Source organism: Pseudorca crassidens, chromosome 9 (genome assembly GCF_039906515.1).
Source record: "Pseudorca crassidens isolate mPseCra1 chromosome 9, mPseCra1.hap1, whole genome shotgun sequence".
Classification (NCBI taxonomy): Eukaryota; Metazoa; Chordata; class Mammalia; order Artiodactyla; family Delphinidae; genus Pseudorca; species Pseudorca crassidens.
This window is the reverse complement of record NC_090304.1, coordinates 1,828,400-1,895,584: the sequence shown is the minus strand read 5'-3', so window position 1 is coordinate 1,895,584 and position 67,185 is coordinate 1,828,400. Positions and strand designations below refer to the sequence as shown.

At 62.4% G+C, this 67,185-nt stretch overlaps 3 protein-coding genes and 1 long non-coding RNA gene across 4 annotated transcripts in view; 3 read left to right on the top strand and 1 right to left on the bottom strand.

Moving 5' to 3' along the window:
* LOC137231194 (uncharacterized) overlaps positions 1-2,009 on the top strand; it is a 9,624-nt gene extending 7,615 nt beyond the window's left edge. Inside the window, exons 2-3 of the long non-coding RNA XR_010946402.1 lie at positions 502-724; positions 1,935-2,009. This is a non-coding gene — a long non-coding RNA (uncharacterized lncRNA). The remainder of the gene's footprint in view (positions 1-501; positions 725-1,934) is intronic.
* Positions 2,010-9,726: 7,717 nt separating this feature from the next.
* Positions 9,727-19,446, top strand: IGF2 (insulin like growth factor 2). Its single transcript, XM_067747912.1, has 4 exons — positions 9,727-9,888; positions 14,606-14,768; positions 16,776-16,924; positions 17,389-19,446. Exons 1-4 carry the CDS (start codon positions 9,727-9,729, stop codon positions 17,626-17,628), a joined length of 714 nt encoding a protein of 237 aa, XP_067604013.1. The 3' UTR covers positions 17,629-19,446.
* Positions 19,447-22,682: 3,236 nt separating this feature from the next.
* Positions 22,683-24,876, top strand: LOC137230728 (collagen alpha-1(X) chain-like). Its single transcript, XM_067750677.1, has 3 exons — positions 22,683-22,703; positions 23,877-23,997; positions 24,443-24,876. The coding sequence occupies exons 1-3, from the start codon at positions 22,683-22,685 to the stop codon at positions 24,874-24,876; spliced, it is 576 nt and encodes a 191-aa protein (XP_067606778.1).
* Positions 24,877-45,359: 20,483 nt separating this feature from the next.
* Positions 45,360-65,476, bottom strand: LOC137230727 (uncharacterized). Its single transcript, XM_067750676.1, has 10 exons — positions 65,288-65,476; positions 63,787-63,891; positions 60,656-60,698; positions 56,213-56,441; positions 55,781-55,943; positions 53,604-53,886; positions 49,690-49,887; positions 48,194-48,326; positions 45,826-47,828; positions 45,360-45,476 (listed from the first exon to the last, which is right to left on the bottom strand). The coding sequence occupies exons 1-9, from the start codon at positions 65,474-65,476 to the stop codon at positions 47,669-47,671; spliced, it is 1,503 nt and encodes a 500-aa protein (XP_067606777.1). The 3' UTR covers positions 45,360-45,476; positions 45,826-47,668.
* Between the last annotated feature and the right edge of the window lie 1,709 nt (positions 65,477-67,185).

Here is a 67,185-nt window from a genome sequence, read left to right as displayed (position 1 = left end):
AAGAAAGATTTTTCTGACCATTCTCGAACCCTGGCTTTTTCCCCATTATGCCCCGCCCCCATTTTACCCGTGCCACGCCCACTGGCATGCCAGGGTGTCGAGTGACTGCCAAGTGTCAATCTATTGAGGCCCTACCTACTCTCCACCCCCTCTGAAGAGTCCCACCTTCCAGCAGGCAGGGAGTGCTTCCGGCTAACGCCCACGCCCACAAACGCCTTTCTGCCAGGCTAGGGGTGGGCCTGATCTCCACCCCCTAATGCGCTGTGCCCTCACGTGGGAAGGTGCCAGAGCCAGCTGCCCCGGCACCACCAAGTTGGCGCAAAGCTACCCAAATTTGGAGGGGCTTGAGGAAAGGCGTGGGGGGGACGAGGAGGTGAGGGGCGAAAGTATAGTTTCAGCTGGGATTCGAGCAGGTGCCGTGCTCAGTGGCGGCGAGGCTCCCCTGCTTCCAGGGGCCTGTTATGATGCACACTTTGAAAGTGCCCTTCGTCGTCTCTCCAGCCTCAGCCTCGTCCCCCTCCTCCGCCTCTGCGGCGAGCCGGCTGGAGGGTCCGGGCAGCACAGCCAGAGCCCCCCCTGCTTTGGTGGCGACTGCTAATATTGGCCCGGCCGGCGGACCATCACCCGGGCAGTTTCGGCAGAGAGCCTGGGGCACCAGAGACTCCCCAGTCCTTTTTATCCACCGCCCGGGAGCTTCGGGGACTACGCAGCGGCTAGAGTACAGGTGACTGGGCTTCCCTCCCTCCCCCTTGAGTGTGTGAGAAAAGCTGCATTCTGATCTTTCAGGCGTGGGTGGGCCGGGGGCTTGGGGCTGGGGCAGTTAACAGGAGCAGAGAGACCTCTGCGCCAGAGGACGCAGGCGAGCTTCGACTTCGGAGGGGACGGGAAGGACAGGTGGACAGGGACTCTTCTGTAGGGCTGCCCAGAGCCCTCGAGTCTTTTGCGAGGAAAGTAAGTTTTCCTTCGCGCTTCTGCAAAATGGGAGGGGCAGAGGCGGAGGGTAGGGCTGCTCTTTTCAGCAGCAAGGCACAGCTGTTTTTGCAAATGTAAAAGGCAGGGTTTTTCGGCGTGAGAAACTCCCTCTTGCTGCGCCCCAGCCTCCCCGACGGCGACCAAAGACAAACACGACGCTGCAGAGGGGCGGGGCCCTGAGATTGGAGCTGTTTTTTGATGCCACTTAGAAAGTAAAGCTTCCCTCCTCTCCCCCCACTCCCTACCCCCCCCCAAAGAATCCCACCGTGTCACTGGAGAGTGAGAAGGACAATGAAGGGGCAATGCCCCTTGGGGCCCCACAGCAGGATTTAGAAAGTAAAGCTTCCCTCCTCTCCCCCCACTCCCTACCCCCCCCCAAAGAATCCCACCGTGTCACTGGAGAGTGAGAAGGACAATGAAGGGGCAATGCCCCTTGGGGCCCCACAGCAGGATTTAGAAAGTAAAGCTTCTCTCCTCCAGACAGTGTTCTCCCGGGCCCCTCCCAGCTCCCCCTGCCCTGGGTAGTTTCGCCAGGAGTCCATTACTTTGTGCGTGACGTGTTTCTTCCCACCACCCAGGGTCCCAGACGCCTCCGTCCGGCCAGGGTGGTGTTTGTGGGGAAGAGGTTCATTTCCCCAGAGAAGCCCAGCTTCCCCCCACTCTCAGCTGCCTTCCCAAGGCAGAGCTGCGTCCTTTGGTGTGTGCCAGCTCCCCCTCCTTGCTTCCATTCCAGGTGGGAATGCTGGGGAGTACAGGGGAGAATTTTGATAGCGTGTGCTGTGATCCCCCAAGGCAGGCTGTTGGTGTGCAGCCCCCAGCCCCCATGCCCAGGCAGAAGTCCACAGCAGGAAGGCGCAGCCTGTCCAACAAGGGGGTGTCCTGCCGTTCCGTGGGCACCTCTTCAGGCTTGGCTGTGGAAGCCCAGCTCCGGGTGAACTGTGGACACTTTCCTCCTTCCCTAGTGCTTTAAGAAAGGGAGAGCTGGGCAGCCAGAGGGACCGGAAGGGGAGCCGCCGCCCAAACCCTGACAAGGTGACCTGCAGCCTCTCCACCCAACAGCCAGGGGAGGGGCAGGGGACCAGGGCCCGGGCTTGGGGGGTGGGTTTGTTTTAAAAGCAGTCATCTTAGGGACACCCTTTCGCTTCTCCCCAGGGGACGAAGAGTCACCACTGAGCTTGAGGAAGAGGAGGTGGATTCTAGCTGCCAGCCCCAAGGCCCCACATCTGCGGGTCAGCTCCCTGCCCAGGCTGCCCCCCAGCCTGAGCCGCAGCCCGAGCGCAAGCCGGAGCTGCAGCAGGCCAGAGCCACCCGAGACCCCAGCCCGGAGGTCAGCTGCTGCGGCCTGTGGCCCAGGCGATCCCCACCCGCTCAGAACTGAAGCCGGCAGTCAGCTCCAGCCCCGCAGAGGTGAGTGATTCCAGACTCCCAGGACAGGACCCAGTGTCCCCTGGTACAGATCTCTGCGTAGCAGCCTCCGTACAGGGGCCTGATTTCCTTTGGTGCTCAGAGCCCCCCGGGCAGTTTTAGTTCCCATCCCCGTTTTGACAAGGAGTGGAGGCTCAGAGGGGCTGCGGGTGTGTTCAGAGTCACACAGCTGGAATCTGGGGTTCGGGTGGTCGGCTCCAGGTGCCTCTCTCCCTGAGGGGCTCCCTGCGGTCTGGGCAGCAGCATGGTCCTCAGAGGGGAGCTCCTGGTAGAAGAAGGACAGAGGAAGGGGGAGGGGAGCAGCGTAGAGGAGAAGCCAGGGAGGGGGTCAAGGTGAGGACAGAATTGGAGGAGGAAGGAAGAAGGAGGGCACACCGGGGAAAAACTCATACGCTGGGGAGGAATAGGGGACCCCGGGAAAGCTGGGCTCAGCTGGGGCATGTGAGACCCATCCTCCCTGTCCTGGGCTGCTGGCTGTGGGTCCTCACACCAGTGGTTTGACCTCTCTGTGTCCCCATTTGTCAAAGTGGGCGACAGTCGCAGCCCTCCTGGCTGTTGAGAATTGAGAGGCGCGAGTGAGGTATGACCAGAGGCCGGAGAGGCATTCTCAGTGCTGCTGTCATGATTCCATTGTGTTCAGGCCGGCGGGGCTTCCTGTGTGTGCGTGGGGGCCGCGGGGGGGTGACTAGAAAGGCCCAGGGGCCAGAGCCTCCTTGGACACTTCTGGAGCCAGCTCCGTGGTGGTGGCCGCAGGGTTCACGCATCAGGTACCGGGGTGGGGGCCCAGGCTAAGCTGCCCTAGAGGGACGCTCGCTCCAGGCTCGCCGAGAGCTTTGGAGGTGGAGGTGGGTGGGTCTGTGTTCTTGCTGCTGACCCCAAAGCGACAGAGGCCACTCTTCAGGGCCTGCAGTGGGGGACCCAGCAGGTGCCCCCTTGCAGGCTGGTCTGCGCATCCGAGAGAGAAACCAAGAACGTTTTTTAAAGGTGTCTTTAGTTCAGACACTACATAAAATAGTACAATAGTGGCGACGCCTCGGTCCTTCCCGAGGGCGCCTGCTCGGCCCCCTCCCCTGCTGCCCACACACCGACCCATACGTACTTCTGACTTTTGGTTTATTGATCAGTGGCTTGTGGTGCCTTGTGCCTGGGGTGGCTCGCGCCGTCGGGTCCTGGCGTTCCAGCTGGGGCCTGGGTCCCCTGCCTCTAGCTGGGCTGACCGGAGCGGGTGTCCCTCCTAGATTGGAGGGCAGGGTCCTTGCCCCCAGCGGCGGGTGCCCTGCGGGGTGGGGGGTGAAGGAGGGGCGCTCAGGGGACTCTCGGAGAACGAGCCGGGTTTGTAAAATGCTGGGCTTAGTCCCAGGGAGGGGGGGGCGGCCAGCTCGGAGCCAGAGCGGGGGGAGGAAACCGGGGAGTGGGAAAGGCCGGCTGCAGGGCGGGCGGGAGCGAGGGAACCGGCAAGGCAGGAGCACTGGAGCCGCGGGCCTGGGTGCAGGGCCGGGCTTGCTGGGGTGAGTCCGAATCTTTGGGGGGATGGTTATTCTCTTTGAAATGTGGTTTGCAGGTCTAGAGGGGCGGCCAGGGCTGCTGCAGGGTGGGGGGGGAGGTCGTTAGGGGTGGGGGGGAATGGCGCTTGGGGCTGAATTCCTGCCAGCCAAGCCCTGTGCTGGGGGAGACCCCAGCCCCACGACATGCCCCGCTTGCTGGCAGGTCCCTTCCTACCGTGGGGGGCCGGAAGTCGGGGCGACCTGGGCGGCTGGTCCTGGCTGGGGGCGGCCAGTGCCCTTTTTGAGCCCCGCAGCGACCCGGATCTGCCCCCCGACAACCCTGCCCCTTTAGCCGAACTCGTGACTAAATAAGGCGAGGGTTCAGCAGGCAGCCCCTCACGGGGAGGAAGTGCATCTCTGCCCCCCTCCCCTCGCCCTGATGGCCCAGCCTGGCACCCCAAGGTGGCCTCAGCCGTCTTACCTCCAAGGTCCAGGTCTGCAGGCACCGGCGGCAGCTTCTCCAGGGCTGGCGCCTGCTCAGGGCACAAAGCAGGGGAGTGGCTCACCAGAGGGCCGCTGGCATGGGTGCGCCCAGGCAGCCCCACTGACACACGTCTCACCCCAGCCTTCCGCCACCCCCAGCCTGGGAAGTAGGACTGGAGGAGAGGTGGGGAAACCAGAGCAGGGCCGAGGGCAGCAGAGGCCCTCATCCAGGACTTGAAATCTGCTCTGGGATCCCAGGGAGCCGGGTCCGCAGACAGGCACTTAAAAATACTCCTCGCCCCCAATTTACAAGTCGCCACAGAATAGGGAGCTAGCAGCCACAGAATAGGGAGCTAGCAGCCAGGCTTCCCTTCCGGAGGCTCCCGCCTCGCCTTCCCTCCTATAGGCATAGGCCTGAAAGCCAGGGACGCGGGGGACTGCAGAAGGCTGGTGGAGGGGGAAAGGGGGGCAGTGATGGGCGGGAGGGGGGGCGAGACAGGCCAGATGTTCTTGGAATGGACACGGGGGTGATTGATACGGACTGGAATTTGAAGGGGGAACATTCCCCACGTGCCTTGGGCTCTGGGTGGAAAATGGGCTGTTTTTTTTCATAGGTGGGGGGGTGTCCTCCCTGTCCTGCCAAGCTCCTGTGAAAGGGCTGCCTCAGCCCTGCCCAGTCCCCACACCTGTCCAATGGCCTTAACCCCTGCCTTCCCAGAGTGTCAGGCTTTGAGGTGTCCCCCTTCTAGCTGGGGTCCCTCTGTGGGGTGACAGCGGGGACAAGCGACGGCCGGCATACCGGTCGGAGGCCCCGCCATTCTGCTGCCCCCAGCAGCAGCCCCTCTCTGTCAGCGCCCCAACCCACAGATGCCCCTGAGGTGGCTGTCCCCCACCTCCCACATTGCCCAGTTCCGAAGGGGTGATCCAGTTCCCGCCAGTGCCTTGGGGCTGGGTAGGGTTCAGTGTTTGTCTTCAAGGAACTAGGCTTTCACAGCTCGGAGAGGGAGGCTTTTCGTGAAAATTCTCTTCGAGAAAAACGAAAGGAGACCCCTGACCCCCAGCCACCGTGCAGGCCTCCCCCCATCTCTTCCCCCGACTTTCTTCTCCTCTTTCCCAGGCCTTCTGCTCTCCCGCATCACCAGAACAAAACTGGGTTCGCTCTCGTTTGGGGGCTGGGGAAGGCCCGGACGGCGCTCTTCGGAGCGCCGGGGCGAGCAGGGGGTGGCCGCCGGGGGTGCTCCCGGGCACCCAAACCGAGCCGGGGACGAGCCTGCCCGCGGCGGCGGCGCGGCCGCGGCTTCGCCTAGGCTCGCAGCGCGGGAGCGCGTGGGGCGCGGCGGCGGCGGGGAGCCCGCGGGCCTCCTCGCAGGCGGCCGAGCAGGGAGCCCGGAGCCCCGGGAGCGTCGGGGGAGCAGCGCCCCATCGCTCCCCCGCGGCTCTCGGGTTTCTCCCTTCCACCCCGACGCCCGCCCGGCCGGGCTTCTGCACGGAAGCGCTCTCATGGCCCAGGAGGCAAAAGCGGGAGAAGCCATGTGCCAGCCGGGGTGGAGGGCGCCCCTGGGAGTCCCGCGCACCAGCCCCGGAGCTGCTGCTACTGCCGCCGCCGCCGCCGCCGCCGCCGCCGCCGCCGCCGCGCAACCCGCGCTCGCGTCCCCCGGGGAGGGCGCCACTGCTCCGCGCGAGTCCCGGGGGCGGCGGATCCCCAGCGGCGGGTGCTTCCCCGGGCACCGGAGCTCAACCTCTCAAACGCAGCCCTCCATTCCCAGGGTCCCAACCCACCCAGCACCTTCCCCGCTCCTCCGGATCGCAGACATTATATTTTCTGGTCTCTTCCAAATTTAAACCTTGCTCAGGTCCCCCCAGTACATTCAACATTTCTCCAGGTCACAAGGGTTTTTTTTTTTTTTTTTTTTTTTGGTTTGGTTTGGGTTTTTTTTGCACATTAATTTCTGGGGATCTGAAAACGCATAACCCCCACTGGCTTTCCCACGTTTACACTAGTGGCCTGGGTCCCCAAACTCATTGGGTGTTTTCTCCCAGGCTCTTCACAATTTTATATACCCCCCAGCCCCACCCCCAGGTTCTGCAGAGTTACACAGTGGCAAACCCTATTCGGGAAGATTTAAACATTAACCCTGGGTCCTGTGGTCAGGCTGACCAATTCGCCTGGCTCCCCAGAATGTGCACAGTGTTCTTCTGGCATTTAGGCATCATTCCCAAACAAGTGGAGCTCTCTTCCTGTGTCCCCGTAATTTTGGACGACAGTGGCTCCCAAGCTTACCACCCCTGTTCTGGGCCCCCCACACTGAAGCCCTGTTCCCCTGGTTCACCAGAGTTCGGGGCATTATCTGCTGGGTTCCACAACTGTATTGGCCTCACCCTGGGTTCCCTAAATTTTCCACAAAGAATCCTAGGCACCCCCACCTCCGCAACACACTAAGCCATTTCCCCGGGACCCTCAGGGTCTGAACGTTGCTTCCCATACCTCCACCAAAATTTAGGCGTTACACCCAAAGCACGCCGATCCCCCTTCTGAATCATAAACAGTCTGCGCTCTGATCTCCTGAGTTCCACAAAATTGAGAGGATGATTTCTGGTCCCCAAAACGCATTGATTTCTGGTCCCCCCCTTTTTTTTTTTGGTGGGCCATGAAGATATGGGGCGTTCATTCCCGGGGATCTCCAAGCTTCCTTGCCACTTATCAGGTTCATTAAAATTTAGACACTTACCCAGGCCCCGAAAGCACGCGGAGCAATTATCCAAGGTGCGCTCAATTGTGATCGTGGACAGGCAGGTTCCCCCAAATCGCAAACCTCCCAGGTCCCCCTGGGTCAAACCACGCACAAAACAAACTCTCTCACAGAGCCTATATCTTGTTATACCCAGCTCGTTTGAGTGTCCCAGTAACCAAATATTCTGAATATTTTCTCCGCCTCATAACATTCTGAATATTAAAAAATTCCCTGGGCCCCACGAGCTTACTGACAAGAATCCAGGTTTTCTAAAAGTCAGAACGGATCCCATATCCCGGGCCGACCAACGCTGGACCCTTTCCTCTATTTGGGCACGCTGGGCTCTCAACATGAGGCATTGCCCTCCAGGCCCCCCAGACACATTCAGTGTTACACTTCTGTCACAGAAAGGCACCGATTTCTTGGGCTCCAAGGCATCTCAGGCACCCACTGAGTCACCCCAAATTTAGTCGACATTTTCTGAGTCTCCCAGACACTGCAAACCCCCTGTAGATACCCAGCTGCAGGCACTGATTCTTCAGGCCCCACCACTTAGGAACTCTGAATCCTTTCCCCATAAAACGTAGATACTGACCCTCATTTCTCCTGAGGACTTCGAAGAGCTTCTTTGGATCCCCAGATTCAGAAATGATTTTTCTGGGGCCTCCAGATTGAGACACTGCCTGCCAGCCCTCCAAAATAAACTGAGATTATTTTCCCCCCTCCACAAAAGAATTGATCTTTTTTTGAACGTTGATTTATGGGTCCCCTGACTTGATGATCCTTGCCCCGAGTCCCCCTAAATTTAGGCAATTTTCCACAGGCCTCCCAAAGTGAAATTGCCCAGATACCGAAAAAAATCCCCGGGTCCTGGAAATCCCAGGTATTATAGGCCGCGTCCTACAAGCTTCCTTGCTACTAACCAGGTTCCCTGGAATTTAGGTACCAATCTCTACTGGACAATTTTCATGGATTCCCCCAAACTTGGGCCACGTCTTCCTAGGGTTCCCCAAATGCAGACAGTGCCCAGGAAAATATATTTTTTTCCTGTTCACCAAAAATAAACTAATTGAAACCAACGTAAAAATTAAGATATAAAAGGACATTGATTTTCTGCATTCTCCAAATGTCCTGATCACACCCCAGGTTGCCCCGAATTTAGATCGTGTTTCTTGACTCTCTAAAGGACATTGAGGATTTTCTCAAAAGCCACAGCAATTATGGAAGTTACTTTCCCTGGGTGATGCAAGCGTCCAGGCCACTAACTTGAATTTCTAAGTTGTGGAAATTAATCTCCACTCTTCTCCACCGCATGGACGATTTGCCTAGATCCCCAAAATGTGTCCATTGTTTTTCTTCCCCCGGTTTTAGACAGTACGCCTCTGGGGTTCTCCCAAGTTTCACGCTGAGCATTTTCCTCGGGTCATCCCCAAACCTACTTCGCCACAAAGTGGGACCCCCCACAAACTTGCTGACCCAGATGCTGGGGTCCCCACATTTTAGACGCGGCTCCCTTGTCCCCCAGTTGCAGGGAGAAATCCCCCCGGTCCTCAGACTCGGACTCTCTTTCTGGAGTCTCGAATTTAGTCGTGAATCGCAGTTCCCCACACCGACGCAACCTCCCTTGGGTCCCCACTTCGGGACACTCGTTCTCTCGCCCGCAAATCAGGCGGCTCTGACTTGCGTTCCCGGCCTTTGGGCATTGTTCCCGGCCCCGCCGCGGTCTCTGCAGCTTCCCCAATCCCGCGTACCACGGGCACTGGTTCTGGGCCTCTCTGCGTCTCCTACGAAGTCCCCGGAGCTCCTCGGAGTTGGAAAATTTCTCTTGTGTTCCCCAAACACACTTGGCCCAGCAGCGTGTCCTCCAGGACGCAGGCAGTGCTTCTCCCGCGTCCAGGAAAACGACTGGGCATTGCCCCCAGTTTCCCCCAAATTTGGGCATTGTCCCCGGGTCTTCCAACGGACTGGGCGTTGCCCCCGGACACTGGGGACTGCCCCCGGGGTCTCGCTCACCTTCAGCGCGTCCGCCGCCCGTTGCAGAGCGCTCGCTCTCTGCCTCGGCTCCTAGCGCGCCCGCGGACGCAGCCTCCGGCCTCCAGCCTCGCGGTGAGCTCCCCGCCGCCTCGCGTCCCGGCCCGGCTCCCAAACCCACCCGCCGCCGTCCCGAGCGGCTGCCGGGGACACCGGCGCGGGGCGCGGGAGCCTGCGGCGGGCTAGCCCCTCGGCGGCCGCGCTCGCTAGGCCGGGCGCCCTGAAACCCGCGCCGCTTTCGTTTGCTCTCTGCAAAGATCACGGTCGTGGGGAAAGCGCCTCGGCGGCCCCCCAGCGGGGCAGGCAGGGCGCAGGGTAGGAGGGACGCGGAGGACAGGCGCACCCGGCTCGGGCGGCGCGGCGCCGCCAGCCGCCGGGCGGAGGACTCCGGGAGGCGCGCGCCGAGCGCGGGCGACGTGATTGATGGCGGAGCGAGGGGGCGAGCCGGGCGCGGGCTTCCGCCGCCGGCGGCCCCTTCCCCTCGGAGGGGCGCTGGCTGCCGGGGCTCCTGGGGGCGGGCGGGGCGCGGGGGCTCGTGCGTGGTTTTTGACTTGGTAAAAATCACAACGACTTCTTACATCGTCCAAACTCTCCAGGAGATGGTTTCCCCAGACCCCCAAATTATCCTGGTGGCCCCTGGGGCTGAACCCGAGTCTGCGCAAGTCCAACGCACTGAGGACGGGGGAACTATTATCCGGGTATTTTGGGTGGGCCCCAAAGGCGAGCTGCTTAGATGCACCCCGGTGAGCCCGGTCATGCAGGTAGGATTTGAGCGATGTTTCCCGCCCTGCTCGTATCTCTCCCGGCAGGCGCAGCCCGGGCCGGCCCCATGCCTGGCCCAGATTCGGTCCTGGCCCGGCCGGCCCTCCCCACGTACCGCACCTGGCGGCCGCCGAGGCTACTCCCCGGTTCCCGCGCGGCACCGGGGGGCGCTCGGGCTCCGGCTGCGGCTCGAGGGGCTGCGCCTGCTCGGGCAGGTGGCGGCTGCGCGCCCCGCCCGCGCCCAGGGACTCCCCACTTCCCTTGTACATCCCAGCGGCACTCGGGGACCCCCGACCCAGTGTCGAGCCACCTGCGCCCGCATTCCGACAGGGCACCCTCGCCGCGTAGCCCCCTGGCCGGGCGCGGGGACCTGGCCGTCGCTAGGGCGTGTGACGCCGCCCACCCTGGTCGCCCCGCGTCCCCCGTGCACTAATGCGGGGACCTTGGCACCCCGGAACCTAAGACGGGGCCCCCAAACACTTTAGAATAGCGATTCGGGATTTCTTTCGAACTCTGCCGATCCCTGCCCCCAATCCAATCTCGCCCCCGCGCACCCCACAGCCCCCCCCCAACCGCCGCCCCCCGGGACCCCAAGCCCGCCCCCCGCCCTTGGCTCGAGTTGCGAGGGCGGTCCGGGGGCGGGGCGAGGGCCCCGCGGGCGCCCATTGGCGCGGGCGCACGGCCAGCGGGGCCCGAGCGGGCGCCGAGCCGCGGGGTGGCGCGGCTATAAGAGCCGGGCGTTGGCGCCCGGAGTTCGCCTGCTCTCCGGCGGAGCTGCGTGAGGCCAGGCCGGCCCCCGGCCCCCCCCTTCCGGCCGCCCCCGCCTCCTGGCCCACGCCCGCCCGCGCTCGGCCCGCCAGCGCCTCCACCCGGCTGGCGGCCCCGCGTCGACGCCGTCCGCCGCCACGCTGCTGACTCCCATCTCGGGCGCCGTCGGCGGGGTCGCGCTCCGCCGGCCTGCGGATCCCCCGCCGCCTCCTCCTCATCTACCTCAACGCCCGTCCCGCTTCGCCCGAGGAGGCGGTCCCCCCCGCAGGCAGTCCGGCTCGCAGGCCGCCGGCGTTGTCATCCCCCGCGCTCCCTCCCGGCCCTCCCCGGCGCGCAGCCCGGCCGCTCCCCCTCCTCGCTGCGTCCCGAGCGGCCCCGGCGCCGCCACCGCCGCCCCCCCCCGAGGCCCGGGCTCGCGACGGCCGAGGGCTCCGTCGGCCCAAACCGAGCTGGGCGCCCGCGGCCCGGGTGACGCCTCCGCTCCGCCCCCCTCAGCACCTTCCCCGGCCCCCGACGTTGCGCCCTTTCCTCGCTTCTCTGCGCTCCCCGTCCCCTCTCCGGCCTCTGGTCCCGGCCCCCTCTCTTCTTCCGCAGCCTTCCCTTTGCTCCCTCCCGCCCCCCCCAGCTCCTTGCCTCCAACTCCCTCCCCTTCCACGCCCGCCCTCTCGCCTTCGCCGTCCCAAAGTGGATTAATTATACGCTTTCTGTTTCTCTCCTCGCTGTTCTCTCCCGCTGTGCGCCTGCCCGTCTCTCACTGTCCTCTCTCTCTCTCTCTCTCTCTCTCGCCCTCTCTTCGGCCCCCCCCTTTTCACGTTCACTCTGTCTCTCTCACTATCTCTGCCCCTCTCTATCCTTGATACAACAGCTGACCTCATTTCCCGATACCCTTTCCCCCCCTAAAAGTACAACATCTGGCCCGCCCCAGCCCGCAGACAGCCCGTCCTCCCCAAACAATCAGACGAGTTTCCCACCCCCCCAAAAAAGCCATCCCCCCGTTCTGCCCCGTCGCACATTCGGCCCCCGCGACTCGGCCAGAGCGGCGCTGGCAGAGGAGTGCCCGGCAGGAGGGCCAACGCCCGCTGTTCGGTTTGCAATACGCAGCAGGGAGGTGGGCGGCCCCTGCGCCGGCTTCCAGGTAAGCTGCGTGCGGGCCGGGCCGGGCCGGGGCGGCTGGGCCCGGGGCAGACAGGGTGGGGGGCTGTCGGTCACGTTACGCGTCTCGAACCCCGCGCTCTGCCCTGTGCCGCGGAGGAGGGGGCGAGGGGTGGGGGGGGCGGGGTGGGGACTTGGGAAGTGCCCGGGGAGGTGTGAGCTGTCTGCAAGGCGACTTCCTGGTCGCTTTGCGGGTGCAGGGGGTGTTGCTGAAAGTTTGTGATTTGTGCCGCGGGGGCGGGGGCGGGGGGCAGTGCAACGAGGACGGGCGCAAGTCTCAGAAACCCACCCTGGTATGTTGACTCGGTGCCAGCAAGACCGAGAGAGGAAAACTGGGTGGGCGGGGCCAGGATGGAGCGAGGGGGGCCGAGTTGGCAAAGGAGTCCTGCCAGACACCGCATTCGCAGCGCACTCCCTACAGCCTCCCTCTCCCTGTCCCCGACATTGCCCACCAGTAATCTGGAGAGAGGGCCTGGTCCAGGGCTCGAAAGGGCAGCAGTGGACAACCCAGAGAGGGTAACTGCCCCTGCCCCAGTGGGCAGATGGAAGTTTCCAGACAAGGAGGTGGAAAGCAGCCCCCCTCCCTGCACCCCCGCCCCCATTTCCCGGTGCCAGGATGGGCTGGGGGTGCAGGATGAGCCCCCCCGCCCCCCGTTCTTTGCTAAGAGATGGTGGGGAAGGCGGTTGGGGGTGCCGCAGAGAAGGGAACGGCTGGAAGGAGGGAGGGGGCGGGAGCAAAGGGGGCGGGGGGAGTGGTCAGCAGGGAGAGGGGTGGGGGTAGGGTGGAGCCGCGGCTGGGAGGAGCCGGCTCAGACATAAAAGCTGAGGCACTGACCAGCCTGCAAACTGGACATTGGCTTCTCCTCTGAGGCAGCCTTCCAGCCTCCTCCTCCCGCATCCTCTTCCTCCAGCCCCAGCGAGCCTCCTGTCCAGCTGCAGGTAACCGGGGCTGTTGAGCGAGGACCCGGCTGCCCTCCCGCTCCGGCCTCAGCCCCTTGGCCCCTGCCCGCGGCCTCCCACCCAGCCCCTTCATCCCTCCCCTCTGCCTCTGCCCTGTCGCCCCTGCCCTCCCTCCTCTGCCCGCTTGGTCACCTGGCCCGCACAGCTGCATGCCCCTCGTCTAGTCTTCTGCTCTTTGCTGGTGCCCTGGACTGGACCCCGCACCGAGTGGCTGGGCTTGCAGAAGGATGGGGCTGCCGCTCGGACGGCACCGAGTCCCTAGCTGGACAAATTTGTTCCTAGAATTTGGAGGGGGGGGCGGCACCGGGCTGTCGGGAGACAGGCTGGGGTCTGGTGCAGGGAGGAGGTGAGCTGAGCCAGGCGGCAGTTTCCATCTTCCACGGAGCTGGCCCTGCTCGTCAGGAGCTTAAGCGAGACTGTGCTTCCTTCGCAGCCCCTCATTTCCTACACGATTTATTGCATCAAAATTCCCCTGGGCCCAGCATGTAGCAGCCTTGCTCCAGGCTGGCAAGGGGCGTGCTGCTCGGTGCCTCTGTGCTCACTGGGTGCACAGCCTAAGAGGGACACACGTGGGCAGCTCCACCCAGGCCCTTACTAGGGTAGCCTGCGGGTGCCACGGGGCTCAGGGGCACCCGGCCGAGACTGTCCCCCCAGAAGGGGCTCGTACCTGGGCCCGCAGAGGGCAGGCTGGGGCTGCCTGCCTGGGGGGCTTCCACCTTTTGGAGGGCTAGGGGTGGCTCGCTGCGTCCCAAGAGGAGTCAAGGTCCCTTTCAAGCCCCCCGACTCCTTCGGGGACCTGGTTAACCCTTGCCCCAGGTCTGCAGCCACAAAACCTTGCGAGGGGGTGTGTCTTGAGATGTGCCTCTCCTTCTAGGCGGTGCCCTGAGGGACCGGGGGTCTGGCCTCTAGGTGGCCTGAGCTGTTCTCTCCAGCTCCTGGGGTGGGGTTGGGTACCCCAAATGGGGAGAGGGCCTGGTGGTCCTGGAGGGACTTTGAGGTCCCTGGCCCTGGGTAGTGTGATGCGAGGCCTGGAAAGGAGGCTTTCGGCTTTTATGTGTGTTTGGGGTGCCCAGGGCAGGCTGGAGTCGAGGGACTGAGTGATGTAGGAGAAGGTGGCTCCTGGGAGCGTGGCTGGCACCGCCGTGCTGACCGTCGGACCCTTGACCCAGGCTTTGCTGAGCCGCAGACTGAGAGGGTGGGAGAGGCAGTGCGGGAGGGAGGAGGGTGGTGCTGGCCCAGCAGAACCCCCCTGTTGCTTTGGGAGGGAGGCTGGTCCTCCTGGCACCCTTGCTCAGCCGGTCCTCTGAGATGCACATGTTCTGTGCTGGGGTGGGGCCGTCTGCCATCTTGGCTGGCGCTGGGAGGCCCGAGGAGTGGCCGCTGCCCTGTGCCGGCCCCGCCCCCATGACATCATAGGATGGAGGCCAGGTCCAGTGTCCAGCACTGGCCCCTGCAGCTCTGGGTGTGGCTGAGCCCCTGCAGTAATAACGATGGGGATCCCCACGTGAAATTACTGACTAGCACTCGGTGCCCCTCAGAGGTGTGCCCCGCACACGGCCCTTCACGCGGGGCAGCTCTGCATCCTGCCTGCGTCAGCAGTGGAAGCTCCAGCTCTTCTGTAATTAAAACAATTAAGATTAAGGAGAAAGGCGTGCTTTAAAGCTGTAACTGGACTTTAAATTAGGAGATGGCTGGGCTGAGTGTCCCCGAAGGGAGCAGGCCCGCATCCCCTTGCTGGGCCAGCATTTCGGGACGCCCTGGCTGGTGGGCAGTGGGAGGGGCCCGGGCCTGGACGTGGCGGGGCGGTGGGCTCACGCCTCTTGTCTCCGCCCGCAGACACCGATGGGGATCCGAGTGGGAAAGTCGATGCTGGGGCTGCTCGCCTTCTTGGCCTTCGCCTCGTGCTGCTATGCTGCTTACCGCCCCAGTGAGACTCTGTGCGGCGGGGAGCTGGTGGACACCCTCCAGTTTGTCTGCGGGGACCGCGGCTTCTACTTCAGTAAGTAGCTCAGCGGGGCGAGGGCGGAGGGGTGTGCGCAGCGGGTGCTCGATAGGTGCTGGAGTCCTCCTTACCGCATGTCAGACACCTCTGCAGGTCTTCAGCGCACCTGGCCTGGGGGTCGGGCCCAGGGAGGCCCCTCGGAGGTGAATGAGCCCGGGGCCCTTGCTGTGAGACTTGGAGAGCGCAGTCACGCCCTCGCAGTCCACATTTATTAGGCACTTACGGTGTGCTTGGGCGGTGCCCGCACTCCCTGATTTCTTGCAGGTGGGAGGGAGAGTGGACGGTGGTATCTACAGGGGGACCAGACCTTAAGTGGCAGGTGCGGGTGGGGTGCAGAGTGGGCTGGAGGCCGGGCTTCCGGGCGGGGTGACCCAGGCCCCCACAGGGAGGCAGCCCTTCCCCTCCTGCTTCTCCCTGACCTGCCCATGGGCAGGGCTGCGGGCACTGGTTTCCCCGCACGTTTTGCCCACATCTTGGCAACGGGCAGATACCCGTGGATGGTGAGATTTTAAATGGAATCAAATGGGTTGAAAACCAGTCAGAATAAAAGCACACGTTGCTGGCGGCGTGAGTGTGCCTGGCCCACGCTCGGCTGCATCCGCAGGAGGGGACCGCCGGGGCCCCCAGGCCTGGGTGGGACCCGCACCCGAGGGGCAGGGCACAGTGCAGGGCGCCCGCCTGCTGGCCCGAGGGCTCTGTTCTTCGCCCTCCTCTCTGATTCCCAACCTGCAGGAGCCGGCTGGGCATGTGGAGACCTCTGCTCTCCCTTGCCCCTGTGCCCTGTGTGGCAGGGCGGGTCCCCCGTTGGAGGTGAGCTCTCCTTCGGGGTGTGGGCTCTTGCCCTCGTTTCCCAGCAGTCTGGGCCTCAGTTTCTTTAACTGCAGGACGGGTCAGGGGAGTTCCGGAGAGTGTCCATCCGGATAACGGGAGAAACTGGGGAGCAGTTTCTTGACCCTCGAGGGGGGAGGGAGTGTGTGCTCCCCCTGGGCTCAGCCGGACACTGCTCAGGGCTGGGTGTGGGTGGGGACATGGCTGGGGCAAGCAGGCAGTGGCCGTAAGGCTCATCGTAACCATCACCCACCACAAGGCACCTTCTTCTGCAGCCTTTACTTACCCACCCTCTGAAATGGGCCGAAAATGCCCGTCTTGCATGTCAGAGCTTCTCTTTAAAAAACATTCCTGCTTCTTGACGCTTCTGAGGCCCCTGCCTGCCCTGGCTTCTCCTGTGGCCTCTGTCTCCTGCCACATTTGGGGGCAGGAGATAGCACCGTACGGTCTGGTGCTGGCTGGCCCTCGCCCGGGGAGTGGCCCCCTGGCACCAGGTTTCCCTGAAAGGAGGGCCGGGCTGAGCCCCCAACCCTTTCGACCCTGCACCTGGACCCCTTACTAGGGGCTCCTCTCCCTCCCCCCACCGATGGCGGAAGGCAGGCCGGGGGCTTTTCCTTGCAGCTGAGTCTGGAGCCTGTGCGTGGAGGAGAGGGGGAGGACGGGAAGAAAGGAGGGCGTGGTTTTTGCAGGTCCTCACTCCTCTCCTCCCGTCTTCTCCTTCTTCCTCCCATTCCTACCTGTCTCGGCGGCGGCTCTAGGGCCGCAGGCACCCAGGCTCCTGGTTGGTTCAGGGATGGCACCTGGGTCCCAGCCGGCCTTTGGGTCAGGACCCTGGGATCCCAGGATGTGGGGCCGGGCCCCGTGCATTTTCCAAACAGCCCCTGGTGGTGGACCAGGAGGCCGTGCCCACTTTACACACGACGAGGGAGGCACCGAGAGGCCAGGGGGCTGGTCCTGGAGCGCACTCACCCCGCTGTCCATTCTCTCCTTTCTGGGGCCCCTGCGCGCCCCCCTCTCGCTTTCTTCCTTCCCTCCAGTCCAAGGCCGGCTGTCCCTGCAAGGTGACCGGCATCCTGTCCCAAGGGCAGGGGCGGCGGGCTGGCTGGAGGAACCCTGGGGAGCCCCCTGGGGCGCTGGTGCTGACGTGCCCTTTCCTTCCTCCTGTGGGACTTCCAGGCAGGCCGGCAAGCCGCGTGAACCGCCGCAGCCGTGGCATCGTGGAAGAGTGCTGCTTCCGCAGCTGCGACCTGGCCCTGCTGGAGACCTACTGCGCCACCCCCGCCAAGTCCGAGAGGGACGTGTCGACCCCTCCGACCGTGCTTCCGGTAAGGCGGCCCCCCCAGCTTGGGTCCGTGGACGGCCCCCCAGCTCTGGGCCCGTGGACAGCCCCCCAGCTCAGGCCTGTGGACGCTCTGGGCCCGTGGGCAGCCCCCCAGCTCTGGGCCTGTGGGCGGCCCGGCCCCTGTGAGGGGAGCCGGCGTCTCCGGGACCCTCCCCCTCTCTGGAGCCCCTCGGGGCTGTGACCTCTAAGCCAGGGGACCAGGGCGCAGCAGCTCCTCAGCTGGAAGCGCGGCTAGGGAGTCCTTTACATGTTTGCCACGTGCCCCCCCCGCAACCGTGGTGGTGTTGACCAGAAGCCGGGGGAGTTACTGACCTGTCACACGTCGGGCACGCTGCAAGGTTTAGGGACAGCCCCCAGCAGGTTGCCCAGATGTCCCCCCGGGGCCTGGGTGGCTGGGGAGCAGGGGCTGGGGGCCAGGCACCCCTTGACCGGCCCTTCCCCTCTCAGGACAACTTCCCCAGATACCCCGTGGGCAAATTCTTCCAATATGACACCTGGAAGCAGTCCGCCCAACGCCTGCGCAGGGGCCTGCCCGCCCTCCTGCGAGCCCGCCGGGGTCGCACGCTCGCCAAGGAGCTGGAGGTGTTCAGAGAGGCCAAGCGTCACCGCCCCCTGATCGCCCTGCCCACCCAGGACCCCGCCGCCCACGGGGGCGCCTCTCTTGAGGCGTCCGGCCATCGCAAGTGAGCCAAATTGTCGTAATTCTGCAAAGCGGCACCACCCACTCGTGACCTCCTCTTGACCGGACCTTTCCATCAGGTCCCACCGCTGAAACCTCTGTACCGTCCTGTCTGCGGGCTCCCCTGACCTGGCCCCCGTGCCCCAACCTCCCCACGTCAGGCTGCTCTCTCCTCGGCCCCCTCCATCGGGCTAAGGGAATCACAACAAAATCTTTAAAAATGTACAAAATCAATTGGCTTTCGCCCTCTCTCCCAAATTATCACCCCCAAATTACCCCCAAATTACACAACCAAAATTGCAATCACAAACGTGTCGGCCCCCTTGAAACGAATTGGCTTCTTAGCAACACCGGAAAAGCTAACTAGCTTTCCAGAAAACCCTAAAAAAAAAAAAAAATCAATTAGCTGAAAAAAAAAAATACTAAAAATAAATTGGCTTCAAAACAATTGGCAAAATAAAAGAATTCGGCCCCCACCCTTCCTTCTCGTTCCTCTCGGACCTGGACTTCAATTGGCTGTGACTGACCATCCAAGAGAAAGGAAGGCGCCAAATTTGCAGGTAGGCTTGTCACTGCTCGCCAGCCATCTCCCTCCTCCACCAACCCTCGCCGGGCTCTGGCCGTGTGACACCGAAGACCCAAACCTGTTCCTCCCCGTAGTTTCCATCACTGAGACCGCTGTGGAGCCGTGGGGGGGCCCAGCAACACCCGGGGAGCGGTGCACGGGACAGAAAACCCGAATTCGCGCAGATAAAACTTAATTGGCATAAACGCCCACACGCTCCAAAATTTTACGTCTGAATTCTCACCTTTGAAAGCACACGCACCCACACGCAACCCTGCACGCGCACGCGCGCGCGCACACACACACACACACACACACACACACCCTCACACACACCCTCACACATATCCACAACCCTCACACACATCCACACACGCGCACACACACACACACACACTCTCACACACATCCACACACGCACACGCACACATACACTCTCACACACATCCACAACCCTCACGTGCATCCACACACACACGCACACACACCCATATATGTGGGATACCCAAACCCAGCATTGTGCAGATGAGACCGCATTCCATCCCAAATTCTTCTCTAAGCTGCCCTGCGATGAGGTTTTCGCGTCCTGTGCTCCTCTCTGGTCCCCTGGGATGCGCCCTAGGGTGGGAGGGTGTGTGTCCCAGGCTCAGGCGCCGGTGGTTCCATCTTTCCGAGATGAGGCAGATCCCCCCTCCTTCTCGGCACCCGTCCTGACCCCACGGCACCTGCAGTGAGAGTCCCGATGCCCCCAGACCCCACTGGCATCCACGCACCTACTATCGTGCTGAGCGAGGAACGGGTTTGGCCGGAGTGGAGATGGCTGTGGCCAAGCAAGACATGCCCTGCCGCGTCGCCTGACCCCCTAGGTGTGCTCCTGTGAGATCTGGGGACCCCCCCAGCACACCTAGGGCTCGCCTTTGCCAGCCTCCTGGGGGAGCCTGTCAGAAATGAGGGCCCCCTGGAGACTGGCAAGGGTCATGGGGAGTGTGGGAAGTCTGGAGGTTGGTGGGGTGGGTGGGGGGGCATTGGGGGCTGGTGGGGGATGCTATGGGGTAGGAAGTGGTCCAGCAAGGGTTTGGACGAAACGGTCAGGAGGAAGGATTGACGAGGAGACGTGCAGAATTACAGATCGAATCAGGAACCCAAATTGATGCCAATTGATCTATTTCCCCCCTTTAATTGGCTTCTCCTGGGGCTTTTTTCCTTTTTTTTTTTTTTTTATCCCTCCTTAGCTTTTTGCGCGCTCATGTACCAAATTAAACTTACTCCCCTCCCCGTGTAACAGGGGGGCAGTGACCAAGGACAAGGAACGCACGAAGCCAACCACCTGTCACCTCTGCGGCGCCCGCCGCCGTCCTGCCCTCCGCCATTTATCACCCTTGGTTTGATTTTTGCCTGTCCCTGTCGCTTGGGTTGAGTGGAGAGTGGAGCCTCGCGGGGGTGCTGGCTACTGTGCCCCCCGAGAAGTCAGAGGGGAATGGAGACGGCCGCTGCCTGGCCTGGCCCCCGGGGGCGGTGGCTGGTCCCCGGGGGTCCTGAGGGGCGGAGGAGGGGGCAGGGAGGCGTCTCTTCAGGTGTCAGGAAGGTGCTCGGAGGCCACCAATGTGGGGCCCCCGGCCGGCCCAGCCGGCGGGGGGGAAGGGGCTACAGATGCGTGAGCAAGGGGCTCCATCGGGCGGGAGCAGGTGGCCGCCTTCCGCGCACCTGGGGAGCCCTCCCCGCGCCCCTCGGTGACAGCTTGCCCGCCTCCTCAGTGCCCCGTCTGGGCCCCAGGAAGCTCGGAGCTCCGTGGGGCTTCCTGGTGACCAGGTGGGGTGATGCCAGGCAGTAGGAGAGGTCCGGAGGGCACGAGCCCTGCAGAGCAGGAGAGCTGCGAGTGTGTCTCACAGCTGGGGTCGCTTGGGCCCCGAGGCCATTGGGTCTGGCGGTACTGACCCAGCCACCATCTCAGCGCCTAGGGCTGCGGCAGGGACCCGGGCGGCTGGGAGGTTTACCTCACCCCCGCCTCTGCCCCCAGCGCAGCCCCCCTGCACAGCAGCCCGACTAGCAATCTAGAGGCCCGAGGCTTCTGGGCCCCGGTGACGGGGCTGGCACGACCCAGGGGGCGGTCCGTGCCAGCCCACCCAAGGCACAGAGGGTCCCCCGGCCAGCGTCCAGGGAGTGGGCCATTTGGACCATTGGACAGAAGCCCAAAAAGCCAAATTGTCTTAATCGGAGAAGCCAGACGGATTGGCCTGAGATCCACATTGTCTTCGAGGCACCCCAAATTACCTGCCCACTCAGCCAGACGCCACCCACCCAGTGTTCCGTTTGCCTCGATCGGGTGGGGGCTCTGGGGGCGTCTGCCGAGGCTCCTCTGTGTACCCCAGTGAGCAGCTCTCTGTGGGTCATCGCCATCCGACCCGGGCTCCTTCCGACCTCCACGCCCTGGTTGTGGCCCTCCATCGTGTCTCTTCCCCGAGTCCCCCCAGCTGTCTTCAGCGGGACCCCCTCTCGGGTCTCTACACCATCATCTGAGGACCCCCACGCGCAGAACACCGAGTGTCACCTGCCGCCCAGTCCATCCCGCGGCCGTGTTCGCCTCCACTCGCCCCTAACATGCTATTTCTGACAGAATCCACAGCTTGGGTTTTTGTCTTTAACTTTTAACGCTCGCAATCCCAAATAAAGCATTTAAATTTATTTTCTTCTGAGTCCTCTGCGTTTTCACTTGGGTACCTGGTGGAGGGAGGGAGGGAGGGGAGGTCTGAGCCCTGGGGAGTGGGCAGGGGAGGTGGGAAGGGGGGGCAGGAAGACCCTGCAGGTGGGGACACCTCCTCTGGGCCCCTGCGGGATTCAACATACAGGTTCAACAGCAGACTAGATAAAGCAGAAGAAAAAAATCTGTGAACTCAAAGACAGGGCAGCAGAATTCATTCGATCAGAGAAGCAAGAGGAAAAAAAAAAATAGCACTCATGGAACAGTGATGGGGTGCAGGGAGGACAGCCCGAAGGCCCGCAGCTCTCAGCGGTGGTGACACCACGGTCGTGGATCTCGGGAGGCTCTGGGACCATCTCAGGGACCGAATCCTCAAAGACAGGGCTCCAGGCGATGGGAGGGGTCCCGGGGGACTCTTCCAAGAGCCCACTGAGGAGCAAACTGCTGTCGCTGTCTGTCAACCCCAGGGAATTTTCCCAGCCTCGGGGGACAGGGGGAAGGGCGTGGGCCAGGTTCTGAAAGGTTCTGGAAACTGTAGCTGTTGTTACAGATGGGGACTCAGGGCTACCTGTCACCTGTGTGCCCACCTGCACACGCAGATGGGCTCCCCGTGCCCCCGAGATTGAGGCCGCATCAGAGGGCACTGGAAACCCCCTCCCCAGCTCAGCCCCGCACCGCAAACCAGACCACGCTGACCACTGACCTTTAGGGTCCTCGTGCCCCTCAGAAGGCAGTCAGGCTGGCCTCCACGATGCTCGGGGCCTGCCCGGCCCTCCCCTCACCCCACCTATCCCCAAGCCCCCGGTCAGCAGGTGTGGCCAGTGGGGAGAGGGCGGTGGGCTGTGACCGGGGACTGGGCAGCCTTCAGTGGGCGCCCAGGGCTCTCAGCCCCTGTCTGGGTTGGGGCGAGGCCTTGCACCTGAATCCGCTCACTCCGCCTCTGGAACTCATTGCCGGCCTGGTGCCGGGCTGTGGCCCCTGGGGTCTGGATGGCGTCCCCAGGGGCGGCCATGCTGCCCAGGCTCCCTGAGCTCAGCCACGGGGTCGGGAGGGGCTGCCTGGAGGAGGCGGGATCAAGGATGAGGAGGGCTGGGAAAGTGGGAAAGAGTGAGCTGGACAGGGGCGCACCGTGCCCTCTGGGCAGCCGGGGCCCTTCAGGGGAGCCTGGGGGCCAGGGCGGGGCAGAGGGCGCCCCCCACCCAAGGAGGTGCTGAGACACTCCCGGGGGGTTAGGGTGTGGACCCAGCTCGGGACCCTCTGCCCAGCCCTGCCCACCCTCAGGCCAAGTTGGAGTCTGTCTCCTGCCAACCCCAGGTAGGACCCACCCCCGAAAGGTTCACTGCAGCCCTGCCCGGGGCCCCTCCTGGGACCCTTGGGATGCTGGGCCAGGGTCTCCCTTCCTGCAGCTCTGGGCAGGCCCTGCCCTTCCCAGCTGCCCCATCACCCAGCCTGTTCACCCTCACTGCAGCCCATTCGCCCATGCCTCTGCCCCCACCCTGCTTTCCCCAAGACCGCCACGACCAGGGCACAGCCAGCCCTCCCGCGGCCCTCCTGAGTTAGCCCCAAGCCTCCCCCACTGCCATCACTGCCCCCACTCCACTCTGCTTGGCCCAGCCGTGTCCCAGGTGCCCTGGATCTGCCCAGCCTCTCCACGCGCTCTGCAAGCTCTCAGCTTACCCCAGGGCTCCATTCACTCATCCACTCATTCACACGTGTGGATGAGCGCCCGTGTGCGGGGCACCCCAGGCTCGGCGTCACGGAGGGGATTACTGGGGTGCTTTTTCCAGTGGCTAGACCTCATGGAGAAAGTGACTCAGGAGGTGAGGGTGGGGGGGCGTCTCCTGGGAGGAGGGGTGAAGCAGGACCTGGGAGTCCGGGGCTGGGGCTGGGGCTGCCGCGGGGGGCGCGGGGGAAGTGTGGGAGATGAGGTCAGAGGCCCATATTTATGGGCACCCATGGGGGTGGGCTGAAAGGTGTCCTCCCCAAAAAGACGTGTCTACATTCTAGACCCCTGCGAATGTGCCCTGATTGGGAAAAAGGGTCTTTGCAGATGTGATGAAGTGAAGGATCTGGAGGTGAGACCGTCGTGGATTTAGGGAGGGCCCAGATCCAGGGACGGGGGCTCCTACCATGGCAGAGAGGAGAAAGGACACAAAGGAGGGGCCGTGTGAAGACAGAGCAGAGATTGGGGGGATGCGGCCACAAGCCAGGAGCCCCCAGAAGCTGGATGAGGCAGGAAGGACCCTCCCCTAGAGCCTCTGGAAGGAGCCTGGCCCTGGACGCCTTGAGTCCAGTGAAACTGATTTCAGACCTCTGGCCTCCGGGACTGAGAAAGAATGAATTTCTATAGTTTTAAGCCACCCAGCTTGTGGTTGCTGAGGAAACGAGTTAGGCGAGGGCACACCTCCTCTGCCTGGCCCTGTTCCAGGGGCCGAGGGCACCGCAGTGAGCCCAGCAGGTGGCCATGCCCGCACCCCCCCTCAGGATGGCCCCTTCCCGTCTCCACTCCTGACCGCCACGCGGAGCGCAGGTGGTCTCTTAAAACATCAGACCAGGTCCCACCTCTGCTCCTGGCTTCCCTGGAGACAAACCGAGTCCTCACGATGGCTGGCAAGGCCACCCTGGCCCGCCCACCGCTGGGCTGGTTGAACGCACAGGCATGTTTCTGCCTCAGGGCCTTTGCACGGGCTGCCTCTGCCTGGACCCCTTTCCCTGCCGGCACCCACCTGGGCCCTGCCCTCATCACTCGGTGCTGAACTGCACCCCCCTCGGGGAGGCCTGCCCAGAGCACCCTCTCAGGAGCGCTCCGTGTGTTCCAGTCCCCCGACCACCTGCTGAGTGAGGAGGACAGGGGGAGGGCAGGGGGACACCAAGGCTTGACCGTGAGCCATGGGAGGAGACTGAGTTTGCTAAGCTGGAGGCACTGGACTTGCTTCCCCGCTGCTGACCCCACCTGTGTCTCCCTCCACCTGGTGTTTCCACCTGAGCTGCAGCATGGCACCCGCTGGGGCCTGTTCAGCTGCCTCAGTGTGCCGCAGACCCTTGACCAGAGCACGCTCACGGCCACCACCCCGCACCTGCTCCAGGGTCCTCTGCCCCCTCCCGCCACGTTCAGTTGGTCGCCAAGGCCCACTGGAAGCGGGACGCTGCTCCAGTCTCTGCTCCAGACACTCTGCATGTGCGACTAGGCAAGCTTGCTCTGCAGGCCCACAGCTTGCTGCTCTCCCCTTAGGACCCTCCGTGGCTCCCGTGGGCCACTGGGTAGAGGGCAAACGCCAGGCCAGGCTTTCCTGGGGTCTTCAGCACCTGGCACCCTCCGGTTTCTCGGTGGGTCGTGTCTCGGTCCCCACCGCCTGACCCCTCAGGCTTCACACAGGCGGGCTGCTCTCTCCTGGCCCCTCTAACCCTCCACCCTCGTGCCCTCTCCATCATTCTGTGCTGTCCTGGCTCACCAACCCCCCACTCCTGGGTCTCTGGTGTCCAGAGCTGCCCCTCCCGTGTAGACAGCGGTCTGGCATTCAGCCCCTGCCTGTGACCCCCAGACATGCCATAACCACAGGTGCATCGTTTCGCCTGCTGTCAGGTCCTCCCAAGCTCTCCGGAGCTCTCGGCAAAGCCCCCAGCGCAGAGCCAGCCGGGGGGACGGCCCCGGAGGGTGTGGGGAGGGACCCCATCATACCAACCCCTGGGGACCCCTCGCCACGCAGCCCCGTCTGCTCTCCGCCTTCCGGGGAGAACCCCGCCTTCCCGGAGGCAGGTCTCCCTGCCTCGGCAGGCGCGCATGTGGCCCTGGGCCCCAGGCCTCACCCCCAGCGACCTGTGTCCACCTGCCTGGCTGGTCCCGGCTCCCGGGGTCCCCGCTCCTCCGGGCTGCCTGGGCCTGGCCCCCAGCTGGCGCTCCTGCACAGGTGTGGCCGCCCTGGGGGGCCACAGGCCGACAGGCCACCCCAGGAGGCCCGGCCCCTACCTGCCCAGCCCCCTCTGGCCTCATGAGCGCAGCCTCCAGCGTCTCCCGCCCCAGCCCCAGACAGCCCAGGCCTCAGCGGCCAGAAACCACAGACAAAATGCCTGTTTGTGCCAGTTATGCCGAAAGCAAAACAGTTTGTGGTTTGTGACCCAAATTTTTTGCCTTTTTTTTCAGAACATAACAAAGCTCAAGACAACTCCCCCACCCCCACCCCCCAGGCGGACAGAAATGATCTGTTTACACTGGCCCTCGCCCTAGGCCAGGCCCTCCGCGATGGGCGGCCTCGCGGGAGGGGTGCGGGGCCTGGCCGAGGTGGGGGGCTCCTCAGGCTGGGCTGAGGGGAGGCTGCCTCTTCCGGGGTGTCGGTGACGGGGAGCGTGCTGGGGGCTGGAGGTGCCCCTCCGTCTAGCTGCACTGGGGATGCCGCACAGCCCTGCCCAGCGGGGGAGGTGGGCAGATGCTGCCCCCAGCGGCTCCCCTCCAAGGAAGCCCCCACCGGAGTCTGCTGTCAGCCCCCCAGCTCCCACCCCTTCGCACAGAGCCACGGGGCGGCCGGACTTGGTCTATCGCCCGCCTGCCCTGCGCGGCAGCCCCTTCTCCCCGCTCCTCCCTGCCCTAAGGCCCAGGGCCCATGTGCCCTCAGCCGGCTCAGCGTGCAGCCCACGGTGGGGGGCATATTCTCTGCCCCGGGGGCGGGCACCCGGGAAGGCTAGTGTCCGCGAAGTGGCAGGTGTAGAGCTTGGTGGTCCCAGCCCAGATTGGGGGGACAGCAAAGCAGGGCTCCTCCCAGGCCCACGCTGGAGCCCAGAGGTGGGTGCCCTGCAGGACTCAGGGGCTCTGGCCGGCGGGAGGGACTGGGCCCTTCCCGCTGTGACCGCCGCGTGCAGTTCCCCCTCGCGGCCTCCCTCGGCATCCCTTCCTCTGTGTCGGCCTCAGCCTGTCTCCTCCTCTGCCTTCTCCCTGCGAGGCCTCTCTCATCCTTCCGTTATCTCGTGCTCTGCTCTGCGCTGGGGGCCGGCGAGCCAGAGCCTAAGAGGAAGGAATTCCTGGGCTGAGGGCTTGGGTGTCACAGGGCAGGTCCGCAGTCTCACCAGTGGGGGTGAGGCAGAGGCGCCCTGGAAACCCCTGTACCCGAGGAGGACCACCTGATGGGAAGTCACAGAGCAGCTGGCCGGACGCTGAGGCTGGAAGGGCGCTCTGGGCGGAGGGAAAAGGGCTCGGGCGGCTTTGGAACGACCTGCGGTCTCCACGAGCAGAGCCGCTCAGGTGCCGTTCTGGGGACGGCCTACACGTGGGGCCAGCTGGAGCCTGAGGGTTGGGGGTGTGTTAGGGGGTGGAGGGGGCAGAGCCCCGAGGGGAGGCACGCCCACTGGGAAGAGCTCGGCGTGGCCCAGCATCCCGGAGCCAGTGCACGGGGGTGGGGGTGCTTCCCATCCGTCTCCCTCCCACCCTGGTGGGCAGGTCCCAGCTCCCCACTCTTGGCGGGGGGGTGCAGGCAGGGGGCTTGTCCTGCCCCCAGCCCTGGAGACAATCCGGTCTGCTCCTGCCAGGCTGGCACCCCGCTCCCAGTGGTCTGGCCCGAGCATCCTTTTGGGACGGCCTGGCCTTGTACCTCTGCTCCCCACTCCTCTCCTTGTCATCCCCTGGCCTCCCCTCGATCAGGAACAGATGTGCCTCTGAGCAGGAATTCTAGCTATTTGGTTAACCAGTCACTCGAGGGAGTTTCTGATAAGGCGATTTGGTTCTCAGCGGAGCCGGTGAAGGGAGGAGGGAGAACAAGCGCTCCCACCCCCACCTTCCTGGAGCCTAGGGGCCTGGGATGCTCCCCAGCCAGGGTCTTGCCCCTGCTGGGCAGCTGTGGGGAAGAAAGGTTCTCCAGGCCTCTTGTGTGCTGAGGGGTTCCAGCAGGTGGGAGCTGAGGCTGTGGGGGCATCTCCCACCCCCTGGGGACCTGGGTGCAGAGCTTCAGTGGGAGGGGAAGAAACCCAGACCCACGCTGGCAGTGCCCTACCCAGCTCTCTACAGCATCTGTGTGAGCGCGCACTGCCTCCCAGCCATTGGTCCTCCTTTCCCTCATCTTTTATCCAGTAAACGTCGGTGCCGGGCTCTGAGCAAGGCCCCGGAGCCACGGAGACGGATGAGGTTCCATTGCTGCCCTCAAGACAGTCACAGTGAAGGAGGAACCTGGTGTGCCAACTCAAGGGTGACAGGGACAGCAGAGCTGAGGGCATGCCCAAGTCAGGGGAGTTACCCCCCAGGGGGCTTCTCACCTGGGACCCTGGACCGCTCCTTCTGCAGGCTGCCTCCTCCAAGCAGGAGCTGAAAACTACCCGCCCTGCTCAGGTGGGGTGGCCCACCCCGAAATCAGTCACTCAAATCTGCCACTCTGGCCCCCTGGTTCCCTGGATCCTAGCACACCACCTTATCTTGTTCAGTTCTGTTCGTATTGTAGCCTCCTGGGGCCATTTTGATCCTTGATTTGGACTTCCAGCACTTAAGCACTTAGCTTATATCTCCACGGACCCCAATACCTAGACCAGGATCTGTTGCAGAGTAGAGGCTCAGTGTGGTTGCCCTGAATGGACAGATGGGTGAGTGGGTGGACAGGTAGATGGATGGATGTACATATGAATGTATGTATGTACGTACGTGTGGGTAGATGGGTGGGTGGATAGATGGATGGTTGAATAGGTAGATACAGGGACAGATATATGTAGGAACTGACATGTGGGTGTATAAGGCAAGTGCAGGTCAACGGATACCTACTGTGTTGTCACTTGTGACATCCCTAGTCAGGGAGGAGGGAGGAAAGCAAAGAGACTGAAATTTACTGAATGTCTATCCTCATGGACGTTCTATATGCTGATTCAGATTGAAATGTATCTGCCTTTAGAGTCTGGAACATAATAGGAACTGAAACATATTTGTTGACTAAATGGAATTTAAAGGTCTTGTTTCACTGAATATGTATCTGGAAATTGTCTTAAGGACCTAGACTATCTAAACCTGTCAATAAACAGGTTGCCCACTGAAAGCTATAAAATCCTACCCTAGAAAAAGGCACAGGGCCCAGAGAGTTTTATGGGTAAGTTCTTTTTTTCAATGTTCAAGGATCATTCCTATACCATACAAAATGTTTCAAGCACAGGAGATGAACAAAATTCTGATTCATTTTCTGCATTCACATAACCCTGATACCAAAGCCCAATCAGGAGAGTACAAGAAAAGGAAAAACCACAGGCCAAGTTCACATGTGAAGAGAGACACAAAAATTATAAATAAAAGAATGAGCAAATTAAATCCAGCAGTGTATTGAATTAGAGTAATAATACACCATGACCAAGTAGAGTTTACTTCCAGGAATGCAAAAATGACTCAACATTAAGAAATCCATTAATATCATCACGTTAATAGGCCGTATGATAGAAAAGAGAAGAAAAGCCATATAGGAATACAGAGAAGTGCCCAAACATGTTCCATAAAATTTAAAGTGCACTCCCAGTTATATGTGTAGCTTTTCTTTTTTCTTTACAGTGTATAGTGTCTTTTTAAAATTTATTTATTTATTTATTTTTGGCTGCGTTGGGTCTCCGTTGCTGTGCGCGGGCTTTCTCTAGTTGCAGCGAGTAGGGGCTACTCTTCGATGCGGTGCATGGGCTTCTCGTTGTGGTGGCCCCTCTTGCTGTGGAGCACAGGCTCTAGATGCACGGCCTCCAGCAGTTGTGATGCACGGGCTCAGTAGTTGTGGCTCGCGGGCTCAGTAGTTGTGGCTCGCAGGCTCAGTAGTTGTGGCATGCGGGCTCAGTAGTTGTGGCTCATGGGCTCTAGAGCACAGGCTCAGCAGTTGTGGCGCATGGGCTTAGTTGCTCCGCGGCATGTGGGACCTTCCCAGACCAGGGCTCGAACCCACGTCCCCTGCATTGGCAGACGGATTCTTAACCACTGCGCCACCAGGGAAGCCGCGAAATATTTTATTTTATTATTTATTTATTTATCTTGGCTGCGTTGGGTCTTCGTTGCAGCATGTGGGATCTGGTTCCCCGACCAGGGATCGAACCCGGGCCCCCTGCATTGGGAGCGTGGAGTCTTACCCACTGGACCACCAGGGAAGTCTCCTGTACTACCAGTTATAAAACACGTTTACCAGGCTAGGAATAAAAAGAACTTTCCTTAACACAAGAGAGGATATTTGTGACTCACCCTGCCATATCTATCCCACCCTGCTATCCCACTACCCTTGGAATGACTCTCTTCATCAGTACCAACAACATCCCTGCAGCCAAATTCAATGGACACTTTCTTCTTTGTAAGACATGGCCTCTCAGGAGAATTTGCTGCTGCTGACGCCTCCCCCCACCCCCATCCTGAGACGTCTCTTGGTTACCCTTCCTGTATGGACTAGTAAGTTTCTAACAAATAAGCCCTCCTGAAGATAGCAATCATAAACCCAGACAACAATCAAACAGACAAAAAACTACCCAAGGGCTCTAGCGAGTTAGTTAGCAAAAGCGGGTCATTCTGGAAGGGCAGTCACAGTACAGTTCAGGCATCTAAAATCCCAATCTTTCTGGCTGGAGGAACCAGGAGAAGGTGACTGGGGCAATCAGGGTTGTCAGTGAGTGAGATGGGGTCCCAACAAGAGCCAGAGGAGGGGACATTACACATTTTATGTACAAACTCTGCTCACGTTCCTGGCGTGGGGAGCCTCTACAACATAACAGTTGCAAAGTCTATGATACAATCCAAAATTACATGACATGCCTGAGGGCTAGGAACATGTGTTTTCCTCTCAAGGGGAAAGACAATTAACCGAGACCAACTCTGAGGTCACTCAGATACTGGAATGATCAGATAAGGACTTTAAAAGAGCTATGCTGACTATGCCAGTGAAGATAAAGGAAAACACATTCGCATGAACGAAAAGATAGAAAGTTTCGGCAAATAGAAAATATTAAAAATATCTAAGTGGATGCTTAAGACAGAAAAATACAACCTATGAAATTAAAAAAAAATACTGGATGATATTAGTGGCAGAACGGAGATGACAAAAGAAAGAGTCTGTGGACTTGAAGATAGGTCAATAGAAGTTATCCAATGCAAAGAAGAAGAGAAAAAAAATTTTTAGAAAAAGAACAGAGACTCAATGACACATGAATAGTATTAAAATGTCTAACACATGGGTGATTAAGGTCCCAGAAGGGGAGAAGCAAGAGAATGGGGGAGAAAAAATATTGAAGAAATAATGGCTAAAACCTGCCCAAATTGACTAAAAATGTAAACTTACAGATTCAGGAAGTTCAGCAAACCCCAAATAGGATGAATTTGAAGAAAATCATGCCTGGGCTCAGTGAAGTCCCACTGATGAAAATGAAAATTCAAAAAGACAGATGTGAAAGGAGGACCTATTACATAACCATGAACAATGTGTCGAAGGTGACAGACTTCTCAACAGAAACCATGGAGGCCAGCAGACAATGGAACCATATTTTCCAGGCTTCAGACATGGTTTCCTCTTGGCTGCTGTGGCCGTGGGGTCATTTCCCTGTCCATCTTTCGGGGGTTTTTCGGTCCCCCTTTCTTTAAGTGTTGGTTGCCTTGTCCTGACCTTAGCACATTCTCTCCTCTCCTTCCTTGGACTTCTCCCCTCGGGGGAGGGCATCCTCCCACAGCCTCAGTGATCACATACGTCCTGAAGACCCTCAACCATGGATCCTGGTTCCACTTGCCCAAGGTCAGGACCATGGATCTGCTCATTTACCCAGTAGCACCCGAAATTCTTCACGTTCCACGTGTGGCCTTCCTTCTGGGTTCCCCATCTCAAGGAATGGCTGTCCCAGCCACTTAGCTTCCCAAGCCAGCATTCTGGGTGCTGGAAACTCCCATCTCTCTCACCTTGCACACCTGAGGTGGCTATTTTCTGGCCACAATTACTACTTACAAGTCAGCCTTCACCCAGAAGTTTCCACCAACTGGGGAAGCTTCCTGCACCTGTGTACATCTGTGCTATCATTTAATCCTCAAAGTGGAGCCCATTCCCCCCATTTTGCACATGGTCTCCCGAGAAAGGTCAGGACTCGTCAATGGTCATCGGTAGCTCCTGAGTGCCCACCGTCGGGCCCTAGGCTGGCCATTGCCGTGTGGACCGGTGGGCTGGCTGCCCTGGGAGCTCGCCATCTGGAGGGAGAGCTGGACAACGAACAAGGTGTTCAATGAGCCGATTACATGACGACGGGCTGCGGAGAATATGGGCTTGGCGATCCCACTGTCCCCAGGCTCCCTCCCGAGGCCGAGGGGCAGGCCCAGGTCCTCTCGCCTCCCTGGGCTGAGGCACGACACCTCTGTGGGCCGGTCTCTCCCGGGCAGTCCCTGCTCCAGTGCTGTGGACCCCACTGCTGTCTCCCCGCCACCCCAGGGCAAGCTGGGGGCCAGTGTGGCTGGGGTGTGGGGTCGGATCTCCAGCCCCTGCTGGGTGCAGCCTCCCTTCCAGCTCTGAGTAACTGTCCCTGCCACAGGTGCAGAGGTGAACCTGCTGCAGATCCCCCCAGACTCTCCGGGACCCCTCACGTGAGGAGTGAGAATTATCGGCACGTTTCCAAAGCTCACAGGGGCCAGGGCCGCTCTTGGGCCGTCTGTACACACCCTCCTGCATCCTCTCAACACTCCCGGAAGGCAGGCTCTGTGGTCACCAGCCCTGTTGTCCAGGTGAGAAGATGGAGATGGTGAGGAAGGTCAAGGTCACTCAAGGTTGCCTGGGGAAGCCACTCTGTGCCCTGGAGCCCCTCCAGGCATCTCCCAGATCCAGGGCCCAAGAAACACTGCCAGAAGCTTGGAGGAGAGGCCCAGAGGGAAGGAGGCACGTGTCCCTGTGTCTAGAGTCCCTTCCCTGGGTCACGGGACAGGCAGGTCTCCTCCACTGGGCCTGGAAGAAGGAGTGGGCCGGGTCAGCGCCAAGTCTGTTCTCTCAGCTGGACCGGGGCCCTCCCACCAGGGCCAGTACCCCGACCCGGAGGCATCGAACAGGCGGGGTCCTGCAGACCGGGGGCGTCTGGGAGAAGCCCTGAGCTCAGTGTCGAGGGCTAGGAACCCCGTCCTGTGGGCGACGGGGCCCTTCTGGCAAGAGCCGCTTCCAGGCACAGCTGAAGAGAAGGGGGCGCTTTCGGGCAGGGCCCCTGGAGCACTGAACACCCATCCCGCCCGACCTTGGGGGTTCCCGGGAGAGGAAGCCTGAGGGGGCTCAGGCCCCTTAATCCTGGTCACTCCTGCCCCCCATGAGTTCCATGGAAACCCCTCCCAGCGCACGGGGATTTCAGGTCTAATTCCCTGCGACATTCTAGGAAGTTGCACAGGCCGAGGGACGCGGGACGGGGCCGGTCAGCAAGGCCGCACGCTCCCTCCACGCTCTGCTTGTAATTAGCACAGAGGGCAGTGTTTGCTCTCAGCAGTTCACCGGGGGGTCAAAAGAATTCCCAGAACCAAAGGAGGCCGCCGCTGCCAGGCCTGCAGTCGGGGCTTATGGGGCAGCGACGGGCGTGCGGGGCGGGGAAACTCAGGGCCGACAAGGGGGAGATAGATATGTCGGGAAGTGGGGGATTCTGCCCCCACGAAGTCCACACCCGGCGTGGGGGGGAGCCAGGAACACACTGGGGAGAAGGATGGGCCATGGGAACTCCAGGAAGTGTGTTCCTCTAGGTGGGGCTGGTCAGGGAGGGCTCCTTGGAAGAGGAGAGACTCAGAGAAAGCCTTGAAGGCCGAGGAGAACTGAATCGGGAGGAAGGAGAGTCGGGGAAGGCAGGTGGGTGCACGGAGAAGAGGGTGGGTTCGGGGCTGCTCTTCCACCAGGAATCTTCACAAGAGGGACGTTTGCCTGGGTTGGGGGCCGGGGTGGGGCTGGAGCGAGGGGCTCCCAGCACGCGGAGCTCCACCGAGAGGCAGCCTCAGAGGAGGCACCTAGGCTGGCAGCCCTTGGTGAAGCAGGCAACTTGATGAATCCCACTAAGCTGGACGCTGGAGTGTGTCTTAACATTCTGCTGTGCCCTGGTGCCGCTCAAAGAAGGACCCGGCTTGTCCAGGAGCAGCCCTCGTGTGGCGGTCGGAGTTACCAGCTCAGGTGGCCACCTGCGCACATGTGCTGGCCGCTTTGTTGGAGAAGAAGGACCATCCTGTCGCCTCAAGGAAAAGAGCCCGTGGCGTCTGTTGTTGATGACCCCATTTGAACTTTCAAGCGGAAAGCAGAATTTGGGAAGCGTGCACCTGCCACCTTGAGCTGGACAGCCTTCCAATCCTGAAAGGCCCCTGAGGAGCCAGGCGGTGACGTTCATGAACGTGGGTTTTCGTTCACGACGGTGGACAGCGTGGACCTTGGAAGACCCGGAGATTGGCATTTCCCAGTGACACGCACAGGAAAACGTCCTCTGGGCGTGCAGGACAGACCAGTGGGTTTTTACCTCTAAGAAACTTTATTTTGGAACAATTTTAGATTAACAGGCAAATTGCAAAGGTGGTAGAGTTCCCGCATCGCCCTACATTTGTGTCAAGTAAGAGATGGCGAAGGTCCCTGATCCAGCTCCAGGCTTCACCTGGATTTCACCCATGTTTCCGACCCCCCATCCTCCTTCTGTTCCCAATCCAGGCACCAGGATGCCTTTGTTATCCACTCCTTCGTCTCCTAGACGGATGGCTTTTCGCATAACAGCGTCTGGAGAGATCATTGACGGGGTTTCAGACCCCACAGTGCATCTCACTTTTAAGAACCCACCTCTTGTCAAGTTTGGGTGTAGTATCATAAAGGAAACCCAGGCACATCTGAGAAGTCCATCAAATGACTCTCCTTCCCAAACACCACATTGTATCGCGATGGACCGCGTGAAGATGCCCGCGTGACAGCCCTCCTCTCCCCATAGCCGCAGAGATTTTCAAAGCCTGACACAATGCCACTCTTCCCACTAAATGTGTTTTGATTAGAAAAGCTTAGATACCTTTTTATAAAAATAATACTTTATGTTAATATGGAGAATCTTGTTGTGACTTTTTTTTTTTTTTTTTTTTTGGCCACACGGTGCAGCATGTGGGATCTTAGTTCCCCAACCAAGGATCGAACCCGTGTCCCCGGCAGTGGGAGTGCAGAGTCTTAACCACTGGACCGCCAGGGAAGTCCCTCTTGTTGTGACTTTTAACTCACTTAGAATCTTTTAAAATTTTCTAAAACTTTAAATATTTCAGAACATTTTCATGCATTAGTTTGAACTTCTAATACAGCAAATCTCAGGTGCAACCCGACCTCAACTAAAGCTCGTTGCCAACCTCCAGAATGTTTAGGGATATAAAGGGGTCCCGGGGAGAGAATAAGGGGGAACAGTTCACGGGGCCTGGGCTGGGGAGCAGCTCTGGGTTCAGACCTGCCATGTCTCAGTTTCCCTGTGCGTAAGACAGAGACCATAGGAGCAAAGGGCTCACACAGGTGGGCTGTGTGAACAGGCTGTGCTCTATGGCGTCTGCAGCATCAAAGATCGGTGACAGATGGCCCTCGGGTGAGGACAGAACCGGTTTAGGGTTATGGGAAAATTTTGCAGAATGTACAGGAAGGTACCCTTACCACTTCACCCCCACCACACACAAAGTGACCCCATCATTCACACCTTGCTCTGGAGTGGGACATCGGCCAAAATTAATGAAGCAATTTTGAGACATTATTGGTGATGACGTCCACACTTCACATTAGGGTTCACTCCTGGGGTCGTGCACTCTGTGGGTTCAGACAGATGTATAGGGGCACGTACCCACCGGGACGGTAGCACGGTAACACACAGTAGATTCACTGCCCTGAAAACGCTCTGTGCTCTGCCTGTTCCACCCTCACCTCCTCCTGTTCCACCCTCACCTCCTCCTGTTCCACCCTCACCTCCTCCTGAACCTCGGCAACCACCGATCCTTTTACTGCCCTCCATGGTTCTGCCTTTTCCGGAACGTCACGTGGTTGGAATCATACAGTATGTGGCCTCTTCAGACTGGCTTCTTTCCCTCAGTCGTATATATTTATGTTTCTTCCATGTCTCTTCATGGCCTGATAGCTCCTTTCTAACACTGAATAATATTGCATCGTCTGGACGGCCCACACTTTATTCACCTTTTCACCTACAGAAGGGGATCTCGGCTGCTTCCAAGTTTTGGCGGTTCTGCAAAAGGCTGCCGTAGACGTCCGTGTGCAGGTTTTCCTATAAGCATAGGTTTTCTCTTTAATCTAATCTCACTCCAAATTACTAGGGTTTACCTCGAGACGGTTTTGAAGGTAATTCCTCTCTGGCCCCTTGTCGGAAGGGCTCGCTGGGTCGTATGCCGTGGTGACTTTGCAGCGTTATTTTTCTCTGCGGTTTTAATGCTCCCTGTATCAACAGCTGGGTCTATCACCAGACCCCGTCTGTCCCCACCGGGTGACAGTTCCATCCTGGTGTCAGTGGCGCACGGTCCCAACTATGGTTTCCCTGGGACGTGTTCTCACGTCTTGCCGGGCTAAAGCCCGCTCTGCCCTGCTATCTGAGAACATTCCTGAAAAACTGGCCTCTTCTTTAATCCTGTTTGAAAGACACTTGTCTCCCAAACCTGGCTCAGAGAGACCTCCTTTACCCCGCAGTATCACCACGGCGGGGTCAGGGTCTCCAGCCCAGGGAGGACCCACCCCGTGCTGACCCTGAGACTCGGGGTCAGGCTGGGATGCAGCCCGGCGCTCTGCTCACAGCCGGCCATGGGCAGGGGGTGCCGTCGTGCTAGGAAGAGTGGGGAGCCCACTCCCTATCTCAGGGCCTCCTGGCCGCCCCAGGAGCTCGCTCTGTCTGGGGAAGAGCCCACTGGATGAGACACTGGCTCTCGGGTCCCGGCAGGACTGGCCGGGGCCTTCAGGCCGAGTCCCTCCTCCGAGCAGTCTTTTTTGTCGTAAGTTTCGCGTGAAGTGTAACAGACACGTGGGCGTGTGCCTGGCCGCTCAGTCCCACGCAACCAGCCCCCGATCCACGCTCAGAACCTCTCCCCACGAGGGGCCGGGTCAGAACCGCCTTGGCCTCTGCCCCTGAGTGCCGTCTGAGCGCTGCACGGTCAGCAAGGTGTCCCAGCGATGCTGTCCCCACCATGGGCGCCCCCAGCCTGTGTCTCCATGGGGCTTCTCGGGGGGCTCCATGCAGAGCCCAGCCGGCTCTGTCCACTCTGCCTGGGGCCTCTCTGTGTGAGCTTCTCTTTACATGCTCCCGTGACAGGAAACTCACTACTGCCCAAGGCTGACAGTTGCCTGCCAGCCCCTGGCCCTGGCTTTCCTCCTGGGACGCCCCGGTGTCCCCTTCCAGTCAGGTGGGGCCTCCCTCGGGTGGGACCCTTCGGGGCTGGGCTGAGCCACGTGCTCCCAGCCGCACACATTACTGCTCGGGCCGCTCCCAGCTTTTCATCTCAGCAGAGCTCCACAGAGAGGCCCCGGGAGGACCCCAGGGCTGGGACGGGGGAGATCCCCCTCTTCCTGGCCCAGGATCGAATCCAGCCGTGGAGCAGCGGGCAGGACGGGGGTGTCGGGGTGGACCCCTGCCGGCTTGCAGGAGGCCTTCCCGGGATATGTCCAGCATCTGCCCAGCATCCCTGCCCCCGGCCCCCACGGAGCCCCCCGCTTAAACTCACGTGCCCTCGGGCGGCTCCGGCAGCCCATGAGGGGTCACTGAGCCCCACAGTGGTGGCGGGACGCGTGCGGGAGCCCCCTCCTGCCCCACCCCCCATCTCCCTGGCCCAGGATCGAGCCCAGGGGGTCCCTCCTGACGGTTCCCTCGAGGACACGGGCAGCCCACCCAGCTGAGCTCCTGGCTCCAGCCCCCCGTCTCCACAGCCCGCGCCCTGGGGACCCAGCCCAGGCCTCACGTTTGGGGAAAACCAGCTGCTTCCTGTTTGTGTGCAGAATCCGGTCGTTTCCCGCGGTGGTGGCGGAGGGTCGAGCGCCAGGGAGCTGGGCGGCCCCGTCCTCGCGAGGCCCGTCGCTCCGAGGAGAAACTTAATCACTTTGTTTTCTTGGGTTAGGTTTTGCTTTTGAATAAAAAAAGTGACCCCGCTCGGCTCTGGCCCCAGGGCCCTGTGACGTTCCCTGCACAACGGGCGTCACTTTTAAACGCTCTGCCCAGCAGGCAGCGCCGCGCCAGGGGCTCCGGGGAGGGCGGTGGAGCCCAGGACTGGCTCTGTGATGGGAAGGCTGGACAGCGAGGCCAGGGCAGCGGCCTCGTCCGTCCGGCTGCCTGGTCAGCAGGGCCCAGCAACGCTCTGACCCTCCCCAAGCCACGGTCAGCACAGGAGAAGGGCCCTCGAATGGCAGGTGGGCCCCGGGAGGGGGAGGCCTCGATGGCCCTCAGCAGGGGCGGCACCAGGTGGGGCCCTCTCGACCAAGACAGCACGGGAGGGGTGCAGGGGGCAGGGGCACCCCAGAACCCTCGCAGCCTCCCTAGCAGAGCTCCTGGCACAATCTGCTCCCAGCACTGGGGCTTGGACTCATCCCAAGTAGGGGAGAGCTGAGCCTGTCTCTGGACAGAGGCAGAGGGGGAAGGGGCATCAGTGGAGGTGGAGAGGCAATGGATGACAGGGGGGATGCAGTGGGCTTGGGCAGGGGAGTGAGGGCTCAGCCTGGGGGTGGGAAGGGTCAGGGAGGGAGACAGGAGGCCAGGACCTGCAGGGTGATGGGGCCGCAGGGGCACAGGATGGGGAGAGCAGAGGGGTTGAGATGCTCCTTGAGAAGGGAGGAAGGAAGGAAGGAAGGAAGGGAGGGAGGGAGGAAGGGAGGAGGGAGGGAGGGAGGAGGGAGGGAGAGAGGGAGGGAGAGAGGGAGGAGGGAGGGAGGAGGGAGGGAGGAGGGAGGAAGGAGGGAGGGAAGGAGGGAGGGAGGAGGGAGGGAGGAGGGAGGGAGGGAAGGAGGGATGGAGAGAGGGAGGAGGGAGGGAGGGAAGGAGGGAGGGAGGGAGAGAGGGAGGAGGGAGGGAGGAGGGAGGAAGGAGGGAGGGAGGGAGGAAGGGAAGGAGGGAGGGAGGGAGGGAGGGAAGGAGGGAGGGAGGGAAGGAGGGATGGAGAGAGGGAGGAGGGAGGGAGGGAGGGATGGAAGGAGGGAGGGAGAGAGGGAGGAGGGAGGGAGGAGGGAGGGAGGAGGGAGGGAGGAGGGAGGGAGGAGGGAGGGAGGAGGGAGGGAGGGAGAGAGGGAGGAGGGAGGGAGGAGGGAGGGAGGGAGAGAGGGAGGGAGGGAGGAAGGAAAGGGCTGCAGAGTCAAGGAGCCCTGGCCTCGTGGGGAGGCGAGATCCCCAGGTGTCAGGAGACCTGGCTACATCGCCCTCCACCGTCTCATCCACACTGTCTCCTCCGGCGTGGACCCACACAGGCCTGGTTCTCTCTGAAGCTGGACGCTCAGTCTGGGGTGAGACCAGCAGGACCCCATGCTCACGCAGCCTGAAGTATAACCGGGGGTGGGGTCGGTGGGTGATGCCGAGAGACTGGAGAGCAGGTGACCGGGGCCTGGCCCTGTGGCAGTCCAGGACCCTGCTGGCCATTTACCTGAGGGGGTAAGGAGATGCAGCGCTGCCCAGGGCAACTAGGACCTGTTGGGGCCAAGGGAAGAGCTTGTGCTAAGCCCTGCGGTGGGGCTTGGAAGTGAAGGGGCTCCAGGAGCGTGGAGCTGGGCAGGCCCCGTCTCCGCAGGGGCAGAGCACGGGGTGCAGGTGGGGGAGAATCGGAAGGTTTGAGAAACGGCAGGACAGGCTGGGTCTGCATCTTTTGAAGGGTTGGGTCTGTGCATGCGGGTGGGGGTAAAGGGGTTAAAGAGGACATTCTAAGTACCCAACCTGTGGGTAACTTCTGGAGGTTAAGAAGCCAGGGCAGGGTGGGGGAAGGTTGTGCACCGCCAAACAGCAGGGAGCTGGAGATGATAGACGCGGGAGGTCAGGGCCAAGAGGCTGGGACAGGGTGCGCCCAGGCGTCCGCCCACGCATCCACCGCTCCGTGCATCCCTCCATCTCTCCCTCCACGCATCCGTCCATCTGTCTGTCCACAACTAAATACCCAGGCGGGCTTCTGGGGAGAGATAGTGGTGGCAGGAGCACAGGTACAAGGTCCTGCGTGACGGTGACGTGTTGTCTCTGGGGGGCGGTGAAGGGAGAGGGTGGTGAGGCCACATGGGCAGGGAGGGTGGCTCAGAGACTGTCAGAGGCCACGGGGACTGGTGAGGGCCTGGGAAGCTCTGAGACGATGTGGCTTTTCTGAGGCAGGGGCTAGCGGAGGGTCTGATTTCAGCGTCAAAGGGTCAACCAAGCAAAGGGGCCGGGGCCAGAGGCCAAGCACTGGGGGTGCCGAGGAGGAGGTGATGGCGGCTGGGCTCAAAGCGGGGCTGGACGTGGAGCTGAGGGCATCTGCTGAGGAGCTGGAGGTACCCGGGACGGATGAGCCCCAGGCCTGTTCTGCGCCGCTGGAGGCATGCGGTTGCCCGCACGGGGCGGAGGAGCAGGCCGCAGCGCAGCCGGCTCTGAAAGGCTCAGGTGGGGCTTGGGGCTGGAGCCGCGGCCCCTCTGAGCTGCCCGGGACGTCAGTGAAAGGGGGCTGTGGGTAGATGGTGCTGCTGCGTGGGCCCTGCACAGGTGGCCTGGGGAAGGGGTCGGGCCCCGGCTGCTGCTTCTGCCCACCCCGCCCTGGTGTGGGCACCCGCTTCGGGCCGGCCTCGCCGCGTTTGCAGGAACTCTCAGGGCCTCCCCCCTTCATGGCCCCGCGTCCTGGCTGCCTCACCAGCAAGGGCTGGCCCCAGGCCCCAGACTCCTGGCCGGCCGGGCTGGCCCACGCACTGCCCAGAGCAGAGGCGGGCGGGGAGGGGGGCTGCGGGAAGAGGGGATCTGAGGAGGGGCCCCTGGGCTGGGCCTGGGTAGTGAGGTTCCAAGGTACGCTTTGGCCCACAGGGTAAATCAGCTCAGATATTTTCTGCATTAGGGAGTTGGGGTCTGGGAGCGGGGGGGCCGGAGGAAAGTGCTCTGCGTTTCCACTGCAGGCACAGAACGATTCGGTCATTAGTTTTCATTCCAGTATCTGGAAAACAGCTGATTCTGGAAACCTAAAACTTCCCTGGGCAAGGAGCGCTGACGAGGAGGGCGCCCAGCAGGGCTGGGGGTGGGAGCTCAGGCCCAGGGAGCCCTGGTCCCTGCCCCGGACCCTTCCTTTCCTGGAGGGGGGCTGCGGCTGGGCCTGGAGGGGAGGCCCCCCGGGAGCCAGTCCCGCCCACCGAGCCCAGCCAGGTTTCTATAGCACTGGTGAATCTGACACCCGGGGCTCTGGAAACTTGGTGGGCTAATCTGAGCGCTAATCCTAGCAACAGGCTGGGCCTGCAGCCGCATGTCGGCTGGCGTTGCCGCTGGCAGGCCCCGAGACCCTCCTGCTTGGGGTCTGGTCGCCACAGAGCTCAGGCTCTCCGGTCCCGGCGTTGGATGGAGCCGCCCCGGGAGCGAGGCCTGCCTGAGGCTCCCTGCACCTCGAGGTTGCCAGGATCAGAGGGGATTAGCAGGTGCGGGAGGCCATGTGCATGGGCCGTGTGGCTCCCTCCTGGGGGCAGAGGACCCCGGCGGCCACTGGGCGGGCTCAGGGACCCTGGCCCTGGGTCTGCCTGGCCACTAAAGCCCTGAGGAAGACAGCGCTGGAGGCCTTGACCAGGGAGGCCCGCTGCACATGCATGCGTGTGTGTGTGTGTGTGTGTGTGTGTGAGAGCACAAGTGTAGGAGGTAAAGATGGGGGGCTGCTCCTCTGTGCCTCTGTCTGTCTGCCTGCTGTCCAATCGTACACATCCATCCATCCTCCATCCTCCATCCATCCTCCATCCTCCATCCATCCTCCATCCTCCATCCATCCTCCATCCATCCTCCATCCTCCATCCATCCTCCATCCTCCATCCATCCTCCATCCATCCTCCATCCATCCATCCACTCATTCACTCACTCACTGATTTGACACCAGTCCAGAAGCACTGTCTGTGCCTGTGGGTCGGCAGTATGGGCAGAGCAGCAGTGGGTTGAAAAGATACCTCCACTGTGACCCCCACGCCCTCCGGGCTGGGCAGGTAGCGAGGAGGCTCCCGTCTCTGCCTCTCCTGGACCCACAGACCAGCTGACCTGGTCAACCCCGGGACCCCACCCCCCGGAGGCTTGGCCTCTGCCTGGATTGGGTTGGGGGTCAGGGACAGTGGGGGGTCAGGGGTCAGGGGGTCATGGGTGCAGTGGCCTGGGCAGCGAGGTGGGGCAGCCCTGCCAGCCACGGCTCAGGTCCAAGAGATTCCCAGCTGAGTAATCCAACCCTAGGAGCCACTGTCAGACGCCGTGGACAGTGGGCTGACTCAGTTTCCCCCTCCCTACCCTCTGCCCTCTTCTGGCATCTGGGTGGGGCCTGAACTCTACTCAGCTGGCCAGTCTCCTCTTCTGCCAACTGGTGGTCTGTGGGAGGGGCACAGCCCAGACCGGCCGTGGTGGGGGAGGGGCAGGGGGCGGGGGCTGGGACAGCCACAGAAAGAGGACGGGAGCGAGAAATGAGTGACTTGAGGGAAAAAGACACAGAGAAGAAAACGAAGGGTGTTCTGGACACTGCGGGGGAGGCAGCCCCGCACCCCCTCTCCAACACCTGCAGAAAGCCTGGGGGAAGCCAGGGCGGCGGGAGCCAGGCCAGGCCCCTCGGCCCAGAGGGGCAGCACCTTTGCCACAGCCGGACGCCTCTCTGCTCTCTGCCCCACCCCCAGCCCCCCGGCATCCAGTTCCGAGGGCCCCAGCACCCCATGGAGGTGGAGGCGGCCTGGGTGGAGCAGGGCGGCGGAGGGCAAGGATCAGGCCAGGACCATTGTTTAGAGAAGGAGGAACTGACTTCAGCCCCGGCAGCAGGGCCCCCCGCCCCGCCCCGCTTCCTGCTCCCTGGGCGGCCACAGACGACTTTGTCCACCTTATTTGGGGATGGAGGAGCCTCATGGCATGTACGGCAGTCGCGGCGCGGAGCCACAGCCTCGCGGGGCGGAGGGTACCTTTCCAGCCGCTCTCCATGACTCAGACTCACAGCCCGTTAGGCAAAGAAAGTGCTAATCGAGGATCCGTTCAATCCTCCATCCAACTCCCCATCCACCCTTCCAGGTGCCCACCAAGCCCTCATCCACCCACCTAGCCATTCATATGTCGACACCTGTCCTCACACCTACACTCACCCATGCACCCATCCATCCCTCTCTCCACCCACCCATCCATCCCTCCACCATCCACCATCCATTCACCATCTACCCATCCAACCACCCATCCATCCTTCCATCCACTCATCCCTCTACTATACCTTTATCCATCCTCCCATCCCTCCCTCTATCCATCCATCCGTCCTTCTGTCTATACACCCAATCACCCATCCATCCATCTACCACTCATCCACCATCCATTAACCATCCATTCACCATCCATCCATCAATCCATCCACCCATCCAATTTGTAGCATCACAATTTTGTAGCATCTTGGTTTGAAAATTGGAAGCTCATTCCCAAGAAAACATCTTGAATAAATTCCCTGGCCAAGAGGGAAGATGCTGCCTCGCTTTGTGCCTTGGGTCTGTGGCTTGTAGATTTTGAACTATTGAGTCGTGTCTGGGACCAGGGCTGGGACATGGCGCTGCACCGTCAAGACCTTGGCACGACGCAGATGACAGAACCATACGTGGGGCACCAAGGGGGCCAGGATCCCAGTGGGGAAGGGTCTCTCCTGGATCTGCACGACCTTGAAAAAGCATCTCATTCCTCTGGTCTTAGCCGGCTCTTTGTTACAATGAGTTGCTGAGACTTCTGTGAGGGTCAGTGGGGAGCAGGAATCTTCCTGATTCAGCAGTTTCAAAGTGTCCCGGGCAGAAACTGGGATGGCAACACCAAGGCTGTCCGTGGAGATGGTTGTGCCGGGGGCCCTGTTTCCTGGGAGTCCATTCCAGGAAAGGAATCTTGTAGCCCCAGGCTCCAGCAGCCAGTGCCCCAGTCCCTGGAACTATCTGCACAGATTAGAGGTAGAAACAGAGCTTTGGATGGTAGGTAGGTGGCCTCAAGTCCAATTTATGTCTATTGTCCCAGCATAAGCACTCATGGGCCCCCTCTTAACTCTCAAGAATCTTGGTCGGGACAGTTAATTATATGGTTGTTGTACTGAGCGCTCATTCCATTTGAATAGGGTTTTGAAGGATGAATAGGAGTCTGCCATGTGAAGGCAGTAAGGGCATTCCAGGCAGAAGGAACAGAGGTTAGAGGGAGGCCCCGTCTGACATTTTGGGCTTGCAGGGTGTCTGACGTGGCTGGAGCTGGCATGTAGTTTAGGTCCGGACAGGCCTGCACCGGTTGTGATGGTGGCTGGAGAGGGAGGGGGTGGTGAGTGGGGCCTGAGGGTCTTCCAGTCCAGGCCAAAAGACTGAACACGACTGGGAGCCCACGGGGGCTAGGGTTTCCTCACCACTCCTGGAAGAGTGGGTGTGAGGGCTGGCTTGCCAGAAGCAGCTCTGCGAGGTGGGGAGCGGGGAGGGGAGTGCTGCCACAGGGGAAGGTTCCCAGAGGGAAGACGGTGAACCCAGGAGCCCTGCTCCAAGCCCCAAGCATCCTCTGCTACGACGTTTTGCCGGAGAAGGCTCTCCTCTGGTGTGTGGCGTCTGGAAGGCTCTGATTCTGCTCCCCGAGTCTGCAGGGCGGGGTGCCCTCTGCTCTGAGTCTGGCCTGAGCCCATGTCTGAGACCCCAGGCACCCCCGCCAGCCTCTCGGGTCACCCTGATCCTCCTACCGGGCCCCTGTATCTGCACAGCCTGCTCTTCTGGCCCTGTCCTCCCCATCCTGTGACCCTGCCCCCACGGACGGGGAATGCTGGAAGCCCCTTGTCACCGGCCCCCCGACTCCTGAACTCCAGTCCCCATTCAGCGGCCGCAAGCCATCCAAGGGGACTCCTGACCTGTGGCCCCAGACCCCCTGCCCCTCAGCTCCTGGACGCTGGGGCCTCAACAGAGCGTGTGGGTCTGGCAGCTGTCCTCAGGGCCGTGACCTGGGGACCGGCTGCCTGAGGCTGGCCTGCAGACCAGGAGGGAGCAGGTGGGGACCGGCCATGGTTCCGGGGATGGAGCCGGCGGGGAGATGGGCCTGGCGGCGCCTCCTTCCCTGCACTGGGCAGACTTCCTGTCTGGCCCTGGGAAGTGACCCCCCGCCGCCCCCAGCAGGCAGTGACATCAGTGTCTGAGGTGACAAGGCCCGGGGCTGGCACCTGCCCCACACATTTGCGCTGTAAGGTGTCTGAGCGGTGCGGGGACAAGGCCACCGGGGCTCAGGGAAGGCGGCCCTCAGCTTGGGCTTCAGGCTGGCTTGAGGAAAACACGTCTGCATGTGCCTGGGTGGGCTGGGCTCTGCCCACGAGAGCCTTTGCCCCATGCCAGGACTGAGAATCATCAGCTAACGGGCACACAGACCTGGAGCCCCGCACACAGTAGGGGCCCACTAGAGGTGCACGTGGGTAGATGAAGACGGGCCAGACTTAGTGAGTCCTGAATTCTGGAAAAGCAGGACATTGTAGAGGCAGGGAGTGGCAAGAGGGGAACCTGGGGCCTGGGTCTTTCCGCAGAGGCAGGCTGGTGACAGCCCAGGGCCCTGCGAATTAATGCCCGGATAGCAGAGGGCAGGGCTCTGCCCCCCCGCCCCCACCCAGGCCAGCCTCCAGCAGGTCTTCAGGTGTGGCCAATGCAGTGGATGGCCTTGTGACCTGGACGCACCTGACCTGGGGCCCAAGTCAGCCTTCCCATGCCCCCCCCACCTCGTGCTCCTGCGCTGGTTAGGGAAGCAGAGTAGCCAAGCAGGCTGCCTGGTACTGGCCGCGGGCAAGGTCGGCGTGTGGCTGCCAGGCCCGGCGTTCTCCACAGGTGCTGCTGTGAGGGGCGTGGCCAGCAGGTGAGTGGGCAGAGGAGCGTGCAGGGGGTGTGCCCAGCCCAGCAGCCTGGCACCAGAGGGCCCTTTGGCACCCAGAGGCTACTCCCCATGAGAGTGCCCTTGCGAGCTGGCAGGGCAGCCTGGGGTTGTTTAACTTCACTTTGCAGTGAAAGCCACAGGTACCAGAGCCATTCCTGAAGGACTTGAGGCTCCGGGTCGGCCACAGGCCCCACCCGGCCGGGGCCAGGAGTGCCAGAGGAACTCAACACCTCTAGGAGGGAGCGTGCATGGTGAGGTCCCAGGTGACGGCGCGCTGGTGGGTCAAGGGTGGATTCAGCCCTTCGGAGGGTGCGCCAGGCTCAGCAAAGCCGCTTCCCAGGGTCCAGGGCGCTCATCAAGAGCGGGGCTGGTCTGGCTCCCCGGGCACTGACCCAGCAAGGACAGGGTGACGGCAGGTGGTGGGCGCAGCAAATTGCTCCCCAGGCTTTGGGGACGGGAGCTCTGAGCGCAGGTGAAGCTCGGAGAGGGAGGAAGGAGGCCCTGCTGTTGGCCGGACCTGGCTGCCTGACCGCGAGCGTCCACGTGCCCTGTGGTCTACCCTTACTCCAGTGCCGTCTGGGCGGGAGGCTCTGATGCCCCGTCATCGGCACCGGATGTCCTGAAATGAGGCTCGCTTGGTCCCTGCCCAGAAGATGCTCAGTCTGGAGAGGAGAAGATGCAGAAGTGGACAAGGGCGCAGGGCACACGGAGCAGACCGAAGAGGGTGCAGCTGGGGGCACAGCTGGGAGGATGGGGGGCTTCCTGGCACATCCCCCAGTTGTGGGTGCTCGCGTGTCACTGTGCGGGGTGGGCAGGAGGCCTGCAGGAGGCAGCCGTGAGGATGGGCCAGACTCTCCCCAGCTCTGCGGCTTGGCCTGGCAGCTGCCCCCTTGGGGGGCGGGTGCCCACTGGGGAGGGGTCCCAGGCCCTCTGCCTCCTGGCCTTGGTGCCATGCCCAGATCCCCGGGCTGCCCTGCCCCCCCCCCATGGCAGAGGGTCTCTTACCCCCACCTGGTAGTCGGCACAAAGTTGAGTTTTCTATTTCAAGTCTGTCAGGAGCCTCCAAGACCACGGTGGTGCCCTGTCTGTGCTCCGGTCCTGCCGAGGGCCTGGGGTCCCCCGCATCGAGGAGAGACCCCTTGGGGCTCTGGCGGTACATCTTGGGTTCTGTGCCCTTGGGGGGTGTGCATGGGAGGAGCCCTCACCAGCCCTTCCACGGGTGATGTCTCTCTCGGCCCCTGGGACCTGCCTGCCCTGGACGCCCCTTGGATTTCAGAGACACGGGCTGGTCCCCAACCTTGAGCACCTGCTCCCTTGGCTGCCTTTTGCCCCGTGTCTACAGGGAGGTGTTCAAGTCTCGCCCTGATGCCTCCACCCAGGGACAGGCCCTGGCACCTGATATCTGACAGACACATGAATAACTGACCCCCGACACCCCATTGCACTTCTTCTGCGGAGCCGATCGCTGTTCTAAGCATCTTATTTATTAACTCATTTACTGCTCAACCCAACCCTTCCGAGGGGTGTTAGGGACGTCCACACTTCACAGTCAGGGAAACCGAGGCTGAGTGGACTGCCCAGGACAGCACCGGTAGTGGCGCTGGGGGTCTGCTTCCTGACCCTCCCCGCCGAGCCTACGCAGGAAGAACGGCCGGTGCATGGGTCCCCCTGCGTGAAGGCGATTTGAGCTGAGACCTGGGGGGAGGAGGTGCTGTCCCTGGGAGGAGTGGGAGGGGGGCTTCCGAGGGGGGGGGCTCCATGTGATGGACCACCAGTGAGGGGGATGTGGCCAGGGCCCCGAGCGAGTGGGCGCCGGGTGGGACGCCCTGGGAAGGGGTCCGATTTGACGCTGGTGGAGTTGGGGGCGCAGGAGGGCTCTTGGCAGGGGAGGCCCGAGTGCACGCTTGGGGACCGTCGTGGCTGCCATGTGGAGAGCTGACTGGGGGTGCGGCCGTCCACGTGAGGCTCAGAGCCAGCTCCAGGAGGGAGAGGGGCATCCTGAGGTCTGGGGACCCTGGTGAGGCCAAAGGGACCAGTCACGAGCCTGACACAGAGCCTGGCCAGGCTGGAGGAAGGTAGCAGGCAGGGTGGGAAGGGCTCTGTGTGTTGGGGGGCCCCCGCAACACCTCCTTTGGCCGACCCGCGAGGGCCCGAGTGAGTCTGCGCGTGGTCCTGCAGGGGCGCGCCACGGGGGCGGTGCGCACCGAGCAGCCGTTCCCGCGCACACGCCTCCTCTTTCACTTACGAGCGGCTCTCCGAGGATCCATGTGTTTCGTGGGTCTCCCCAGGCCAGCCTGCTCCATATCTGGGCCCTAGCTCAGGGAGGCGGCAGTCAGGGGTCCAGGGTTTGGAAGGTCCCCAGACACTGTGGTTTCTGAGCTGCCGGGGCAGAGTGGGAGCCTCGGGCTGCCCGGAGGGCTGGGCGGACCCGGCTGCAGGGCCAGGAGGACCAGGAAGCCATGGGGTCGAGGAGAAGTAAGGCGCGTCTGGCACGGGTGTGTGCCCAGGGTCCAGCGTGTGCTGCTGGGCTGTGGCCCGGGGCCAGCCTGGAGAGGAGGCTCTGGGCCCTCCAGCCACGCCTGGCTGCTTGAGCTGGCCCACTGCGCTGGGCTCCGCCTGGCCGGGTTACAGCTGGGTGCAGCCGCATGCCCTGGTGGGCGCTGCCCGGTCCACCAGCCCAGCCTGGCCCAGCAAGTCCCGTCGGTCTGGCCCGGGCTGCGCTCCTACAGTCAAGTGGATCCAGCGGGCTGATTCGTCCACAGCATCAAATGCAAACCAGCCCCGCTTTCCTGAAGCCGCCCGGCCAGCCCCAGCACAGAGCATCCTGGTGGATGCCAGAGAGAGGCAGGACCTGTCACCGGTGCAGGGGGGAGGCAGGAGGGTGAGGTGAGGCTGCAGAGCGGGGGCCCCGGCTCTCGCTGCGCCGGCCTCGAATGCTAGGCGAGCTGGGGCCCGAGCCGGGCAGGCGTCGCCATTTGCCTGAAGGGTGTGGAACCCCAAGCACCGTCCCGTACCTGGCTGGCAAGATGGAGAAGGCGGGGGTCATGTCTCTTGGGAAAGATGATGCCTCTGCTCTGTTCCAGGCCCACAGGGAGCCCCGAGGTTCCCAAGCGTCCCTGGCCTCACAGGGCCTGGAGCAGATGCCCACCTTTCCCTGCCTGGCCTTGCGGCCTCTGCCACATGGCTCTTCCCTCTCCAGCCAGAGCTGGGCGTGACTGCAGTGGGCAGGTGGGCGGACCCACGCCAGCTGGACAGGCTTCCCGCCCACCTGCAGCTCCTCCCAGCATATGGGTTCCTGCGGCCACGGGGCAAAGCCACGGCATCCGCAGGGTGTGGGGAGGGTCCCCAGCAGTCCTCAGGCTCCTGGGCGGCCTCTCACCTCTCAGATATCCACGGCGTGGCGGCCACGTGGGGGGTGGGAGCCATCTTTGCCCTGGGGGCTCCCAGCTTAGAGGAGGAGGGGCTGCGACTAGGTGTGGTGAGGCATCGCTGTTCGGGGGATGGGCCGATGTCTAGGACCCCAAGAAGGTGAGAGTGGGGGAGGGCGTGGCGGCACCAGGGGATGGGACAGAAGTAGAAGCTGGGGTGTGGGGTGCAGCCCTGGCTGCCTGCACAGTCACCCCAGAACCCTGGGGAGTTTGTGGATGAGGCTGGGGCAGGGAAAGGGCGAGTTCAGCTCAGTTCCTCAGAAAGATGGCGCCTCGGACCTGGAGGGGTGGTGGTGAGCATGGTGGGGGTCGAGGGGGTGGACAGGCAGGGCCAGGCTGGCAGGAGGCTGAGGGACTCCAGCCATGGGAACTTGGCCGGTCAGCTGTCCCTCTGAGCCTCAGTTTCCCCATCTGCACGGCGGGCATCTCCCCATCTGTCCTCTCAGGGCTACTGTGCGCGTGCGGAGCGTGGACCCCAGGTCCTGAGGACGCCGGCTGCCTGCGGGGGCAGCCGGGAGGAGGGGTGGGCGCTGTCACCGGGAGGGTGCACAGGGGCCGATGCGTCAGGATGGCAGAGGGAGAAGGCAAGGGCCGAGGGCTTGCCCCGAGTCCTCCAAGCAGGTGGGGTGGGGGCATCCCGTTTTACAGATGAGCGGCTGAGGCTGGGCCCGTCTGCCCTTGGTCCGCAACGTCCTCTGGCTCAGGTGCCCCTTGGGCGTACCTCTTTCCCCATCGGCACCCATGCCCCCGCTCCTGGCCCAGAGCCTGGCCAGGCCATTGCATGAGCGCAGCCGGCCTCCCTCGGCCCTGGACCAGACCGGCCAGCGTTGAGGCTCACTTGTCCAGCAGCCTGGAAAGCCTCCAGCGGCCCGGCCCACCGGGGCAGTGGCCACACCGAGTCCCCTCCCCCGGGCTCTGTAAAGGCACATTCCTGAGGCTGCGGGTCAGCGGCCCCCCTCGGTGGGGCCTTAATGAAGAAGCAGAGTCTGGAGTTGTGTAATGGTGACAGCTCGGAACAGCCCTGCTGGCCCGGGGTTGGGGGTGGGGGAGGCCCTGGGCGTGGTGGGGTGGGGTGGGACGCGGCCCTGCCCTGGCCCCCCACCCCCGCGACCCCCTAGCTCGTGGTCTGTGGCCACGGAAGCCCCGAGGCTCCTCACCTCCCCCGGCCGGGCAGAGGCTGACCGGGCCTGGACTCAATTTATCCCAAGTGCGCGTGTGTGTGTTTTTATACTTCGTCACTGAATCCCGTGCGTAGTGAATTAATTTCCTGATGTAGTAAACATTTCGGAAGGCCAAGATCCTCTCCCTCCTGTCCCCACGCCAGCAAAAGTCCCCGAGCCCGGTCCTGCCTTGCCAAGGGGGGTTGATCCTAATCCTGGAGGTGTGAGCTCTGGCTTCAGGACCCTCTGGTCGGCCCCCCAAGCCCCCAGCCCCCAAACCTCCTCACCAGTCCTGTTTCCTTTGCAGAGGGTATTGTCATCCTGGGGGCAGCGGAGCTCCCGGGCCCCCCTCGGGCCAGGAGCAGTCAGAGCTGGTTCCCAGGCCCACAGGGCAGTGTTCGAGGGGGGTTTGGTGCAGGAAGGCCTGAGTGGGAATCCCAGCTTGGTTTCTTCAAGCTGTGTCTCGTGGCCAAGGAGCAGGGCCTCTGTGGGAGAGACCCCGGGGGCGAAGTCGGTGGGCCCAGCCAGCTCCCGGAGGCCATCTAATCAGGGCAGCTTCTCAAGGTCACGGCGGTTCACGGCAGGATGGGCAAGGCTCCTAGTGGGAGCTGGGCCCTCCTCAGGGGGTGCAGCCTGGGGTGCTCTAAAGGCAGAAGCTGTGGCTGGGCCTTGGGGTCCCAGCGGCCTCTGAGAAGGGGGTCCTCTGTGGTCTGATGGTCGAGTCTCTGTCCAGGGCAGGATTGCTAAGGCCCAAGGGTGCCCACCTTGCCCCGGAGTAGCCCCGGGGTCCCCGGCTCTGAGGACCCACATCACGTGGCTGTACGTGCCGACCTGCAGCACCTGCCACCCCGGTCCCACTGGATTCTCCAAAGGACCTGGGGAGGGATGGGGAAACTGAGGCAGAGAGGGCAAACAACTGTGGGCAGGGACCACGGTGGGCCTGGACCCAGCAAACTGACCCCCATCGGGACCTATTTCTACTTTGCAGCCTGGACTGCGGAAAGGGTTACCCCACAGCAGTGTGTGTGTGTGTGTGTGTGTGTGTGTGTGCGCGTGCGCGTGTGCGTGTGTGTGCACGTGTGTGTGCCTGTATGTTTGTGTTTTTATGTGCATGTGAGTGTGTGCTGCATGTATTGTATATTTGTGGGTGCACATGCGTGTTTGTGCGTGTGTGTGAATGCATGTGCATGCGTGTGTCCGCACGTGCATGCATGGGAGTGTGTGGGCGTGCCTGCATGTTTGTATGTGGGTTTTCATGGACACATATGGGTGCACATGTGCTTTTTAATGTGTGCACGTGTGTATGTGCGTGTGCATTTCTGTGCCCCTGGCCCCGCTCTGTTTGCACTGCTGTTTTCTTATACATGTTTGGCATATTTTGCTGCTGAGTTGGGGGGCAGCGGTTTGGGGGGAGGCTGAGCAGTGGGGGAGGGGTTGTTTATGCCAGTCATCCACCCAGGCTACACATTCTTGTGGTCGTGTCTTTAACTTGGTAAAAATTTGGGAAATTTCTAAATAAAACAAAACAAAGGAAAAACATTTTCAAAAGGATTTCAAAATCTGTGCTGCCACTTCCCCCAGTAACCAGACCCGTGGGGCCTGGGAGACACCCCTGAGTGGGGAGCAAGGGCAGGAAGAACTTTCTAACAATCGAAGAGTCACGCTAGGAGAGGATGAGCTCCCCGTCAGGAGAAGAAAACAAGCCGCCCTGAAACCCTCCCCGTCTCCGTGGCAGCATCCAAGTTGTAAGGATTAGGGGGAGAGGTTTGAAGTCTGCCGGTATATGGTCGCGAGGCAGGGGTTCCTGGACCTCAGTCCCACTGAGGCCGGTGGGCGCAGCAGGGTGGCCAGACCGGGGGGTGGGGGGGCCCTGCAGGGAGCTTGGCCATTGGTCAGGGCAGCTGAGAGGAGATACTGGGAGACAGGAGAGAGGGCGGCTCTTGGTGGGGTGAGGACCTCAGGGGTGGCCGTGCGCTCAGGGAGGGCAGTGGCTGGGTTTGGCCACTGACTGACTGGGGAGGTGCTGGGGGCGGGGGCGCTGGGCCTGGCCATAGGCTGCGGGCAAGGGGCCCAGCTGACGACGGCCACTGCCTCCCTGGCGGGTGGGCAACTGCTGGGGGCTGAGGCCGCTGGAGGGGGTGGTGTGGGCCGCTGCTGCCCCTCCCCCGGCAGGAGCTCCACAAGCCTGTGGGTGGATTGCAAGCTCCCAGCAGGTGGGGGGTCGCTGGAGGGCCGGGCCCTCTCCACTGGAGGCAGGGGCAGCCTGGGGGCTGACACCAGTGGGGACCAGGCTGGTGGGGGAGCAGAGGCAGAGTCTGGGGGCTGCAGAGGGGGCCTGGGGGCAGCGGGAAGGCAGGACCTCACAGGAAGGTGAGTGAGGCCATCGAAGTCCAGGGTGGTCTGGGGGGCAGGGCCAGGGGCTCCCACAGGACCGGGAAGTTGGGCTGCTGGGGGAACAGGGAGGTTGAGGGGGGCTGGGTGTCCCATGGTGACATGGCACGCACACTGGGGCACAGTGGGGTCCAAGCCCCTCAGAGCTCTCCTCTCAGTGATGTGCTCTGGTCGGGCCCCACCTTTCCAGGGTGGGCTGACCTGTCAGGGCTAGGGAACACCGCCCTCTGGGGACCCCAGGGAGGGGGCAGCCCCGAGTGGCACCTACACAGCGCCTTCTGGTCCTGTGGCCCACCTGTGTGCAGGCTGGCGTCCGTGATCGGGGCTGGCATCATCGAGGGCCTTGCCCTCGGTCAACCCCACCGCCCTGAGTCAGTCCTGCTGCTCCCAGACACGCGGGGAAACCCCCTGAGGCGATCCGGGGGCCCTCTGGGATTTCAGCTTTCCGTTTCCCAATCAAACCTATTTGTTTACCAGCGAGTTTTCAGCTTGTGACGGCTCCCAGCTTCCCTCTGGGATGGGTGGGCAGTGCTTGGCAAGGAGATGTTAGCCCCAAGGCCCCTGGGCACGGCTGACCTGTCCCCTCTGCGCCACCCAGCTCAGGTCCAGGCTGGCAGCTCAGAGGCCAGGCGCCAAGGGAACGCAGGACGCCCCCCAGGGCCGCGTGTCTGGGAGCTGTCTGGGCTGGGAGCCACGAGGACTCCACGGGCCTGTGGCCAGCGGCGGCGGGCTGCTCCCACAGCTCCGGACGTCCAGGGCCCGGCCAAGTCTGGCGGCTCCTCCCTGGGCACACGCCCTGCACATTCCTGTCTCTGCCCTTTGCCCAGGCAGCGCCCCCTCCCCTCACCGTTGCCCGCCTGCCCTCCGGCCCACTCCCACCTCCTGTGTCCGGCCACGGGCCAGCCCGCGGGGCTCTGTCACTTTAAGAGGGCGATGCCCATTGCTGTGGTCGGTTGGGCGCTCCTAAGATGAGGTGCCACGTCTCCCCCCGTGGGTGGGGCCACAGCGAGCGCTTGCCGATCGCTGATTCGCGGCCAGGCCGGCTTTGCCCTCCGGCTGAGAGGGCCGCTGCTGGGTCTCCTGAGCCCTCTGTGGCTCCCCAGCACCTTGGTTCTAGGGCAAGCCCCCTGGCCCGGTGCTCTGGGCACTCAGCACCCTGCCTTCCTGGAATGCGTCCCAGTGTCCTGCCACCCCGGGCCTTTGCCCCTCTGCCGGGAGCGAAGGCTTCCTTCCTTCCCGCTGCCTGTCCCGCACGCCTTCCATACCCAGCTCAAATGTCAGCCTTGGTGCCACCTTCCCGCCTTCCCAGGGGCTCGCTTTTCCCTCCTCCGTGTCACCGTCTGTCTTGCTGACGTCCCACCTCTGGACCCTGATTCAGCTGCCACTTCATGAGGCCCCCTCCCCCGAGAGACCCCTTGTTGACCAGCGCTGGAGGTGGGGCTGTCACAGGTAAGGGGTCCCAGGCAGCAGCTGGGAACGTGGCCCACTCCGGAGGGCTCCGGGGGACCAGCTATGATCAGACACCCCTCACCGCCCGCTCGGGAGGGCGCCAGCCTAGAAGCTGGGAAAGTCCGAACCATGGGCAGGAGGTGGCTCGCGTGGGGAGGCTGGCAGCCACCACCTGGCGGGGCCCCAAGCGGCCCCTCGGCGGGGCAGGGCGCTGCTCCCATCTCACCCCCGTCCAGCCTCCCCCCGCAGCCTTCCGCCTGGGCACCCCAGGGGAGACTCCCTGGGGAGACTCAGCTGGCCCAAAAGGGCCGGTTCTGGGGGGAGGGGTCCCCCCCCCCCCGGCAGCTCCCTCCAAACTCACCAGCATCCGTCTTTTCGCATTGGCGATTGTTCTCTGCGTCTCCTTGGTGCTGGGTGTCGGCACGGAGGATGTCCAAGGGCAGGGCAGACTGGGCCCCGCCCCTGGGAGCTCGGTGTGGGTGGTGAGGGCCGGTCTGCTGGGGAGGACACGGGGGAGGGGGTGCAGGGAGAGGACACGTGGCTGAGTGGAGGAGTACATGAGGGCCTGAGAAGGCCGAGGTGGGCAGGGAGGGAGGGTGAGCCGGCCCCCAGGTGGGTGGGTGCCCTGGGCAGGGCTGGGGCTTCTAGAAGGAGACGGCGGGCGGGGCGGGGGACATCCAAGCCGGCCTGGGCGGCTCCTTTCCCACCTCCGGGAGCTCGCCAGGGAGGCTGGAGCCTCACCCCTGCCAGCTGCCCTTCGGCACCCATGTGTGGCCCAGGCCCCGGGCTCTGCTCTTCCTACAGACTTGGGAGCGGAGGCGGCTCTGGCCCCGCTTTGCCAAAGCCCCTCTGGCTGCTGCCCAAGGATGCGCTTGAAGGGCGGGCGGCGGGGTGCCGTGGCAGGTGGCAGGTGTCTGATGCTGGACATGTCTTGAAGGCAGAATGACAGGCAGGTGTGCAGGACCCAGACTGGCTCTGGGGATCTGTCACGAGCAAGGGGCCGGCTAGAAACTGGCCCGAGGGCTGCAGCAGAGGGGTGAAGGGAGAGGGTGAAGGGAGAGGCGTGAAGGGAGAGGGTGAAGGGAGAGGGTGAAGGGAGAGGAAGCCGGGCGTTCGGCTTTGGGTGTGCTGGGCTGATGCCCTGCAGTGGGGCTGAGTGGGGAAGTGGGTGTCGGAGTTTGGAGGCCGGGAGCCTGGAGAGATCCAGGATGCGGCCCCACGTTGGGAGTTGTGAGCTTGGGCTGGTGCCGAGAACCCCAGGTAGATATGGCTGCAGAGAAATCAGGGAGGCCAGGCCCCAGCTCCCTCGTTGGGAGGTCTGGGGGTCAGAAGAGACCGGCAGAGCCCCCCGCCTGCCCTGGAGTCCCCTTGCCCGACGGCCTAGCCATGTAGCAGGATGCTGGTGTCACGGCAGGAGGGGGCGGGGCCCGCTGGTTGTGGGGCTTGCCTGAGGTCTCGGTGCTGGGGTGGGGATCACACCCCTTGGCACCTTCACCCCGCCTTTGCACCCCCAAGCCCTGACCTCTGCCCACTCTGGCTGCAGAGGCTCACCCACGTGGGGGGTCTGGTGGCCTGAGACTTGGAGTCAGGTCTCTTCCTTGCTGTTTGGGCACCCCCCAGAGGGTGCCCCTGAAGGCAGGACCGCTGGCCCCCAGACCTCTGCCTCGATGTCCCCACAGGGCCCTGGGAGGCGGGGCCGAGCTAGTGCCACGGCAGCCTCGAGTCCCCATCCGGCTCCAGGGTGGCCAGGCCCCCATGGAGGGGCTGGGGCAGGGGGCCCGGCCAGAGCTGACAACAGGCAGGCCCTCTTCTCCTGATGGTGCCACAGCCCGATGCCACCTCAGGTGGGTGCGAACCTGGCGACTGCAGCCTGGCCCCCGGCTCCCCAGTGCCCCGGTCCCGGAGGGCTCCCAGCAGGCTGTACCGCCAAGACCTGGCCTCCGGGGCCCAAAGCACGTCACGGGCACCAGTTTTCGATGTTTTAAAAATTGAGATAGGGAACTCCCTGGCGGTCCAGTGGTTAGGACTCCATGCTTTCGCTGCCAAGGGTGCGGGTTCAATTCCTGGTTGGGAACTAAGATGCCACAAGCCACGCAGTGTGGCCAAATAAAATAAAATGAAAATTGAGGTAAACGGACATACAACAGTGTATTCGTTTCAGGCATACATCGTAATGATTTGACATACGTTTATACCGCAAAATGGTCCCAGTAAGTTTAGGTAACTTCCATCACGCACAAAGCTGCGAGCTTTTCCTTCAGAGGAGGAGGCCTGATTTTGATTTCCATGCGCATGCAAGGCCTGTAGGAGTCTGAGGCCGGGGCAGCATGCGCCCCTGACGACAGGAGGGGCCAAGCGCCCTTGGGACAGGGTCCCCCGGCCTGGCCAGGACCTCAGGGTTCTTCAGCAAACCTAGGAGGCGCGCAGGCAGAGACGTGGGCGGAGTGCGGCTTCTTCCTATTTAAACTAAAATAATGGGCTCTCGGCCACTAACTGAATTATTTTTTGGCTGGCTTGGTGGCCCCAGGGCCTCCTCACCGACCCTATGAGCTGGATGGGGCTCCATTTCCAGGTGGCCCCAAGCAGCAGCATCTGGGGAAGCCGGGGCACGTGGTACGGCAGCAGGCTGGCCGGTCTGCTACTGGAGAGGCTCGGGGGCGGGGGCCACTGCCCAGTTTCCAGGACCCAGTCCACCGCTGTCCTGGTGAGCCCCAGAGGCCAGAGGCCAGAGGCCCCGCATGCACGCACTCACTTGCTCACCCAGGTGGCCGCATCCTGTGGGCCCCTGTAGCCAGGACGTCTGCTGGGCTGTGAGTCCCAGATCCGGGGTACCCGTCCTGTCCACTGAGCAAAGGACATCACCTGGCCCCACAGGTGCAGAGAATCCAGTAAGGGAAACAGGGGCGGGAGGGGGTGGCCAGAGCCGGCGCCGGGGGTTGTCAGTTTTTCTGCTCCGTCTCTTGCTTGTACCCCGTCACCTCCTTCAGCCTGAGGGTCATGCAGCCCTGGCTCCCCCGCCAGCCTGAGCCCCCAGGGTCTGCGGTCAACTTGGACCCTGGTTGGTCCACTTCATTGGCAGCCGTAGCTGCCCTCTGTCCCCTCAGCCCACTGTCCTCCAGCCGTCCACTCCTTGGGCTCCTGGCCCGGGGCTGTGGCCGGTCGACGTCCAGGTTTGCCTGGGCTGTTGGTTCTGGGGGTGCTGGGTGGCAGGCGACAGAGGCTGGGAGGTGGCTTCCCTGCACGGGCGGGAGGCGGGCAGCCCAGCCCGCACCCCGCAGTCCTCTGGCCCTGGTGCATCCAGCCCTCCCCTGGGACGGTATCCGCTGGTGCTCGCCGGGCCGGCAAGCCTGCTCCAGGGGCCGTGGCCCGGACCCTCCGTCTCTTTCCAGATGGCCTGCTGGGAGGGTTCTGGGGATGCTGCCCCTAAGAGGCTGCTCCAGGGGGCTGTCCCTGTCCCCAGGCAGCAGGGCTGCAGGTTGGTGAGCTCCCCCGAAGGCTCTAGGGGAGGGGCCTCCCTGTCTCTTCCAGCTTCTGGGGTTAACTGGCATCCCTGGACTTGTGGCCGCTTCACCCCAGTCTCTGCCTCATCATCACGTGGTACCCCCTGTAGGCTAAGCTTGGCCACTTGTGATGGCCTTTAGGGCCACCAGACAACCCTTTCTGGCCCCCCCGCCCCGGGCTCCTGCCCTCCATCTCTGGGCAATCCCTCCCGTGGTGCAGGAGACTCCCGGACTTACCTTCTCGCCCAGCGCCCCTCTGACCTCCGAGCTTGGCTCCCTGGCCCCCCACTTGTCTTCTCAGCCCTCTTAGGGATCTGGAAGCATCTCAGACCCGAGCCGCCGTGAGCGGGGCTGCCGCTTCCCCAGCGTGGATGCCATCCTCCGACGTGTCCCTCTGGAACAGTACCAGGATTTCTGTTGCTCAGGCCACAGTCCTGGACCCCCGTTTATCGATGAAGCCCTTGGATTTCTTATTAATTTTGTCTTGCTTTATTAGTTAGTTTTAGTTGTGGCCCAGAGGAAGAACGATGACACGCCCAGGGGGTATCTGGCAATAGAGTGTTCTATGTATTTCATCAGCGTGAATCAGGCATTGGTGAGCTTTTCCCGTCAGAGGGCAAATATCTTACACTCTGTGGGCCCCACGGTCTCTGGGTCTGTGTGGCAAAGCCTCAGCTCTCCCACTGGGAGCAGCCAGAGGCACCTCGTACAGAACGAGAGGTCACGTGCCAGTGAAAGGGCATTTACAGAGACGCATGGCGGTCACTCAGCCCGCCGGCTGCCATCCGCTGGCCCCGGCCTGGTGCAGGCCATCAAAGCAGCTGAACCAGACACTTACAGCCAAGCTAAATCTCAGAGAGGCACTTGGCCCCGGCAGTTATGGTGGCCTAATCGCCACTTTTAAACACGATACCGCAGAGTTTCAAGAGACTAAGGGATTTCCCCACAGTTTACACAGAATGAAGAGCTTTTCCTATGTGCTTAAACGATGAGCTTTTCTAACTGCACCGTAGTTAGCTCCTGGCCAGATCTCCACATAAAAATCTCAACATAGATTAAGGCAAAGTGGATTTCATTTTCTTTCCGTTGTGGTAGAATAGACACAATAAGTACTTTCCCATTTTAACCGTTTCTAAGTGGCATTAACTACACTCATAGGGTTGAGGGACCAAGGCCGCCGTCCACTTCCAGAAATTCATTCATCCTCCCAGATGGGACTCTCTCCCCATTAAACACTCACTCCCACCCCCTCCCCCAGCCCCGGGCCCCCACCATCCTCCTTTCTGTCTCTGAATTTGATGACCACGGCCCCTGGATGTCATCCCCAGAAGATCACCGCTCACCTCCTGGTGGCCACATCCTACGGCCCCGTGTGTCACACCCCCCACCCCCACCCCCGCCAACCTCTCCTTGGCGTAGGGACGGCAACCACTCCTCTCTCTGTCCTAACGCTCCAGCTCTCAGAGCCTGCTCTCTGCTCGCCGGCACCCTCTGGGCCATCCCACCCACGCCCCAGCCCAAACACACCTCCTAGACCCACGGCTGCGGGTCGGCAGCTCCAGGCCGGCGCCCCCGGATCGGCACCCCATCGGCTCTGCTGAGACTCCACCGCTGATGGCCTTGGTTTTCCCAAAGGCCCTCTGGGCATTCCCACCCACCAGGCCCTGAGCAGCGGCTCAGCCCACGGGGGCTCCTGCTGCCCCTTGTGGCCCGCCCCCCGTCGCCGGATCTGACTTTCCCTGGAATCTCCTGGCCCCTCCACACCCCCTGCCATCCACGGTCCACTCTGGGCGGTCTTGTCGCTGCTCCAGACCTTTCACAAGCTTTTTAGAGCCCCCGGCATGAGGTTCAAACATAAGTTTCCCACCGTTTTCGGACCTGAGCTACAGAGGGCCGACACAGCCAAGCACTCCATCCACAGAGCTGGGCCACTTCGGGTGGACCCCTCTCCACTGCGCTTCTGATGGCCCTGCATCTGCTCGCTGGTGCCCACTCCCCACGTGCACCCCCTCCCAGGAGGCTTCCTCTCCTTTGATTTGTTTCAAAATAATGCAGGGCTTGGGGGAGGAAAGCTGTGGGCCCATCCACACCTGGCGAAGCTGGGGTGAAGCCGGCGCCCATGTCGGCCATCGGATGACAGGTGCAGGGGAGTTCGCTATTCTAGCCTCTGTTGAGCGTTTGAGATTTTCCACCAGAACCTGGGGGGAAAGCCCCGTATTCAAATACCTTTCTAGGGACTGAAAAATGCAAGTTTGGGTATCAACAAATCTGGGGGGGCGAGGAGACTGGCAGGACCCTGAAGTGGTGACAACATCTGCCTGGTGACAGGGACAAGGGGGCATGTGACCTGAGCAAGGGGTGGCCGTGAACACTGCTCTGTGGCCCCGCTCGACCCACTTCGGGGCCACGTGATGCTTGAATCTGGGGGTGCCGACTGGTGGTCTTACCTTGGAGGAAGGCACCAAGGTAGCCGGCCCTGACCACCTGACGTACCCCAGCCCGTTTCCAGCAACAAGCCCTCCTGTCGCTGGGTGCGACCCATCCAGCCTGCCACAGGTCCCAAGGCCAAGGGTTCTGAGGGGCTGCGGCTGAGCCGGGAGCAGGTGGACCTCAGGGGAGGGAAGGAGATACCCAACATGTGGGAGACCGGTCCTACCCCCTGCCCCGCCCCACACTGCCCACTGATGCCCAGGCCACCCTATAGGCATGGCCTCTGAGCTCTGCCGCAGTCCAGGTCTTGGGGTAAGGAGCTGGGGCACAACTGCGGGGTTGCTGAGGGCCTGACCCTCCTTCCCAAGCCTGGTGGGAGCCTGGGGCACCGCCCCACCCCTGCTGAGGCCCCCAGTGCAAGGAGGACCCCGCTTGGAGGAGGTGAGTTTCAGAAGTTTTTCCTGCCTCTGCTGGGGACAATGCCTGAGCTGCCAGGGGAGGGGGCATCTCTAATTCTCGGCCTTCAGGCTGCAGCAGAAAGGGAGTTGGGGCCCCAAAGAGCCACCTGTTTCAGGGGGGTGGGGAGTCTGGAACCTCCAGCACAGGGCCTCAGGTGGGGGGCTGCCAGGGAGCCCAGCTGCAGGCGGTGGGCGCGGGCATATCCGAGGGTGGGTCCCTGCAGGGGAGGCTGTGCAGAGGGGCCGTGGGAGAGCTGGAGCGTCTCACGGCCACAGGGCCTATGGCTCCCAGCCCCTTCCACCTGCAGGCCACCAGAGGAGGTCCCCACGGCGCTGGGCCTGGGTTGGAGTCTCGGGGAGGGACAGTCCCTCCAGACGACCAGCTGTGGCCGGGGATGCAGGCAGCATAGGGGTCCCAGGCTGCCGTGAATCCCTCCTCCCTGGGACAGGCAGGGCCTCCAATGCCTTCCATGCTCCCCGGAGCCTTCTGGGGAAGGGAATGGACACAGCCCTGGACGCCCTCAAGCGGGTCCCATGAAGCCAGTGGCAGCCTGGGCTGTCCCCAGTCCTTACCGTGTCCAGGTGCGGGCACGTGCGTTACCGCCGGGCACCGCCCTTGGCCGTGGGAGGGGCCCTCAGCTGGGGCTGCCAGCCCAGCCCTTCCTTCTAGCTGCCTGGGACCACTTAGGGGCTGGGTCCTGAGGCTCCCTCCCGGAGCAAGCGCGGCCCTTTCCTACCCTCTCCGAACCTCCCCCTCCATCAACACTCTCCTCCAACGCTGATGGAGCCCACACAGACGAGGGTCTGGCCTGGGAGGGGGAGGGGCAGCTGCAGGGCCAGGGAGCCTGGAGAAGACTCCTGGCCCTCGTCCCCGTGGTGTTCTGAGCATCGGGCCCTTCCCTGGTTTCTGCCCTCCCAACTCCAGCTCCTGGGGTCAGAGGTCAAGGCCCAAGCATGGTGGCCTGATGGTGGCGGGGGCGGGGGGGGGGGGCGGTGCGGCAGGGACACTGGAGGGCATGCAGCACCTGGGCCCAGGACTCGGGGCACCTGCAGCTGGGGGGCCTGGGGCTGCAAGGGGAGAGGGTAAAAAGGGGTACAGATGGGTGTGGGGGAAGAGAAGGGGGAGGAGCTCCCAGGTCCAGGACTGTCACAAGCTCTCCCAGGAGCCCAGTACTCTGGCCCCAGCTGCTGCACCCCCTGCCTGCCCACCTGCCTGCCCGGCAGCCAGTGAGGACTTGAGTGAGGGGATTACCTATAGGGACACTGACACCTTATGGAGAGATATTTAGGAAGAAAACCTGAACCTTCTGAGGGCTTCTGCTGGGACAGCCATGGAGCCAAGTAACAACTGAAGGTCAATCAACAAACACTGAGTAATTTCGGTGCTCCGGGCAACACTTTTGGGGGCTGAGGGTGGGGTGGACCTGAGCAAAGGCACACAGAGCAGCTCGTCTACATGCGGCTGGATTTCAGGATCCCCAGCTATCTGAGAGCAGCCACACATGTCCCAGGCTCTCAGGGTTGACACACTCCCGGCCACAGCACTATAGATGGGGTTTGTTCTGCTCCCCAGCACCCCCTGAGGGTGCCCCTACAGCACTTCTGGCTGGTCTCTGCTTGATTACTCCCAGCCACGGGGAGCTCACTATCTTTGCTTTCAGCACATTCCTGCACTGAGGGGCCATGGCTCTTGGCTGGTCCTTTTGTCTATGGAGCTGAGATCTGCTGCCCATGGTGCCTGCCCCGCCCCTCCTATCATGGGTCCTACATCCAGGTGGGTCTGCTGTATCACCTTTATCTGGGCCACCCCCTAATGGCTGGGTGTGCTGTCCTTGCCTCAGACTCCAGCTGTAGAACAGGCCAGTGGAGATGGAGTCCTGCCCCCCCCCAACTCACCCCCTTCTCCCTGTACTTTGCAGAATGGCCAGGGTCCATCACATGGTCTCAGTGTTGACCACCATCACCCCTGGAGCATCCCAGCCTCTCTCCCACCCTTGCCCTCAGGGGCCACTCTTGCCTCTGGCCTGGACTTGGTGGTGGGGACCGGCTTGACCCTGTCAGTGGGACCTGGGATGCCTGATGGAAGGGGCTGGCCCCTCTGCTCCACCCCCGCCCAGGTCATCCCTTTCCCAGGGCCTTCCCTCGGGGAGCTGGGCAGGTGGCTGCCCCATGCACTGGCCAAGGACATGGAAGACACCAAGCCACAGAGTGAGGCCCCAAGGTGGACCAGCGGCCCGGCTGTGGCCACCTGGGACCCAGCTGCCCGCAAAGGCCCCCAGACGGCACTGGGGGTTACAGCAGTGGCCAGTCCCGGGGTTCTCAGGACCAGGGCCTCCATCTGGACCTGCTAAGACAGGGCTGCTGGTCACAGGGTGGCCCACGCTGAGGGGCCTGGCGGACAAAATCCTGAGCTGGATGTGAGGTGTGGGCGTGGGGGCCCGAAATGCCGCCGGCCACCCTGTGTCCTTCCATGGGGCTGGCCGGCAGCCACAGTCAATGCAGCGCCTCCCAAGGAAAACATACAAACACACAAACACGTGCGGACAACACACAACAGCCCTCCCGAGCGCCTCAGAACTGGTTCAGGACAATATTTGCTCTGAACCCAAACCCGACACCCCAGCTGGCTGCATCCCCCGGGGCCACACGTGGGGCGGGTGGGACAGTCTCCAGATAGACCCCTCCCCTCCCCACCACGCACACAGGCACGCATGAAGCCTTACCGCGGACCCTCTGCGTGCACGGGGGCGGACAGGACCCTGGACCCGAAATCCTCTGGATGGGAGACGGGAGAGGCCCGTCTGGGGCCCAGGGCGGGACCCCCAGACCCGGGCAGTCGGATGCATAAAGAGGAGGTGGTGGCTCTCTTCTGGAAGGTTCCATCCCCTGCTTCAGTTGTCCCCTGTTGGGTTTGGCGGCTGGCAGCCCCCAGCCTCATGGGGAGTCTGAGCGCGGGGTGGACTGTCCTGCTTTCATCCCTCTCCAACCCCACTGGCCCAGACATGCAGGGTCTGACCTCAGAGGGCCTCACCAGGTCCGAAGAAAAGAAGGTTCTGGATCCTTTTGGGGGGTCAGAGAGCCCTGGGGGAGTCTGGCTGACTCCAGCCTGCTCAGCCACTAAAGACCCTGGCCCCTCCCTCAGGGGCACCCTCTGCACCCCACTCCCAGAGCCCTTTTCCCCAGCAGCACCTTCTGGAACAGGCAGAGATGGCCCATGTCTGCTGAGCCCCAAAGCCACTTTTAGAAAGGAATGTCCAGCAGGATGGTGAGTGCTTCAAGGCTGAGCCGTGAAGCGCCCTCGGGTGGGTCCCCCTGTTCCATGTCCTCAGGGCCCGGAGGAACGGTCCTGCTCTCGAGCCTTGAGGGTCCCCGTGGGGCCACCCCCAGCCCCCATCCTGTCCCTTCCCCCGGATGGGGGTCCACACTGCGGGGGGGCAGCGGCCCAGAGTTGTCCTGCGCGCCTTCCAGATGATGGGCCCAGGCTGCTCCATCGTCTCTCCAGATGCATCCCCACAACCCTGGACCACGAGACGATGGGGGAGGCCCCCTGAGCCTCGGGGGGGGGGGCCCTCCTTGTCCCAGATGGAGTCTCTAAGGCCTGTAGGCCAGGAGGGCTCAGCACGACCAGGGATGGTGCACAAAAAAGTCCAGCCGAGAAAACCAGCAACAGGGGAGGGAGGGTCCCGGGACCCCCAGATGGGGGCCCACAGAGACTTGCAGGTCCAGCACCCCAGGAGGGCTGGGCCCCCCCGGGTGGGGGGTTGGGGCACTGGGTTGCGGGAGACTATCAGCTACTCTTTCCAACCTGGTCACCAGTGGAAACAGTAAGAAAGGGGGAGGCCGAGCCCAGGCAGACAAACTCACTCACTCGTTCATTCATTCACTGATTCACTCACTCACTCACCGTGTACTTGGCCTCAGTGGATACCAGACACTGTTCTAGGTGCTGAGATAGAGCCGTGATCGAAACAAAACCCACCTGTGAGGAGCTAGCGCTCCAGGAGCAGAGCCTTGGGACGCCCACCCACACCCACAGCACCCGGACTGCGCTGGGCCCGGCTTTGGGGATGGGACTTCCCTGCCATCCTGTGACACCAGCCCTGCCCCCGGCCGCACCCTAGGAACAGCTCCATGCTCTGCTCAGGCCCTCACTGACCTGCCCTACAGCCCCCAGTGGCTGTGAGTGACGCAGCTCCCAGCTGCCCTCAGCCTCTGTCTCCCCCTCCAGCCTCCTGTCCTCCACCAAGTGGCCCAGCCCCACCTGGGCAAAGGGGGCGAGGGGGCGGGACAGACAGGCAGCAAAGACAGGCCCCTGGCGCCAGTCCTATAGCTCTGCTCTGTCGGTGGGCAGGGGAGGGATGGGGTGAGCTCTGGGGGCCTGGCCGCAGGCTCTGGGCCCCCCCAGGGCAGGCGTGCAGAGGAAGGGGAGACAGGCTCAGGATGAATGAGGTAGATCAAAGGGACAGATAAGGCCACGCAGAGCAGGGTCTAGGAGCATTTAGGACCTGGGGAGGAGGGGCCGCGGCTCTGCGAGCTGCTTCACCAGGCCAGCCCCCTGCTGACTGCTCCAGGCTCCCACCACTGGCACACGGAGGCCGCAATGGGGTCTCGGCAGCTGCCGGCAGGGTGAGGGGTCTGAAGCCTGACACCTAGCTTGTAGCCAAATCAGATTCCCCCAGCCCTGAGAGAGCCCCTTCCCCCCAAGACTCAGTTTCCCCACCTGTCAATGGGTGCAGTGCCCCACCTGGCCCCCACTGGGTTAGAGCTAGGGTAAGGGTTAAGATTAGGTTTAGGGTAAGGGTTAGGGTTAGGGTTAGGGTTAGGGTTAGGGCTAGGGTTAGGGTTAGGGTTAGGGCTAGAGCTAGGGTTAGGGTTAGGGTTAGGGCTAGAGCTAGGGTTAGGGTTAGGGTTAGGGTTAGGGTTAGGGTTAGGGTTAGGGTTAGGTTTATGGTTAGTGTTAGGGTTAGGGTTAGGGTTAGGGTTAGGGTTAGGGCTAGAGCTAGGGTTATGGTTATGGTTAGGGTTAGGGCTAGGGTTAGGGTTAGGTTTAGGGTTAGAGTTAGGGCTAGGGTTAGGGTTATGGTTATGGTTATGGTTAGGGCTAGGGTTATGGTTATGGTTAGGGTTAGGGCTAGGGTTAGGGTTAGGGTTAGGGTTAGGGTTAGGGTTAGGGTTAGGGTTAGGGTCAGGGTCTCCCACAGGAGTGAGGAGGATAGGGTTAGGGTTAGGGTTAGGGTTAGGGTTAGGGTTAGGGTTAGGGTCAGGGTCTCCCACAGGAGTGAGGAGGATTGTAAGAGCTCCAGTGGGGCTTCCTGGGAGAGGTTTTGGGTGAATCTGTGGGGTCTCAGTGTGTCCTCGGCTCTGGGGCACAGGCCTAACCTCCGTGGCTCAGTTCCTTGGGCTACTCTGTCTCACGTGTCCTCTGAGCACCGCTCTGGTCCCCACCTCCGACAGGCATCCTCTCCTGAGCTACACGCTCAGCTGTTCTTTTGGTCTGTATGTCCTGGAGCCGGAAGTCCTGTCACGCGTGTCCCCCTGGGGCAGCTCCTTCCGGCCCCCGGGCTGTAACGTGGGGCTGCCCTCCGGGCCCGCTCCCCCTGGGGCTGACGTCAAGCGCGTCTTGGGTCTTACCAGGCCCCCTTCTGATGGATTCTCACCTGCAGCTCCTCCTTGTTGGAAGCTCCTGCCCCACTGAGCAGCTGGCCACTCTGCCGTCTCTCCCCCCACCCGACAGGGTCCGCTGTCACAGCATCTCTTGGCACATCCTCTAGCTCCCTCAAGGCTCTGTCCAGCCCAGTCTCTCGCACCTGGACCACTGTACAGGCTCCTGGCAGGTCCGGCACCATCCCTGCCACCACCCACCACCCACCCTCTCCCAGGTCTGCCACCAGGATGCTACCAGAACACGAGGGGGTCCCTTCCAACCCGTGACCCAGGCCCGCGGCCGCATCTGCAGGGCCCCTGGGATTCCACCTGGGTACCCCTCACAGCTTGTGGCTCACAGAGACCATCTTCTGCTCCAGAACCCCGGCTTCCTGTGCCCTTCGCACCTGGCGAACCCCTGGTCATTCAGCCACACCTGAGGCCATGGCCCCTTTGGGGGCTCCGTCTGGCTCCCCCTCCCCGGCCCCCTCTTTCAAACACTGGGAGTAACATTGGGCTTTGTCCCAGGCCGTCTTCCGTCCTCTCAGACTCTTCCCTGAAATATCACATCCAAGACCCCCATGTCCATTGTGATGTAAACAGTAGGGTCCCCAGATGAAGGTGTGCAGATTCGCCCTGAGCCCAGGGCCTTCGGGCGCAGCACGTCCTGACGGCTCTCCTTGGACATCTCAAAGGCACCCATTAGGCGGCAAGGCTCTGCTCATGGCCCAGCCGGGCTGCCGGCTCTGGGAATTCACACCATCCGCGCCCAGCACAGCCCAGGGGCTGGGTGTCACGCTCCAGGCCCCCGTGTGTGGCCCGGCTGGCTGGCCTGGCCCCGTGGCTGACACCTACTTCAGGACACCATCATCTTTTTCTCCAGTGACTCCGGCCCCCTCCCGGCCAGCGTCCACTCGGCCCCTTCTGGTCTGGTCTTCCTATACCCACACGCTCAATGTGGCCCCCACGTTCCTGCCCAGATGGGGCCCTGCCGGCACCTCCAGGTGAAAACCCTCACACCCAGGGCAACGGAAGCCAAGGAGAAGTTTCAGGCCATGGTTGAAATGCCGTCACACGTTCCCTGAGGCTGGGGCTGGGAGTGTGTGCATGGGGGCGGCAGGTTGGTGGCAGGACCCTCCCTCCGCTGTCCTGGACGTCCTGGTCTCCCAGGTCTAGGCCAATCCCTCCATGTAGCTTTGAGCCATAAATCGCCGCTTCCTCTCCACCCCTGCCCACACCTGACCCCTTACCCAGCTGCCTCGTCGTCTTCATCTTCTTTCTGGAACCTTCTTCTAAGTGCCCTTCCTGGGTCTCCACGGACCTGGTGGCCAAAGCTGGTGGCGGCTTTTTCCTACGCTACCCCTCACTGCCTTCTCAATGGCCCCCAAACGTGTTGTGTCTTCCGCACTTGGACCTGGGTCTCTTCTTGTCCTTGCTGGTGGGCATCACCCACCCTCAGAGCTCCAGGTCTCCCCCATGGGTCAGCTCTCCCATCCAGTCTCCAGCCCTGAGTGTGACCCAGTCCACGGGCAAAGGACATCCTGGGAGCAGCCCATGAGCACCTTGGTTTCCACCCGTCGGAGTGAGATGCTCCCTCTTGTCCAAAGGACGATGGAAGGGGACGGAGTGACGCACTGGGACGAGCCTGGGCTCCGGAATCGCCACCTAGAGGCCCTGCTGACCCCCCACCTGAGCTGTTCCGTGAGCCGGAAGGAAAACGTGGGTTGGTGATATGGCGGCCGCCTCTCCTAACGGATTCCCGCCTCCAGGGCCGCCCCAAGGGCTTGGTGGGGGTGGGGGGGTGGGTGTCAGAGCTCCAAGGGCCCCTACAGGCCGGGGTGTGGTGACCCACAGGCACTGCGACTTGTGGGGACACTTCTGCTGCGCTCGGGGCTGGGAGGCCGTCAACACT

What these genes read in the sequence shown, in the direction of transcription:
- LOC137230728 (XM_067750677.1), top strand. Translation starts at nt 22,683, where the DNA reads ATGGAGAAAGTGACTCAGGAG. An exon ending in TGGAGAAAGTGACTCAGGAG is followed by an intron (nt 22,704 to 23,876) that starts GTGAGGGTGGGG and finishes CCTGAGCTGCAG; the next exon opens with CATGGCACCCGCTGGGGCCT. An exon ending in GCCCCCTCCCGCCACGTTCA is followed by an intron (nt 23,998 to 24,442) that starts GTTGGTCGCCAA and finishes CCATAACCACAG; the next exon opens with GTGCATCGTTTCGCCTGCTG.
- IGF2 (XM_067747912.1), top strand. Translation starts at nt 9,727, where the DNA reads ATGGTTTCCCCAGACCCCCAAATTATCCTGGTGGCCCCTGGGGCTGAA. An exon ending in CGGTGAGCCCGGTCATGCAG is followed by an intron (nt 9,889 to 14,605) that starts GTAGGATTTGAG and finishes CTCCGCCCGCAG; the next exon opens with ACACCGATGGGGATCCGAGT. An exon ending in CCCCTCCGACCGTGCTTCCG is followed by an intron (nt 16,925 to 17,388) that starts GTAAGGCGGCCC and finishes TTCCCCTCTCAG; the next exon opens with GACAACTTCCCCAGATACCC.
- LOC137230727 (XM_067750676.1), bottom strand. Translation starts at nt 65,476, where the DNA reads ATGGTGCCGGACCTGCCAGGAGCCTGTACAGTGGTCCAGGTGCGAGAG. An exon ending in GCCCCGAGTCCTGGGCCCAG is followed by an intron (nt 56,442 to 60,655) that starts GTGCTGCATGCC and finishes CCTGCCACCCAG; the next exon opens with CACCCCCAGAACCAACAGCC. An exon ending in CCATCCAGCTCATAGGGTCG is followed by an intron (nt 53,887 to 55,780) that starts GTGAGGAGGCCC and finishes GTCTCCTTCTAG; the next exon opens with AAGCCCCAGCCCTGCCCAGG.